General features: G+C 35.4%; 1 long non-coding RNA gene across 1 annotated transcript; it reads left to right on the forward strand.

Annotated features, from left to right (window-relative positions):
* Positions 1–18,310: 18,310 nt before the first annotated feature.
* On the forward strand, positions 18,311–58,208 carry LOC143666016 (uncharacterized). The gene is made up of 4 exons (XR_013167303.1): positions 18,311–18,387; positions 20,632–20,704; positions 45,337–45,463; positions 52,600–58,208. It is a non-coding gene; the product is annotated as an uncharacterized LOC143666016 (long non-coding RNA).
* Positions 58,209–72,089: the final 13,881 nt, after the last annotated feature.

Below are 72,089 nucleotides of genomic sequence, written 5' to 3' on the forward strand. Positions count from 1 at the left end.
ATTTATATCCATTTTTGTGAATTTTAATATCAGTGTCCCCAATAGAATGCAAGATTCAGGTAGGGAGCACAGCAATATTTTCATTACCTTCATAGCCCCAGTATATATTATAGTACCTATACATAGTATAGGTTCTATATAGTACCTATATGTTACCATGTTACCATGGTAACCACTAACTATATATTTGTGGAAAAATGAATGAATCAGTCCATAAATAAGTTAAAATACTAGTTTTTAAAACGAGAATTGTTTGAGGTCTTTACTAATCCCTCTTAGACCTACATCTTAATGAAAGAAATTATAAAAAGTGAAATAAAATCATGATTTAACAAGTCATATAAGCTGTACCTTGAAATTGTATCATTTCTCTTTATGCATTTCTCTGTCATCAGCAATTCCCTTTGGTCAAGCCACCACAATCTTTTACTTATATAACTGCAATGGCTTTTTTTTTTATTAATTAACAGAAAAAAAGAAATTAACCCAACATTTAGAAATCATACCATTCTACATATGCATTCAGTAATTCTTAACATCATCACATAGATGCATGATCATCGTTTCTTAGTACATTTGCATCGGTTTAGAAGAATTAGCAACAAAACAGAAAAAGATATAGAATGTTAACATAGAGAAAAAAATAAAAGTAATAATAATAGTAAAAAAAACAAAAAACAAAAAACAAAACAAAAACCTATAGCTCAGATGCAGCTTCATTCAGTGTTTTAACATGATTACTTTACAATTACGTATTATTGTGCTGTCCATTTTTGAGTTTTTGTATCTAGTCCTGTTGCACAGTCTGTATCCCTTCAGCTCCAATTACCCATTATCTTACCCTGTTTCTAACTCCTGCTGGACTCTGTTACCAATGACATATTCCAAGTTTATTCTCGAATGTCGATTCACATCAGTGGGACCATACAGTATTTGTCTTTTAGTTTTTGGCTAGACTCACTCAGCATAATGTTCTCTAGGTCCATCCATGTTATTACATGCTTCATAAGTTTATCCTGTCTTAAAGCTGCATAATATTCCATCGTATGTATATACCGCAGTTTGATTAGCCACTCATCTGTTGATGGACATTTTGGCTGTTTCCATCTCTTTGCAATTGTAAATAATGCTGCTATAAACATTGGTGTGCAAATGTCCGTTTGTGTCTTTGCCCTTAATTCCTTTGAGTAGATTCCCAGCAATGGTATTGCTGGGTCGTATGGCAATTCTATATTCAGCTTTTTGAGGAACCACCAAACTGCCTTCCACAGTGGTTGCACCATTTGACATTCCCACCAACAGTGGATAAGTGTGCCTCTTTCTCCGCATCCTCTCCAGCACTTGTCATTTTCTGTTTTGTTGATAATGGCCATTCTGGTGGGTGTGAGATGATATCTCATTGTGGTTTTGATTTGCATTTCTCTAATGGCCAGGGACATTGAGCATCTCTTCATGTGCCTTTTGGCCATTTGTATTTCCTCTTCTGAGAGGTGTCTGTTCAAGTCTTTTTCCCATTTTGTAATTGGGTTGGCTGTCTTTTTGTTGTTGAGTTGAACAATCTCTTTATAAATTCTGGATACTAGACGTTTATCTGATATGTCATTTCCAAATATTTTCTCCCATTGTGTAGGCTGTTTTTCTACTTTCTTGATGAAGTTCTTTGATGCACAAAAGTGTTTAATTTTGAGGAGTTCCCATTTATTTATTTCCTTCTTCAGTGCTCTTGCTTTAGGTTTAAGGTCCATAAAACTGCCTCCAATTGTAAGTTTCATAAGATATCTCCCTACATTTTCCTCTAACTGTTTTATGGTCTTAGACCTAATGTTTAGATCTTTGATCCATTTTGAGTTAACTTTTGTATAGGGTGTGAGATATGGGTCTTCTTTCATTCTTTTGCGTATGGATATCCAGTTCTCTAGGCACCATTTATTGAAGAGACTGTTCTGTCCCAGGTGAGTTGGCTTTGACTGCCTTATCAAAGATCAAATGTCCATAGATGAGAGGGTCTATATCTGAGCACTCTATTCGATTCCATTGGTCGATATATCTATCTTTATGCCAATACCATGCTGTTTTGACCACTGTGGCTTCATAATATGCCTTAAAGTCAGGCAGCGCGAGACCTCCAGCTTCGTTTTTTTTCCTCAAGATGTTTTTAGCAATTCGGGGCAACCTGCCCTTCCAGATAAATTTGCTTATTGGTTTTTCTATTTTTGAAAAATAAGTTGTTGCGACTTTGATTGGTATTGCATTGAATCTGTAAATCAATTTAAGTAGGATTGACATCTTAATTATATTTAGTCTTCCAATCCATGAACACGGAATGCCCTTCCATCTATTTAGGTCTTCTGTGATTTCTTTTAACAGTTTTTTGTAGTTTTATTTATATATGTTTTTTGTCTCTTTAGTTAAATTTATTCCTAGGTATTTCATTCTTTTAGCTGCAATTGTAAATGGGATTCGTTTCTTGATTTCCCCCTCAGCTTGTTCAGTACTAGTGTATAGAAATGCTACAGATTTTTGAATGTTGATTTTGTAACCTGCTACTTTGCTATACTCATTTATTAGCTCTAGTAGTTTTGTTGTGGATTTTTCCGGGTTTTCGATGCATATTATCATATCATCTACAAACAGTGATAGTTTTACTTCTTCCTTTCCAATTTTGATGCCTTGTATTTCTTTTTCTTGTCTAATTGCTCTGGTTAGAACCTCCAACACAGTGTTGAATAATAGTGGTGATAGTGGACATCCTTGTCTTGTTCCTGATCTTAGGGGGAAAGTTTTCAATTCTTCCCCATTGAGGATGATATTAGCTGTGGGTTTTTCATATATTCCCTCTATCATTTTAAGGAAGTTCCCTTGTATTCCTTTCTTTTGAAGTGTTTTCAACAGGAAAGGATGTTGAATCTTGTAAAATGCCTTCTCTGCATCAATTGAGATGATCATGTGATTTTTCTGCTTTGATTTGTTGATATGGTGTATTACATTAATTGATTTTCTTATGTTGAACCATCCTTGCATACCTGGGATGAATCCTACTTGGTTATGATGTATACTTCTTTTAATGTGTTGTTGGATACGATTTGCTAGAATTTTATTGAGGATTTTTGCATCTATATTCATTAGAGAGATTGGTCTTTAGTTTTCTTTTTTTGTAATATCTTTGCCTGGTTTTGGTATGAGGATGATGTTGGCTTCATAGAATGAATTAGATAGTTTTCCCTCCACTTCAATTTTTTTGAAGAGTTTGAGGAGAGTTGGTACTAATTCTTTCTGGAACATTTGGTAGAATTCACATGTGAAGCCATCTGGTCCTGGACTTTTCTTTTTTGGAAGCTTTTGAATGACTGATTCAATTTCTTTACTTGTGATTGGTTTGTTGAGGTCATCTATTTCTTCTTGAGTCAAAATTGGTTGTTCATGTCTTTCCAGGAACCCGTCCATTTCATCTAAATTGTTGTATTTATTAGTGTAATGTTGTTCATAGTATCCTGTTATTACTTCCTTTATTTCTGTGAGGTCAGTAGTTATGTCTCCTCTTCCATTTCTGATCTTATTTATTTGCATCCTCTCTCTTCTTCTTTTTGTCAATCTTGCTAAGGGCCCATCAATCTTATTGATTTTCTCATAGAACCAACTTCTGGTCTTATTGATTTTCTCTATTTTCATGTTTTCAATTTCATTTATTTCCGCTCTAATCTTTGTTATTTCTTTCATTTTGCTTGCTTTGGGATTAGTTTGCTGTTCTTTCTCCAGTTCTTCCAAGTTGACAGTTAATTCCTGCATTTTTGCCTTTTCTTCTTTTCTGATATAGGCATTTAGGGCAATAAATTTCCCTCCTAGCACTGCCTTTGCTGCGTCCCATAAGTTTTGATATGTTGTGTTTTCATTTTCATTCACCTTGAGGTATTTGCTAATTTCTCTTGCAATTTCTTCTTTGACCCACTCATTGTTTAAGAGTGTGTTGTTGAGCCTCCATGTATTTGTGTATTTTCTAGGCACTTGACCTATTATTGATTTCCAACTTCATTCCTTTATGATCCGAGAAAGTGTTGTGTATGATTTCAATCTTTTTAAATTTGTTAAGACTTGCTTTGTGACCCAGCATATGGTCTATCTTTGAGAATGATCCATGAGCACTTGAGAAAAAGGTGTATCCTGCTGTTGTGGGATGTAATATCCTATAAATGTCTGTTAAGTCTAGCTCATTTATAGTAATATTCAGATTCTCTATTTCTTTATTGATCCTCTGTCTAGATGTTCTGTCCATTGATGAGAGTGGTGAATTGAAGTCTCCAACTATTATGATATATGTGTCTATTTCCCTTTTCAGTGTTTGCAGTGTATTCCTCTCGTATTTTGGGGCATTCTGGTTCGGTGCGTAAATATTTATGATTGTTATGTCTTCTTGTTTAATTGTTCCTTTTATTAGTATATAGTGTCCTTCTTTGTCTCTTTTAACTGTTTTACATTTGAAGTCTAATTTGTTGGATATTAGTATAGCCACTCCTGCTCTTTTCTGGTTGTTATTTGCATGAAATATCTTTTCCCAACCTTTCACTTTCAACCTATGTTTATCTTTGGGTCTAAGATGTGTTTCCTGTAGACAGCATATAGAAGGATCCTGTTTTTTAATCCATTCTGCCAGTCTATGTCTTTTGATTGGGGAATTGAGTCCATTAACATTTAGTGTTATTACTGTTTGGATAATATTTTCCTCTAACATTTTGCCTTTTGTATTATATATATCATATCTAATTTTCCTTCTTTCTACACTCTTCTCCATACCTCTCTCTTCTGTTTTTTCCTATCTGACTCTAGTGCTCCCTTTAGTATTTCTTGCAGAGCTGGTATCTTGGTCACAAATTCTCTCAGTGACTTTTTGTCTGAGAATGTTTTAATTTCTCCCTCATTTTTGAAGGATAATTTTGCTGGATATAGGAGTCTTGGTTGGCAGTTTTTCTCTTTTAGTAATTTAAATATATCATCCCACTGTCTTCTAGCCTCCATGGTTTCTGCTGAGAAATCTACACATAGTCTTATTGGGTTTCCCTTGTATGTGATGGATTGTTTTTCTCTTGCTGCTTTCAAGATCCTCTCTTTCTCTTTGACCTCTGACATTCTAACTAGTAAGTGTCTTGGAGAATGCCTATTTGGGTCTAATCTCTTTGGGGTGTGCTGCACTTCTTGGATCTGTAATTTTAGGTCTTGCATAAGAGTTGGGAAATTTTCAGTGATAATTTCTTCCAGTAGTTTTTCTCCTCCTTTTCCCTTCTCTTCTCCTTCTGGGACACCCACAACATGTATATTTGTGCGGTTCATATTGTCCTTGAGTTCCCTGATACCCTGTTCAAATTTTTCCACTCTTTTCCCGGTAGTTTCTGTTTCTTTTTGGAATTCAGATGTTCCATCCTCCAAATCACTAATTCTATCTTCTGTCTCTTTAAATCTATCATTGTAGGTATCCATTGTTTTTTCCATCTTTTCTACTTTATCCTTCACTTCCATAAGTTCTGTGATTTGCTTTTTCAGTTTTTCTATTTCTTCTTTTTGTTCAGCCCATGTCTTCTTCATGTCCTGCCTCAATTTATCGATTTCATTTTTGAAGAGGTTTTCCATTTCTGTTCGTATATTCAGCATTAGTTGTCTCAGCTCCTGTATCTCATTTGAACTATTGGTTTGTTCCTTTGACTGGGCCATATTTTCAATCTTCTGAGCATGGTCCGTTATCTTCTACTGGCATCTGGGCATTTAGTCAGATTTCCCTGGGTATTGGACCCAACAGGTTGAAAGATTTTTCTGTGCAATCTCTGGGTTCTGTTTTTCTTATCCTGCCCAGTAGGTGGTGCTCGTGGCACACATTTGTCTCACGTGTTTGGAAGGGATCCCCCCCGGTCACTGTTCTCCGCTGCCTGGGGATTTCCAATCCAATTCTCTCAGTTGGTCCGGGGGTCTGCGTGTGGTGGGGGCACCAGCCGCCGTGGCTTGAGGGGACCCTGTGGCTCCTTTATTAATGCCCCTATTGGTGTTTGGTTGGACCCAGTCCCTTCCACTGTTGGAAATTCCCTCCTCTCCCTGGAGGGGTGCCAGTCGCCGGCCGCCACGGCCTGGGGAACTCGCCACCGGACCAGGAAGCCGCCCGCGGGGGAGGCGCGCCAGTTGCCAGCCACCGCAGCTTGGGTATCCTTCTGATCCGAGTCTCGTAGCCGGTCCAGGAAGCCGCCCGCAAAAGAGGGACACTGGCCACTGTGGCTTGGGAATCTTGCCTCTCCGAGACTCTCAGCCGGCCCGGGAGGGAGGGAGGGAGGAGCTCCAGCCGCCAGCTGCTGCAGCTTGGGGAAGCGCGCGCTGCTTGGGGATCTCACCACAGCGGAGTCTCGCAGTCAGTGTAGTCAGTCCAGACTGGGGTACGCTGTGTGTCCATTCCCTGCCGTGGCCCCGGGAACTGTCCTGCATTGTTTCTGTTCACCTAGTAGTTGCTCTGGAGGAGGAACTAAGATGCGCGTACCTTACTAAGCCGCCATCTTGGCCCTGCCTGCAATGCCTTTTTATTATCAACTTGATAGAAAAATCATTTAAGGACAATACACTGAATCCATTTGATGTTTTTTTTTTCTTTTAATGAGTTTTGACAATTATGTTCACCCATGAAACCACTTCCACAGCTAAGACACTGTATATTCATGCCATTTTGCAGATTAACTATCTAACTTCAACCCAGGCAATCGGTGATCTACTTTTGTTATCATAGATTTTTTATATTTAATATAAAAGAAATCATATACCATATATTATTTTATGTCTGGCTCCTTTCACTCAGCACAACAATTTTGAAATTCATTCATATCATTGCATATATCAGTAGTTACTGCTTTACATCATGGAACAGTGATATATTTTGAAATAAGAAAATGCTTACTTATTTACTTTAGGAAAAATTACATTGGCATGAGTTCTTGGCTATTTAAAAAAAGATTCTGTGAATCTTTTACACCATATAAATTTTTGTGTAAACATACTTTTGTTTTTGTGGATAAAATCTTAGGGTATAAGTTTGAGTCATATGGTAGGTGCATGTTTAGCTTTATACAAGACGTAGTCAAACAGCTTTCCAAAGTGGATATACATTTTTTAAAATCCTTACCAAAAATGTATGAGGATTACAGTTGTTCTACATTCTTGCAGACACTTAGTATTGTCATTAAAAAGGTGATTTTAGGGTGGGCCATTGGTGGCTCAGCAGACAAAGTTCTTGCCTGCCATGTCAGAGACCTGGGTTTAATTTCTGGTGCCTGCCCATGCAAAAAATAAAAAAAATAATTTTTGCCATTCTAATATTTTCCTATTTTTTAAATATTTGTAAGATATTCAGGGAAAATATCCCCTTCTTTCTTCATATTTGTGGTTGTGGTTCTCTGCCAATTTTTCTTGATCAAGTTAGCTAGTGACATCAATTTTTTTTATTTTTAAATCATCTTTTGCTTTTGTTAATGTACTTTGTTTTACATTCAATATTATTATTAATCCGTGAACTTTTTAAAAAATATTTTCTTTCTTCTCCCTTTGGGGTTATTGTCCTCTTCCTTTACTATATTCTTGAGGTGAAATCTTAGAAAATTCAGTTATAGTTTTCTTATTTTCTGATATTGTATATTTGAACTACATCCCACAAATTTTGATATGCTTGATTTTATTCACTGTGGTGTTTTGAAGCTGTATGTACTGCAGAAAAACACATTCTTAAACAATCCACTCCTGTGGGTATGACCATATTGTAAGTAGGGCCATTTGATGAAATTGCTTCAGTTAAGGCAGGGCCCAGGATCCTATTACTGGAATCCTATTACTGGAACCCTTTGTAAGCAGAATAAAACTCAGACAAGTAGAAAGAAAGCCACAGGAAGTAAGACGGAATCTGGAGAAGAAGGCAGAGGCCAAGGAAGGCTGCCATGTGCATTACCACCTGACAGAAAAGCTCAGGACCAAATGGCAGAATGCCCGTGTTTGAGAAGAAAGCATTGCCTTGATGCTGCCTTGACTTGGATTTGGATTTTCTCTTAGCTACAAAACTGCGACCTAATAAATTCCCATTGTTTAAGCCAACATATTGCATAACATTTGCTTGAAGAGCCACGGAAACTAAAACATTCACCAACGGATCAAAATATTTTCTATTTTCCTTCATGATCTATTGTTTAATTTTGATATCTGTTGAGTAATTTCCAAATATTTACTTTTTTATAGATGTCTTATTGGTCTTGATTTGCATTTCATTCCATTATTATCAGAGGGCACTCTGAATACTCTGTATTGTTTCAATTGTTTTAAATGTTTTTAGACTAGTCGTATGTCCTACCTATGCTATCTCTTGGTGAATGACACATGTATACTTGAAAATACTGTGTGTCCTACAGTGGATAGGTGCTGTTCCACAAGTATCAATTTATAAAAGTGATTGATAGTGGTATTCATATTTCCTATGTCTTTACTGATTCTTTTGTCTAATTGTTCTATTAAGTACTAAGAGAGGGGTGTGAAAAATCCCATAGTCCAAACTCTGATTATTGAATTGTCCTTATCTTTCTTTAATTTTCTTGATTTTTACATCACGCATTTAAGGCTTTGTATTAGGCATATATTCATTTTTGTTTCCATATGCTCCTGAGGAATCAACCTTAGTAGTAATATGAAATATCCTTCTTTATCTTTGATAATGCTCTTTGTCTTAATATCTATTTTATTTCATTTAATATAGCCACTCTGGCCTTCTTATACTTTGGATGTTAGATCTTTTCTCATCTATTTTCTTTTAAATTATCCTTGTCCTTATATTTGGAGTGTGTCTTTATACACAGGGTCTACTTTGGTCCCACTTTTCATCCATTCTTATAATTTCTGCCTTTTAGTTGAAGTTTTTAGTCCAGTAACATTTAATGTAACTATTGATATGTTTGGATTTTGTTTTATAATTTTGTTATTTTAAAATTATTGTCTATACTCATTTTTATTCTTCTCTTTTCCTGCCTCCTTTTGGATAGTTAAAGAATTTATTGGTATTTTATTTATATACTGGCTTTTATATTTTACTAATATATATTGTGCTTTTAATTGTTGCACCAAAATTATAGCATGCACCCTTAATTCTTTTAAGGTCACTTAGAAATAAAAATGTTTGCCAATTCAAATAAAAAATGTTGAAACAATTATATTGAACTGTAGTCCTACTGTCGACTTATGCTGTAATTTTATATGTATTACATCCATACAAATTATAAACATCATGCAACAATAATCATTTCTTTAAATGGTCATATAATTTTTTTAGATTAAGAAAATATTATTTTTGGGTGGGCCACAGTGGCTTAGCAGGCAGAATTCTCACCTGCCATGCTGGAAACCTGGGTTAAAATCCCAGTGACTGCCCATGCAAAAAATAATAATAATAATGTATACATATATACTATTTTTACTAACCACATATGTACTATTTCCATTGATCATCTATTTTTCCCAATGAGCCAATACCCTTCTACAATCACTCCTTTTCAGCTTAAATAATTACCTTTAACATTTTATGTTTTGCAAATCTGATGGTGACTTATTCCATTAGTTTTTTTTTTTCTGAAAACATATTTTACCTTTATTACAGATTTTGGGGGGGAATTTATAGAATTCTGGATTGACTCTTTTCCCTCCATTTTTTTAAATGAGAAGTCCTGAGTCATTTGAATTGTTTTTTTTTTTTTTTTACCTGTTTTTCTTTGGTTATTCTATAGATAGTCTCTCCAACATTTCTTTTACCCAGACTGCTTGTATTATGTTTTAGTCAGTGTGTATTTGAATTTATTCTGCTTGGATTCACTGGGATTCTGGAATATGTAAATTTGTATCTTCCTTTAATTTTGGGCAATTCTTTGGCATTCCTTTTATTTTTTTCCTACCCCATTCTCTCTTCTTTTCTCACTTCAATTATATTTTGGAAATTTTTCCACAGCTTCTTGAAGCATTGTATATTTTTTATAAATGATTTCTCTCTCTTTTCCAGATAGATTTATTTTCAAGTCCACTGGTTCTTTTTGCTGTTATTTTCATTCTGTAGTGTTTTAGTTTCCTAGGTTGCTCAAAGCAAATAGCATGAAATGGGTAGGGGAACTCACTCACAGTTTTGAGTCTCGGAAATTGTCCAAATCAAGGCATCATCAGGGTGATGTTCTCTCCCTAAAGACTGCCTGTGAATGTCCTTGACTTCTCTATAACACGGCAAGACACACGGCAATGTCTGCTGGTCTCTCCTCTTCCAGGTTTTATGGCTTCCAGGGTCTTGCTTCTGTGGCTTTCTCTCTCCTCTGAATTTCATTCTCTTTTAAAGGACTCGGGTAATAGGATTAAGACCATCCTGATTGATGTGGGTCATACCTAACTGAGGTAGCCTCATCAAAATGCCCTACTTACAATGGGTTTACACCCACAGGAATGGGTTAGATTTTAAAATGTGCTTTTGTGGTATATACTACTTCAAATCACCACAGGTAATAAGCCCATTCAGTGAATTTCTTAATTTGGATATTGTGTTTTCAGAATCTAGGTTTCTATTTTTTTTTAATATTTTCTGTTTCTGCTGAGAATTCCTATCTCTTCTTTTATTGAGAGCAATTTGTATTCACTGATTGAGCATACTTTCAACAACTGCTTTATATTTCTTGTCTGATAATTCCAATATCTTCATAATTTCATACTGACTTCCATTGATTATCTTCTCCTATAAATCTGGGTTTATTTTACTGTGTTGTTTTATGTTGAGTAATTTAAAGTCTGTCCTGGAAATAGTGACTGCTATATAGTGAAGACTCTAGATTTTCTTACATTATTCTGAAGTTTGCTGATGTTTCTGTTTAGAAAGCAATTTTTGTTTTTGTTTGTTTTGGTTTAGTTTTCTCTTTGCTGCAGCATTTTGTACAACAAAAGAATAATCAATCAATCAAGTTCTGGGTGACAACTCAGGAAGTAGAAAACTAAGAGTTCATGAATTCTTATCTGGTATCACCTCTAGATCACTGTTACTAGATCATTATTACTTCCATTGTGGTTTGAAGACAACCTGCATTTTATCAAGGTCCTCTGGTTATTTGTATGCACGTTACAGTTTGAAACTTGCTATGCTAGGTAACATCCTTTAGCATGGCTCAATTAACAAAAATTCATACTCTTTGTATCTCTTAATTGAAATTCGTTGTAAAATTAATATGAAAGAACCATCTAGAGTCCTGTAACCTCTCAATTTATAACCTGCCCTTTCTCCTGCCACCAATACACAAATTAGCTTTGAATGATGAAGCATAAATGAAATTTTAGGAGTCTTCCCTTAGCTCCAAAAAATCCATTCTCCAAAGATGGGAACAGGGCAGAAAATTTGTATTCACCAAAATTTTTTAACCTAAAGTGTCATTTATGTAATTTTTTGTTGTAAATATGGCTAACTTTGGTAAAAAATAGCTACTGTTGGGAATAGTTGGAGTCCCTAGTCAAAGAGGCAGAGGAAGTAAAGTAAAATTCATGGCAACTTAGAGTGTGCACATAGTTATAAATAGTAGCATCCTTATTTTGATGTTTTTGAAAAATCATATAAATTAAAACTATTTGCCTTAACTTGTAGGTAAAAATATATTTTGGTATTCAGTTGTGCTCTGGCATTCAGCATTGTAACATGAATTTTCAGCCTAAGACTTTATTTCAGAATCATTGGCAATGAAGACCAGGTTCTTAAAAATGAAAAAAAATACTTTGGGCTAGTGGATGAGGTAGAAAATTAGATGAATGATATGAACAATTGTTCATTCAAAAGATCTCAAGGATTTCAGAATGGACCAGACTGGGGTCAATATTTGGCAAGAGATGACTTGAGTGTAGTGCAAAATTTTCTCAATGTCTGTGATAGGGCAAACAATATAAAATGATGGAAAGCAAGAGAATTTTTACAAATTACAAAATCAAATGACGGACAGTTAGGGAATTTTTGCATCTTACAGTTTTTGAAATCTAAGGATGGCGCTTTAATTTATACCACCTCATCCACTTGTCACTGTAATTTTAGGTAGTTTGCTGAAGAAAGGTTCTGGAAAGAGCTTGAGAGTCAATTGTTTTTTACTGAGGTTTTCAAGATAAGCAATTTTCCAAATCTGAGAAAATTACTTGCTATCTATTACCCAGCAAGCCATAGTGATATTATTTGAAATATATTTGAATGATGGAAAAATTATAATTACCCTTGTAATTACATTTCTAGTGTTCTTTATTCCTTTTTTGTAGATACATATTTCTATATCATTTTCCTTCTGCCTGGAGAATTTCTCTTGGTATTTCTTATATGCAGTTCTGCTACTGATATTTTATTTCCAATCTAGTATATCCAGATATGTCTTTCCTCTATTTTTGGAAGATTTTTCCTGAGTATTTAATTCTTAGTTTACAGGTTTTTAAATTTTTCTTGCAGTACTTTAATAATGCTGCTTGGTCAGGATCTGTTCTCATCTTGAACTTTATTCCCGGGCGTGAAATGTCTTTTTATTTCTTTCTAGCTGATTTCAAGATTCTCATTTTGACACTTGTTTTAAGCAATTTGATTATAATATGCCATTATTATTTCTTGTTGTTGGAGAAAATTGACTATCTTGGCACTGAGGGTTTATAGTTTTCATCAACTTTGAAAATTTTCAGTCATTATTTCTTCAAATGATTTGTCTGACTTGTTCTCTCCAGTTCCAGTAAACATATATTTAATCATATGAAATTATCCCACAACTCACGGATGCTGTTTATTTATTTATATTTCTGTGTGTTTTTTCTCTCCCTGTGTTTCATTTTGGAAAATTTCTATTTCTATGTATATGAGTTCACTCATATTTTCTTCTTTAGGGTCTAATCTACTGTTAATTCCATCCAGTGCACTTCTCATTTCAGACATTGTAATTTTCACATTTGGACTTTTTATTATCTTTTATGACTATCCTCAGTGTGTTCAATTTTTCCACTGTTTTTTTTTCTCATATAATAACAAAATATTTTATCTACTAATTTTATCATCAGTGTCATTTCTGGGCCAGTTTTTGGTTGACTTATTTTTCTCATTATGGATTGTATTTTCTTGCTTCTTTGCATGCTTGCTAATTTTTGATTGGATGCTAAAAAAAATGTGAATTTTACCTTGTTGGATTCGGAATAAGTTTTTATTCTTAAAAACTTTTATTATTTGTTCTGGAACATAGTTATGTTACTTGGAGAAGTTTGATAATTTTGTATCTTGCTTTTAATATCTGTTAATCAAACCAGACTATTTAATCTAGATACAATCTTCACTACTGAACTGTGAACCTTCTAGTACTCTAACGGTTGTCCCCTGAATTATGAGGCTGTCCAATATGACCTATGTGAGCTTTGGGCACCACTCCTCTAGTTCTCTTGGGTGGTTCTTTCATTGGCTTCAGGTAGTTTTCTCAAATGCATGTACTGATAAGTGCTCAGCTGAATACTCCAGGGGCACATGCTATGTATCTTTGGAGTTGTTACTCCAGCAACTTTCTCTATTGGTATTCTGTCCTGCAAAACCTCAGACTCCTAGAGTCAATCTCTTTAATACCAAGGGACCACTGAACTCTGCTTAGGTTCCCTGTTCATGTACTGTCTTGGAAAGCTGTGCTAGTCAGAAAGCTAGAGCAATCATAGAGATTACCTGTTTTTTTTTTCCTGACTCTCAAGAATCCCTGTTATGTGTCCTGGTGGAAGGATTCTTTCCGTTTGAACTAGGACCTCTAGACAGCAAAGGGTAAGACTATAGGGACAGGAAACACAAATTTGGCTACTAGATTATTAGGGTAATAGTAATTGGTTCTACTTCCAATTTAACTCCTTGATTGTTGGACCCACAATCCTGACTGTGGAAGCACAATGTACTAGATAGCGATTTAGAGCATAAATTGCATCCTGGAAAACATTGCCCCATCCCTTCAAGGTACTGCCATTTTCTGGCACTGTAACTGAGTCTTCAAATAGCCATTCCCCCATTTTATCAATTCACTGCTTCATGTTTCTGGGAAACATGGTGAGATTATTGAATTTCATGATCATGGGCCCATTGCTGCACTATATTTGCTATGAGGTGAGTCTGTTGATTAGAATCAATGCTACGTGAAATACCATGATGGTGACTAACCCATTCTGTAAGTCCACAACTGTTAGTTTTGGCAGGAACATTGTATGCATAGAAGCAAAATCATATCCATTGTGAGTACGGCAATAAGAACAAAGCACTACCTCGTCCATTATGGAAGCCACCAATGTAATCATCCTGCCACCAGGTAGCTTGGTTATCATCCAGGGAATGATACCACATCAGAGACTCGGTGTTGATCTCTAGGACCCTAAGCAGCCACAGTAGCCAGGTCATGTTTAATGAGTAATAGATCATGTCGGTGAGCTCATGCATAACCTTCATCCCTGCCACCATATCCCTTTGTTTTGAGTCTATTGGGCGATGACAGGAATGAGGCTAACTGACATTCACAAAATGAGCCATCTGATCTCCTTGATTATTAATATTCTCACTGCTGAGGGCACCTTCTAATGAAGCTGAATTCCTTTTTCTGCAGAAAACCTCAGGATTTGCTCTTAAAGCCTTCAAATTATTAGATGAATCCCACTCATGTTATCTAGGGTAATCTTCTTTACTTTGAAATGTCAATTTAACATCAACCAGTTTTCAATGCTAACCACATTTACAAAATACCTTCACAGCAACATCTAGTTTAGTATCTGATTGAATTATAACCTGGCACTATGGCCTAGGCTAGCTCACGCTTAAAACTAACCATCACTATATATATTTGCATAAAACATAAGATATGTTGGTAAATTTAATTGTACCCCATCTAAAAGTCCCCTCTTATCTCCCAGAGGAAAGGAAAAGGTAAATATAGAATAATGTGGTATCAGTTCTCCTCCTCCAACCTTGTCTTGGACAGTTTGGCTACCAGATTTCCAAAAGCCCTAAGACTAGGTCTATGGGCCTCATTAGGTTCCATTGTTTTACTCAACAGGCAAAAATAAGCTGTTGGATTTTTATCTGATTTTTTCCTGTGTAACAGCTTTTCTACTTCCAGCCAAAATGCCCTAACCTTTTCCTACAGGGATAGTCTGAAATTGAATATTACTGTAAACAACTTTGTTTTCATAAAACCCTTTTATAAAATAGAAAAAAAATGCAATTTTGTACATGTATTGTTGGCATTTTGAAAACTGTTTAGAGAAATAACTTTAAAAATTAATTTACTCATGCTAGGCAGAAGCAACGAAAAGTTTACAGCTCTTTAAAGAGAAGCATAACCAAGTATAACCCAGTGTGACAAATTATTAATACTACCTTAAACTGTGCTTCTTTCTGGGGTATGTGTGTGTGTGTGTGTGTGTGTGTGTGTGTGTGTGTATGTGTGTGTTGTCAAAGCACTGCTATAAATTTACAGTAGAATAAATAAATTGTGTTATGGAACAATTTAGAAGGTATACCATTGTAAAGGATCTTTGATACTGTTGTTTATCTAAAAATATGAATTCATTAAAATATGCTGCTCTTCAATAGCAGTTTCAACATTTATTTCATAAACTTTCCTGTGTGTGCATCAATATATCAGCAATTATATGAATTACCGGATGAGTCATCAGTGACCTTCAAATGAAAATGCTATCCACCAAATACTTTCTTTTACCAAATAACATTTTACCTGAAAGTTGAAGCAAGTTTTTTTTGTTGTTAGCCAAATTACTTTACTTGAACACCTTAAGTTATTTGTTGGATATAACAAAATAAAAATAATTTGGAACTGTCTCAAGGGGTGCCAAACTATTGAGGATCACAGCTGCTCATTAATTTATACCAGATTGTTAGATCATACTTCAGTCCAGTTGAGTGTGCCAGTTTGTAAAAATTAGACCTGTTTATTAATAATATGACAGACCTCGGATGCAGTCTGTGAAAAAGCAATCTCTTTTAAAATGGTCACGTGGGAAAGAGGTACATTTTATAGGTACTCAAATATTAATTTAAATTTTTGTCAATTATTTCTAATAAGAACCTCTATCTTCTATATCATAATATACAAGGTGTGCTGGTTTGAAGTTATTGTGTATGTCAGAAAATCCATGCCCTTTAAATTTCATCCAGTTCTGCTGGGTGGAATCTTTTTTATTGTTTCCATGGAGATATGACCCACCCAATTGTGTGTGTTAACTTTTGATTAGATGGTTTCCAAAATGATGTGTCTCCACCCATTCAAGATGGACATTTCCATAGCCTTAGAATTATAAACTTGCAACTTAATGAAATCCCCTCCCTTTTAAATAAATTCCCCTTTTTAAAAGACATTCTTGGGTGGTGCAATGGTGGCTCAGTGGCAGAATTCTTGCATGCCACGCCAGAGCCCCAAAGTTCAATTCCTGGTGCTTGCCCAAGCACAAGTTTTTTAAAAAGCAATTCTTTTTCTGATATATTGCATTCTGGCAGCTTGAAAATTAAAACAGATTTTGTACCAGAGAAGTGGGGTACTGTGGTTTGCAAATATCAAACATTTTGGAACATTTCTCTATCAAACTCCTCACAATTTGGAACATTTCTCTATCAAGCTCCTCATAATTCTTCCAAGAATGTGGGGAAGACTTCAGAAGAATTGTGAGGAGTTTGGTAGAGAAGGCCTAGAGTGCTTTGAAGAGGCTGTTGGTAGAAATGTGGACTCTAAAGATACCTCTGGTAAGGCCTTAGGCAGAAATGATGCATGGAGTACTGCAAACTGGAAAGAAGGTGATCCTTGTTTTAAAGTGGCAAGGAATGTGGCAAACTTGACTGGTTTTAGATGGAGGGCAGGTTTTAAAAGCCATGAATTGGATATTTAGCAGAAGAGATTTCCAAATTAAATGTGGAAAGTACAGCCTGGTTTCTTCTTATGGCTTTAATGAAATGTGACAGGAAAGAGATAAGCTGAGAACTGAACTCTTGGGTATAAAGAAACCAGAGACTGAAGGTCTGGAAAATTCTGGGCTTCCAGAAAGTGACACCCAAGAGAAGAATGTCCCACATGAGGATTTGACCAAACACGGCACCAGTCAGTCATTTCAAAAAAGAGCCAGACTTGGAGATGGAGTTATCCAGGCACAACCGGTGTCTGATGGCTATGATACCTGCCTATCACATAGAAAACTAACAAGAGTGTTGTAGGGTCTGTATAAATGGAACCACTGCCGGTCTGGAATAAGAGAGCCAGAAAAGGGACATATTGGAGGAAAAATAACTTCAAAGGCAGAAGCATGGAAGCTAAGATCTGAAGTTGAGAAACCTCAGGCCAAGACAGCAGACCCATCTAAGTACTTGGAGAGGGTGAGTTTGCCCTGAAGGCAGAGGGTGGGTCTTCCAATTCATTGCAGTGGAAGAGTTGTGCCACCTCAAGCTCTGGAGAGGCTGGAGCACATTTTGGGGGGATTGGGATGAGCCTGGCTGCCAACATTGTTCTGGGGGGGTTGAGTAGTGCTCCAGAGGTGGCAGAGTCCAGTGATTGGAGAGGGTGGAACTGAGAAAAAGATAGTCTCCCCAATGTCCCCCAAGGTTACACTCAAAGACAGGTGGGCCACTGTTTAAGCCCTTGGAAAGGGTGGAACTGCCACTTTCCAAAGCCCTGAGAAAAAATGACTCTCACACTTTGAAATGTAATGGCATTTGCCCTGCAGTTTTCCTGAAATATTTGGGTCTAGTGAGCCCTGTGATCCTTGCAATTTCTCCCTATGGAAATGGGCATATTTATCTTATGACTGTTTCTGCTTTGTATTATGGCAGTAGATAATTTATTCTGGGTTTTACAAGTCCAGAGTCAGAGGAGAATTTTGCCTTAGTTCAGACCATGCCCGTAGCTGACTTTGAGAAGATTTTGTAGTTTCTGACTTTGTACTGTATTTGTATTTTTCCTGAAATGGTTTAAGGCTTTCTGATATTGGTATAGAATGAATGCATTTTGCATTTGGAAAGAGCATGTCTTTTGGAGGTCCAAAGGGAGAACTGTGCTGGTTTGAAACTATTATGTACCCCAGAAAAGCCATGTCATTTAAATTTCATTCATTATTGCTGGGTGGAATCTTTTTTATTGTTTCCATGGAGATATGGCCCACCCAATTGTGGGTGGTAACTCTTGATTAGATGGTGTACGTGGAGGTATGTCTCCACCCATTCAAGGTGGAGCCCTTTAAGAGGGAACCTTTTTTGGAAAAAGCTTGAGAGCCACCAGAACTGACAGAGGCACAAGAATCAACAGAGCCCCTGAAGCCAGAGACCATTGGAGCAGAAGGAAAATGCCCAGGGTAAGCCTTATTGAATGAGGAGGGAAAGCTAGCAGATGTCTCCATGTGCCCTCCAAGCTTAGAGAGAAACCCCTAACTTCATCAGCCCTTTCTTTGGAGTTAAGGTATCTTTCCCTTGATGCCTTACATTGGACATTTTCATGGCCTTAGAATTGCAAACTTGTAACTTAATAAATTCCTTCTTTAAAAGCCATTCAATTTCTGGCATACTGCATTCTAACAGCTTACAAGCTAGAACACTCTTCCACTCTTTTCACTTTGCTCCAGCCTCAGCTGTCTTTTTGCTGTTTCTCAGACATTCCAAGCATATCTGCCTCAGTGTCTTTACAATCAACATTTCCTCATATTTCCCCCAAAGATCCGCATGGTTCATTCCTTACATTTCATTGAGGTCTCTGCTCAAATGCCATATTTTCCACTATTCTTTCCCTGACTATGCTATTTGATTAGCACCTAACACCCTCCAGTATTTTCTAGCCCTTACCCCCCTTTGCTTTCTACCATGTTGGATGGTGAATGTTATAACCATTTCATATTCATTGGTCTATTCATTATTAACTGTTTTTCTTCACCAGAATGTAAACTTAATTAGATCATAAATTTGTTTTGTTCATTCCTGAAACCTCAACTTCTACTGCTGTCTTTGGCTTTGATTGGACAACTTTTCCACATTTGTTAAATGCATGCATGGATGAATAAAAGAAAGAAAGAAACAATGAGTGAATGTTAAAACAAATAGCTGTTACCCAGTATAAGCCAGATCTCAAACAGAGGAGTATGTGTACAATGCTGGTTAATCTCTGTAAATCTGGAAGCTAGGCACATACATAATTAATCACCATGCAATGTGTTTAATTGCAATATTTTAAGTATGAATGGCTAATACCAGACCTGAGGATTATAAAATAATTCACATTATTTGGAATAAACTTCTAGATTTGGTGATATTCCTCCATCCATTGCCTGCTATCTGACTCTGACTTCCCCTAGAGGTATCTTTCTCCACATCTCAACTCATTATTCCAATCACTCTTTTCCACTTAAAAACAAAACAACAACAATATGAAAATAAAATAAAATCACAACAGTATTAGTGCATTTGCATTTTAGCAGCTGACCCTTGAAAACAAAAAACATCTCAATTTGAGTGAATTAATTTTGATTGTGGAACTGTAAGTTTTTCAGGGGGAAAAAGAACAAAATTGGGTGAGAACCAGTCCTGCTTATTTATATTATATTTACCAAATCTAAAGTTATTTTTAAGAGCCTAGTGTATGTTCACTTCAGATTTCAAGGTAGGCATGTCCTCCTTCAGAAAGTGCCCTTCCTCCAACTGTCCCCATTTGAATGCTGAATTAGTCCAGATCCTCCAAAAAGGGGATGTTGAGATGCAATCAAAAATGCAAAGAGTTTATTAGAAGATATGGCATATGAGAAAAATTAGGCAGAGAACTGATCAAGGATAGGAGAGCACTCAGTTGCCATGAAAAAATGAACCCAAGTAGAGAAGAGAGGGAGAGATGTAGGGACAGATGCATTAATTCCAGACTGGCATAGAAAGGCTCACTAAGTCCTTATGATGTCCTTGAACCAAAGTCAGCAGTGTATCTCTGATACACCCACTCCTTGGTAGGGCATAGAATGCAGGGAGGATGGCCTCAGTTTTCCTGTAATTAATGTCAGTTCACTACAGCTGGGGATCTGGATCCATTATGTTCCCTGTGATTGGAGGTCTACAAGGGGACATTTTCTTGGGCACAAAATGCTCTTTCTCTCTGAAATTATTCATTTATGTTTCTACCTCTATGTTTGGACTCTGCAGTTCTTGAGTCCAGTATCAATTCTTGTTCTTTGTATTCACAGCATCTAGTGAATGCTAGAGGAAGTGTTTTCTAATTGAATAGCTTATATCTTTAACCACCAAGAAACAATCTCATCCTCCTGTTTTCACTGTGTTCCAAGGAGTAGTTAAGAATGTGTGAGTGTGCAAATATAATACACACACCTACATGCAAAGGGAAAATGCATGGTTATGGTTGAGAACACAGTCCATGAAGTCAGGATTTAAGTTCGTCTTTACTCTTAGTAAGTGACCTTGAACAAGTGTCTAAAACCAATAAGCTTTCATTTCTTTTCTTCAAAACTGTAGACGACAGTTCTTTAATTGTTGGCTGTGGAAACTTAAAAATAATTCATTGTTACAACACGTTATATCTAATTTCATTTTCTGGTTTAACATTTTAGTGAACTGAATCATCAAAGAAGGAAAGTGAATGCTACAACTATAATAAAGGAAATGCATTGGCCAAGCAGAGAGGTATTAAGAAAATCATAGCAATGTTGAATAGATGTGTGTACCACTGATATTTATCCATGCATATGGTTTTAATTGAAGGCCTTATTTTAAATATTGTGGATCCATTATACCTTGCCTTTCTGGGTCCGTTTTTGAGCCTTTTTTCTTCTTTAGTAACATCAAAGATTGGCTTGAATGCAGTATTGACACATCTTTAAGTTCTGTTGCCTTGTAGCCTTAATAATCCTAAAACACAAATTTTAACTAGCTCATGGCCTTTCTTCTTTAGTGATGTTGCCTTACTATTTAAATTTCATTTTTCATCCACCAAGCACTATTTTAAACTCATGTTTAATTTTAACTATAATTCTGTGGAGTAAATCTTATTAGTCTATGTTTATTAACAGTTAATAAACAGAAACACCCAAAAAAAATTCCTTTATACCCTCATAGCCAGATATTTTTTGGAATATATACTCAAGGTAATTCTTTTTCCCAGGTAAATTCCAACATATTGATAATATTTTTATGCAGTCATTTCTAAAGGAGGGTGCTGTACCCTGCTAATTAAGTGAACAGTTATTCTGTGAGTGTTTTATTAAGATTTTAAAATCTTTACTCTTTAATCCAGTGCATGATTGCATTAAATTTTTTCATTACATAGCTGTGCATTTATCATCAGTATTGACTTTTTTCTTTTTTGTGATAAATGACATATATACAGAAGAGTAATAAATTTCAAGGCACATTGCAACTGTTCTAGTTTGCTAGCTATCAGAATGTGATATACCAGAAATGGAATAGCTTTTAAGAGGGGGAATTTATTAAGTTCCTAGTTCACAGTTCTAAGGCCATGAAAATGTCCCAGTTAAAGCAAACCTATAAAACATCCAAAGTAAGGTACCAATAAGATGGCATCTTCACTCAAGAAAGGCCGATGAAGTTCAGGGTTTCTCTCTCAACTGGAAAGGCACATAGTGAACATGGAGATGTCTGCTAGTTTTCTCTTCAGGCTTCTTGTTTCATGAAGTCTCCCTGGGGACATTTTCCAAAGGTCTCTGGCTGCGTGGGCTCTCATGGCTCTCATGGCTCTAAAAGGAACTTTCTTCAAAATGTTTCCTCTTTTAAAGGATTCCAGTAAACTAATCAAGACCCACCTGGAAAGGGTGGATTAGAGGAAAGGTCTCCCTCTAATTAAAAGTTAATACCCCCAGTTAGTGAGTTGTATCTCTATGGAAACAATCAAAAAGCTCCCAATCAGCAATATTGAATGAGGATTAAAAGACATGGCTTTCCAGGGTCAACCACAGATTCAAACTGGCACAGCAACATTTAGTTGTAGAACAGATTTCACAGTTTGATATGGGTTACAATTTCACAATTTTAAATTTTTACTTCTAGCTGCTCTAAGATACTGGAGACTAAAAGAAATATTAATATAATGATTTAGCAATCTTACTCATTTGTTAAACCCTACCTTCTCTGTATAAATCCACCATCACCTTTGATCTTTCTCACACTCTAGGAGTATTTGGGCTATGCCCATTCTAGCTTTTTTTCCTTAACTAACTTCTCAGTTAGGACATTGTTTGCGTACAGAAATATTATTGATTTGTGCCCATATATTTTATATCCTGCCACCTTGCTGAATTTGTTCATTAGTTCAAGTAACTTTGTTGTAGATTTCTCAGAATTTTCCAAATATAGTATCATGCTTCCTGCAAATAATGAAAGTTTTACTTCTTCCTTTCCAATTTGGATGCCTTTTATTTCTTGTCTTTCCTGCCTGATTGCTTTAGCTAGAACTTCTAGTACAATGTTGAATAATAGTGGTGACAGAGGGCAGCCTTGTCTCATTCTCAATCTTAGGGGAAAAGATTTCTGTCTCGATCTGTTGAGTATGATGCTGACTATGAGTTTTTCATATGCCCTTTATCATATTGAGGAAGTTACCTTTGATTCCTACCTTTTGAAGTGTTTTTATCAGAAAAGGATACTGATAAACATCAATTGAGATGATTATGTGATTTTTCCCTTTTGATTTGTTCATGTGCTATATAACATTAATTGATTTTCTTATGTTGGCCCTTTTTTGCATTTCTAATATAAACTCCACTTGCTTGTGGTGTGTAATTCTTTTAATGTGTTGTTGGATGCAATTTGCTAGTATTTTGTTGAGAATTTTTGTATTTATGTTCATTAGATAGATTGGACTGTAATTTTCCTTTCTTATAGCATCTTTATGTGATTTTGGTATTAAAATAATGTTAGCTTAATAAAATGAGTTAGATAGTATTCCTTTTACCTCAATTTTTTGGAAAAGTTTGAGCAGGATTGTTATTGTTCTTTTTGGAATGCTTTATATAATTTCCCTGTGAACCATCTAGCCCTAGGCTTTTCTTTGTAGGAAGATGTTTGTAACCAATTGAATCTCTTTATTTGTGATTGGTTTGTTGAGTTCTGCTATTTCTTCTTGAGCCAGTGTAGTTTGTTCATGTGTTTCCATGAATATGTCCATTTCATCTAAGTTGTCTAGTTTGTTGGTGTATAGTTACTCATAGTATCCTCTTATGATTGTTTTTATTTCTTCAGGGTCCATGGTATTGACCCCTCTTATTTTTTATTCTGTTTATGTGCATCCTCCCTCCTTTTTCCTTTCAGCCCTGCTGATAGCCCATTTTATTGATTCCTCAATGAACAAACTTTTGGTTTTATTGATTCTTTCTAGTCTTTTGTTCTCCCATTCATTTAACTCTGTTTTCATCTTCATTAGTTTTCTTCTTCTATTTGTTTTTGGGTTAGTTTGCTGTTCTTTCTCAAGTTCCTCCAGATAAGCAGTTAAGTCCTCGATTCTTGTTATTTCTTCTTTTTTAATATAGTGATTTAGGGCAATAAATTTCCCTCTCAGCATTGCCTTTGCCACATCCCATAAGTTCTGATATGTTGTATTTTCATTTTCATTTGTCTCCAGATAGCTACCGATTTCTCTAGCAATTTCTTCTTTGACCCACTTGTTATTTAAGAGTATGCTATTTAATCTCCATATATTCATGAAAGTTCTTATTCTTTGGCTGTTATTGATTTCAAGCTTCATTCCATTGTTATCAGAGAAATTGGAATTGAATAATTCTCATGTTTTTGTTTTTGTTTTTGTTTTATTGATATATAAGACCTGCTTTTGTCCCCAGCATAAATCTATCCTGGAGAATGTTTCATGATCACTAAAGATAGATGTGTATCCTGGTGCTTTGTGGTGTAATGCCCTATATCTGTCTGTTAGGTCTAATTCATTTATCAAGTTATTTAAGTTCTCTATTCCCTTGTTGATCCTCTGACTGGGTGTTCTATTTATAGAGGAGAACCATGTAATGAAGTTTCCTACTATTATTGTCTATTGCTCCCTTCAATTTTGCCAATATTTGTCTTATGTATTTTGGGGCTCCTTAATTGGGAGCATAAACATTTATGATTGTTTTTCTTCTTGGTGAATTATCCCTTTTATTAATATATAGTCCTTATTTGTCTCTTATAATGTCTTTACTTTTAAAGTCTATTTTTTTCTGATATTAGTATAGCTACTCCTGCTTTCTTTTGGTTACAGCCTCCGTGGAGTATCTTTTTTTGCTCTTCACTTTCAATCTTTTTGTATCCTTATGTCTAAAATGAGCCTCTTATAAGCAGCACACAGCTGAATTATATTTCTTAATCCATTCTGCTCATCTGTGTCTTTTAACTGGTAAGTTTAGCCCATTAATATCCAAAGTTATTACTGTAAAGGCACTTCTTCAATCCAACATCCTATCCTTTGGATTTTGTTTGTTAGATCTATATCTTCTTTTCTCTCTTTCTCTTTTTATCCTTTAACTTACCCTTACTGGTACTCTGCAATTCTGTACTCACCTCCAGACCTCCCTCTTCTGTGTTTTTTTTTCAGGCAGCAGAACTCTCTTTAGTATTTCTTGCAGAACTGGTCTCATGTTGACAAATTCTTTCAAGATTTGTTTGTCTGTGAAAATTTTAATCTCTCCCTCAGTTTTGAAGGAAAATTTGGCTGGGTTCAGACTTCCTGGCTAAAAGTTTTTCTGTTTCAAGATCTTAAATATATCATACCACTGCCTTCTTGCCTTCTTAGTGCCTTGAGTAGTCCAAACTCAGTCTGATTTGCTTTTCCTTGTGTGCTGATTCTAAAGGATTATGTAATCTGGAAAAGCCATGCTTTATTCTGGATCCATATTGTGAAGTCAACCCTTTCTTTTAATTTTTATTCAGCACTGCAGGTTGGAAACTTGATTAGATTATCTCCAGGAAGATGTGACACACCCAGTTGTGAGTATTAACCTTTGATTCGAGGTAGAGATGTGACTCCATCCATTCCAGGTGGGTCTTGATTAGTTTACTGGAATTCTCTAAAAGAGGAAATATTTTGGAGAAAGAGAACCACCACAGAGCCAGGAGAACCATGAGAGCCCATGCAGCCACAGACCTTTGGTGATGAAGAAGGAAAACACCCTTAGGGGAGCTTCATGAAACAAGAAGCTTAGAAGGAAAGCTAGCAGATGTCACCATGTTTGCAATGTGCCTTGCAAGTTGAGAGAGAAACCATGAACTCCATTGGCCTTTCTTGAGTGAAGGTCACCTCTTGTTGGTGCCTTAATTTAGACTTGCTTTAATTGGGATATTTTCATGGCCTTAGAACTGTAAACTTGCAACTCAATAAATTCCCTCTTTTAATAGTTCTTTCATTTCTGCTGTTCCAGCAGCTAGCAAATTAGAACACCTTGCATATAGTAGATTATTTTTCTCTTGCCACTTTCAGGATTTTCTGCTTATCTTCAACATGTGACAGACTGATTAGTATGTGTCTTGGGCAAGGCCTATTTGGACTTATTCTATTTGGAGTTCATCAGGTTCTTTGATTTGCATGTATCTTATAAGGATTGAGATGCTTCTCCCATTATAGTCTCAATAATCTTTCTAGCCCATTAATCTTCTCTTCTCTTCCTAGGACCAATGATTCTTACATTTGTGCCATTTCCTTGAGATATAATTCAAATTTTTCCTTTTTTTTTTTTGCCATTTGCTCTTTTGTGTGTTCAAAATCAGTTGCTCTCTCCTCTATTTCACTTACTCTTTCTTCTGCATCTTCGAATCTCCTGCTGTGTGTTTCTAGTATATTTTTATTTGATATACAGCATCTTTTATCTTTGTGATATCTGCTATTTTTCTATTTATTTTTTCAGATTCCTCTTTATGCTAGTCTAGTGTCTCCTTTTTTTTCTTTGGTATTTTTCTTTTTTTTTTCTTTTTGCATGGACAGGTACCAGGAATCAAACCCAGGTCTCAGCATGGCAGGTGAGAATTCTACCACGGAGCCACCATCACACCATCCTTCTAGTGTCCTCCTGATCTCTTTTATTTCATTAGCCATCCCATTGATTTTATTTAGTAGAGTTATATGAACATCTTTGATTAGTTGTTCCAAAGTCTGTGTTTCTTCTGGTGTTTTAATTTGGCCATTAGGTTGGGCTATATCTGTCTGTATCTTCATATGCTTAGTGATCTTCTATCTCCTTTGAGGCAGATCTTCTATCTCCTTGGAAGTTGATTTCCTTCAGTATTCTAAAGCTTTTTATTTGAGGGACGGATGTGGAGCAGGATGCCAGGAGTGAAGCAGAGCACAACAGTGCAGTGACATGTTGCAATGCAGGTATAGACACAGGTCAAGGATGCTACATTGGTGCCTGTGAGCATGGGGTGCATGGTGTGGGTTTGTGGAGGTCTGGTACAGGGGACATGGGGGCAGGGTGCAGCTCAGGCAAGCCTTGCAGCACAGGAGCAGGGACCAGAATTGGGGACACAGAGGTATGGTGTGATGGGAGGCAGACAGGGGTGCTATGCAGATGCATGGGGTATAGTGTGCAGGCAGGATGAGTGGACACATGGAGCATGGGGGTCATGTGTATCAGGCTGTTGGGTAAGGAGGACAGATGTCAGGGCACATGGAGGGCAGGGCAGAAGTATGCGGCGGAGCAGGGGGATGGGATGCAGATGCATGAGTAGGTATGGATGGGTCACACATCACAGTGCTTGCAGGATGTTGGTCAGGGACAGGTGATGTCGGGTAGGCAGAGCCTTGGTGCGGTTCTCTGGTGTGAAGGGTTGGGGCACATGTGCATGCATGTGCAGGGTGGGGGCTATATGGCACAGACGTGCACATGAGCCCCTGCTAGGTTGGGGAACAGGGCACTTGTGCCAGAGACTGGGCAAAGGTGTGCCCTTGTGTGGGGCAGTGGAGTAAGATGCAGGAGTCAAGAAGGGAGGATGTGGTTGTGCATGTGCTTGGGTCTGGCAGGCAGGGCCCTGGTGTGCAGAGGTGCAGAGTCTTGGGTCTGCAGGGCAGGGTTATGTCTGCCTGAGCTGGGGATGGGTATGGCTGAATGCACAGGTCAGTGCTTGCCCAGAGCTGGGGGTGGAGCATGGCAAGGATATGCATATGTGTATGCTTGGATCTGGAGAGGCCAGACACTGATGTACATGTGCGCAGGGATCAAAGGTCGTGGGGCAATGTAGCGTGACTGTATGTGCTGGGGGCAGGTGTGGCCTTACAAGTAGGTGAGTGACTTCAGCCTGGGTGCACAGGCGACTGCCTACAGGGGGCAAGGAGGGATAGGTGAAGGCAGAAGGGGAGGTGAAGATTGAGGGGCTGGGTTCTTTAGGTGTTTCAACTAGCTGGATGGTCTCCAGTTCTTTGAGTCGCAATTCTTTGGCCTTTGCAACCAAGTCCTCCCTATGTGGTGTAGACAACCCTCCCAGGTCACTTCACTGTGGAATTTCTGTCACAGTTGCCTTCCCATCACTTCTCTAGCTGTTCCTTAGAGCAAGGTTGAACTTCATCTATCCTATTCCACCATCTCCCTCCAGCTTCTTGCAAGTGATTTCAGATTATCAGGATAGAAAATGTCACCAGAACAGTAGGGCTATGACATTTGAGGGTGAAATACAGTGTGTGTACAAATTATTGGTAGCCTAATTATTTTTATTACTTGCCATTTTAACTTTGCAAAGGGAAATTGATGAATAGTCTGTAATGTTCAAATTTTTCTTCTTTTGAAATGATTCTTGACTTCGGTGTTCAGTGTTCTTTCTTCTTCATAAACTCTTAATTTCATTTCAGTGTGTTAATTTTTTTCAGCTCAAACTACAGGTTGGGCCAGAGTTTTTTTTTTTTTTTTGTAATAGATTTTTTTTCTTCATTATGTTGCATCATATTATATTACTATAGTGGGACTGAGTGACTCAGATACTAACAAACAGCATAAATTTCCATGTCTAATATCCAAGTCCATGACCCGATTTAGTCTGTTTTTAATTGCAGACAGACATTTAACATTTTTCACAAAAGAAGGAAGAACAAATCAGTGGCAGGAAATTCTAGATTGTAAGGTATTGTAATGCTGTATTGACCTATAAAATAACATGAAGAAAAAATTAAATTTTCAATATAATTTCTTTTCAGCCAACACTTAGGTGGTTCAGAGATACTAAGGTTGAAATAGCCAAGCCAAAAACCAGGAAAGAAAAGTAGAAAATTGAGAGAAGCTTTCAGGTTCAGGGAATACATAAAAATTGAAACTCAAAAAGGAGCAAGGGAACAAGAGAATATGTACAGATGCTGAAGGTCATTGCAGCATAAAAAGCAAAAGTCAGATAATCAAGGAGGAGAGAAGAAAACAGTGCTTTGGAGAAAAAATTGAAACAAAGACAAAATTGAAGAGTCCCTTTTGCCTCTTTTTTGACTGATGGTCTTTTCTCAAAATACTGTGACCAAACAATTTATCTCAATTCAAGCAGAAGTTCCAGGAAACTCACTTCAGATCAAACATAAAGTTGTATTGATGTTGATGGTTCACATCTTAGATAAAATGCAAAAGTCTAATGCTGTTTCATTGTTGATAAACTTGCTAGCAAGGAGAGACTAACATTGAATATTAATTACAGACATAGGAAGAAAAGCATTTTTTTGCTAAAAACAAAGCAAATGAAAATACATATCTGCCACTAATAATAATAACAATAATAATAGCACAGCAAATTGTAGCCTCATTAATAAAAAATGTGCTATTTAGATTATATGAATATTTATTTAAGGAAAACATTTTCTTTCCCTCACATTTTGAATAGGTAATACATTCATAAATAACCAAATTCTTAAAGAACTAAAGAGTAAACAGAAAAGTGTTCCTCACACAACTTTTTTTTCCAATCCCTAGTTCCACTATTCAAATATCAGCTTCTTATGCATTATTCCAGTCATGCAATGTATATGCATGATAAATACTCCCATTTGGACAGATTTATGTCTTTCTCTTCATTGAAAGCTATTTGGATCCAAAGGCTCTTGACAAAATATTGCTCAAAAGGAAGTGCCAGGCTTGAATATAACCTTTATTTTTATGTTTTCATCCTTCACACTCTAACTGTATGTCACCATTATGGTTGATCTTATCAATAAAAATGATGTTGGAAAGTTGGAGCCTTGTATTGAACAAGGAGGTAGCCGGGCCATGTTGCATGTCACAAATATTTAATCCTGCTCCAATTTGTATTTGTTGTCCCTGGACTGGTCTTTTGCAGTCAGACTATCATCCCTTTTCACTATTCTCCTGGGAAATGCCTCTGGTTCTCTCCGGTGTTGGATCTTTTTATTTTTGCATGTCATGAATTCCATGCCTTAATTTAAGCCCTGTGTTTACATATTCCTTAGTAGTTTTATGGAGAAAGGTGTATGGGTGTTTGTTTTTAATCTTGGCATGTCTGTAAATTTCTTTATTCTCTTATCTTGTGTAATGAATGGCTTAGCTGGATATAGAGCTGCATGTTGAAAAGCATTCTTTTTCCATAACTTTGAAGGTTTTCCAGTAAAAGATTTCTGTTAAAGAAATTGGCAACAATTGTGATTACTTGACTTTTTCTTCTTAATCTTTCTTCATAAACTTCTAAGATTTTTCTCTTTGCCCAGAGAGTTCAGAAATACCAATAATAACTTTTGCATATGCATTTATACCCATGTGTTGGACTTTTTAGAGGCTCCATCAATCTAGAAACTCACATGCTTCAGTCCAGGAATTTATATTTTAAATTATTCCGTTAATAATTTCACCTGCTTCATTTTATGTCTCCTCTCTTTCTGTAATATATTTTTAATGTTAACTCTCTTGTAGGTCCTCTAATTTTCTTATCTTTTATCTTTTCATTTTTAAGTGTGCATTATTGCTCTATTTTGTGGAAAATATACTCTATTTTATTTCCTCTTTTATTGATTTATTGTTTCACTACCTGTTCAAAGGTGCATTTATTTTAATTTCCAGAAGCTTTTTCTTTATTCTCAGATTAATTTTTAAAATATCTGTTAATATGTTTGATTGTTTTTCATAGATGAAAGTATCTTCTCTTATTGCCTTGAGATTATTTATGTTACCTGTTAAATTTTATTTCTCTGATGAATTATTGTTACCTCCAATTTGCTTGATTTAAGTTGAGGTGGAATGATCATAACTTAAAATTAACCATTTTAAAGTGTACTCCATTGGACAAATATCCATTTAAGTCGTTTGCCCATTTTTAATTTGGGCTATTTGTCTTTTTTTGTTGAGTTGTAAGAGTATGTTATTTATTCTGGATCTAGACTAGACCCTTATCAGATGTATGATTTGTAAATATTTCCTCTAAGTCTTTGGGTTTCTGCTGAAGTCCAATTTATCAATTTTGTTGCTGTTGTTTGTGCTTTTGGTATGAAAGCTAAGAGGTCATTGCCATATCCAAGGTCATAAGGATTTAGCCTTATGTTTTCTTCTAAGCATTTTATGGGTTTAGAGCTTATATTTAGAGCATAAATCCATTTTACATTTAGTTTTATATATGGTGTGAGACAGGTCCAACTTCATTCTTTTACATGTGAATATACATTTTCATAGCATCATTTGTTGTATTCTTTTCCCATTGAATGACATGGAATTCTTGTCAAAAATCAATTGCCTATAAGTGAGTTTATTTCTGGAATTGTGTTTCTACTCATTGGTCTCTCAGATCGATCGGTAGATAGATAGATAGATAGATAGATAGATAGATAGATAGATAGCTGTATACCACATTGTTTTAATTACTTTAGCTTTGTAATAAATTTTGAAATTAGAAGTGTGAGTCGTCTAAGTTTACTATTCTTTTTCAAGACTTTTTTTTTAGCTATTTAGAGTCCTTTACAATTCTACGTAAACTTTATAATTGGCTTTTCCGTTTCTACTGTGGTAGTTAGTTTCAGCTATCAACTTGGCCAGGTGAAGGCACTTCGTTCTGTTGCTGTGGACATGAGCCAATGGTATGTGAACCTCACTCATGACATCTGCAGTCAGCTAGGAGGCATGCCTGTGCAATGAATGACATTTGACTTAATTGGCTTGTGCTTAAATTACAGAGCGCAATGTAGCACAGCCCAAGCAGCTCAGCATACCTCATCTCAGCACTCGCAGCTCAGCCCAGGCCTTTGGAGATGCAGAAAGAAATCACCCCAGGGAAAGTTGTTGGAACCCAGAGGCCTGGAGAGAAGGCCAGCAGAGATCACCCTGTGTCTTCCCACATAAGAAAGAACCTCAGTTGAAAAGTTAGCTCCCTTTCCTCTGAAGAACTAATGAAATAAATCCCCTTTTATTAAAAGCCAATCTGTCTCTGGTATGCTGCATTCTGGCAGCTAGCAAACTAGAACATCTACCAAAAAAGTTACTAAGATTTTTACAGGGACTTGATTTAATTTGTATATCTCTTTATGAAAACCCACAGCTAACATCATATCCAATGTTTCCTCCTAAGATCAGGAACAAGACAATTATGTCCATTTTTGTCACTACTATTCAACATGGAAGTTCTGGATAGAGTAATTAAGGAAGAAAAATAAATACATGAAAGTCATCAGTCTTGTAAAGGAAGAAGTAAAACATGTCCTACATGTAGATTACATGACGTTACCTACAGAAAATCTAAAGAAACAAATCTGCCAAAAAGGACCTATCACTATTAGACCTGATAAATGAATTTCTTCAAATGTGCAGGTTAAAAGGTTGTTTAAAAATTAGTTGGTTGATCAGAACATAGGTAGTTTTTTATTACCTATCATGCTCATGTATTTTCCAAGTTTCTTACCTAGATAAACATTCTTTGTTTTGTTTTCTTCAGTGCATTCAAAGAAATTTAAAAAAAAGGAAAAAATTTTTATGGCCACTAGAATAGTACTAAATACAGTACAGAATCAATGTAAGGAGAAAAAAACTATGAGTTTTCATGATGGAATAGATAAAACACCATAGGTGGATCATGAAATGTAATTGCACAGTGATAAATTATAATTATTTAAAATACCTTCAGTGTCTCAAGGAAAATTATTTCACACTTGATTTCAATCAAGAAAGTGATAGACATTGAAAGCATCTCATCCAAATCCTTTGCAACCACCTCTAACTTTCTGTCCTTACATAGAAAGTGGAAGGCTTTAAAATTGCATTTTCATACAACCATACAGATAAGATGCATCCCTATGATCTAATATTTACCAATTAATTCCATATAATTGAAATATGCAGGTAAAGAAATGTTAAATGGTGTCCTGATGGTGAGAGAAAACATTGGACAACCATTCTAGAAATAATTTTTTAACAGCTAGTAAAGGTGAAAGTGTCTATGCCCTAGGAAAAACAGCATTATTTTTCACTTCTGGGTGCTGTAGAGAAACTCTAGTGTATATACATAAGGAAAAATAAACAAAGCTGTTCATTACAAAAATGTTCTTTATCTATTGTATTTTTTGAACAAGTTTCATTTTTTATAGTCTATGTGTCTTTTGAAATATTCTTTCTTTTCATTCATTGCACTCATTTTTTCTTTCTTGTGCTTGAGTATAGTTATAAAAGGTATTTTAAAATCCTTGATTGATAATCTCAACATCCGTGATATCCTGGGATTCTTTTCACTGATTGCTTTTTCTCTAGAAAATGGGTCACCCAGACCTGTCCTCTGATTCTTCAAGCCAGTAAGCTTGCAGGTTTTCTGTTAGAATTTGTACTCTGTGTCATACAAATTGGGGCATGCCTTCAGGCTAAAAGCCATGCTATTCCTTTCTTCCAAATGTTATCTTCCTTCTAGTATATGTCCAGTTTTTGTTTACTTGTCAATACCTTAGTCTACTATTACTTTAATGCTTCTCTGATGCTTGCTAATGTCCAAATTTACTTTTTTTAAATGTAGGTAGAAATTTATATGCTTTTTTCTCTCTGCTGTCTTTAACCATTTGTTATCACATATTTAAGGCAAATTTATGCCAAACTCTTTAAGGTATTAATTTTGCAAAATTCATGTACTAGTACACAAAATATTGAAATTTGAAAATGCAGTACTAGACCATGTGAATGCTGTTGGGGAAGATACAGTAAAAAAAGAGAGGTGAAGATTTGGGAAAGAGAGTATATGGTTGATGGACAGGTCCTTTGGAGCAGAGAGAGAATGAAAACATAGAAATTTTCTCTGATAAAGAGGACACCTCCTTTTCTTCTTTGTAGTAATAGATGAGAATTAATAGAGAATAGGTTTGTAATTAATAGAGAATAGGATTATAATGATGGACTTAAAAAATCTAAATTGGATAAGAAATGAATATAGGAAAATGTTGACAAGATAGAAGGAGAAAAGAAGTAAAGCAGTCAACAGATTGAAAGAATATGGAAGGGTGATCCTACAGCACTCTGGGGTTGCTGGAAAGATAAACTTTCAGAAAAGGAGGTTGCTGGTGGGTATTCCAATTTAGGACAGTGATTAGGTTGTAGGTGTGATTTCTGGAGAGGTTTAAAATGTGATAGAGGGAAAGGTTAAGGTGAAACAGAGGGTAAAGATAACTGGAAGTTAGGCCAGTTAATAGAGGGTGTCGAGTATGTTTTTCAAAAATCCGAGCATAAAGCAAATGTTATGGAATTGGATACTGTAACCAGGGGTGCATAGCTTTATAGACGTGGTAGAATTACCAAGAGTCTATATTTTTCGTAACAAGGTAAAGGAAAGAATAGTCTGAATTTCAAAGGAACAGATTTTATTTTTAAATATAAATGGAAGGGATAAAGGTCTGGCCAAAACAGGAGATGCTGATCCCATAACCTGATTCTCAGGTATATAAAGAATGAGAGAAAAAAATAGCTTCAGCTTTAAAGGGTGAGATGAAGTGGTCATTTTAGAGTCTAATTAAGGACAGGAAGCAAAGGATATATCTGCAGAAGAATTTTAAGGTGTTGGAAAGTATGCTGTAAGGGAATCATAAATTTTAGAAACCACATAGAGAGAGGTTGTTGAAAGAGTAGAGGAATGAGAGATCATATTAGAAGAGAAAGCTAACATTTAGGGAAAAATATGCTGTAAATTTGGCAGTCTGTGGACGCAATTGTCCTTTTCTGTCTTGGAGGACGATGGTTGCCTGGTTCTCGGATGATTGTTTGCAGATGAAATGATTTGATTTTCCTTGTAAGTGTCCTCAATACCTCTATCCAATTAGAGGGTGAGGGAACATTACAAATCAGTCACTCTAAAGTTCAATTTACTATTATGGGAAGATGTCCACAAACACTCAAATGGTTTTTAATGACTACACCCTTACCATTAAATTACCTTATTCTTTATTAATAATATATCCTTCGTCATTGGTCTGGGAGGTGTCCAGTGGAAATGCCATTCTCCTTACAGCATCTCAAATAATAGTAACTAAGTCTCAGAATTATGCTAAAATGACTTGATCACTCATTTCATTTAATATTGGCAATTGACCACCTGAGTTAGGTACTATAAAGTTCCTCATTTTAAGGCCACAAAAGCTAAGTAGGTTTTGTGCCCAAGGTCACATACCCAGTAAGTGACAGAACTGGGATTTGAATCCAGGAGTTCTACATGTCACTGATGTAGAACTTGGTTTTGGATTTGTTTATCATATTAAAGCCAAAAAATGAAAGCAATGGATTAATAAACAAAATCATCTTGGAATCAGTTGTCGTGACCTGTAAGTATTACTGAGTTGGGAGCTGGAGCTAGTACTCTGAAAGAGTATAGTCTCCAAAACTAGGGAACTTTGTCACTTAAGAGATATATGAAAAGCAATTAAATTTTTTTACCTTTCTGGCCTCAGTTTTTTCATGTTACAATAATATAAAAAAAATTAGTTTCTGCCTCTTAAGGTTATTGTGAAGATTATGTTAGTTAATTTAGCAAAGCACTTAGAGCAGTACCTGGTATGTAATAAATGGTCATTTGTCAGCTATAATTTTTTGGCTACAGTGTAGGATATTGATTTTAGAAATACAAGACAGGCACAAAATTATTCCTGCCTCAAAGAAACAAAGACTTGTTTCTTCACAGTCCAAAAGACTCTCTCTCTCTTAAGATGAGAAACTAAAGTTTTTTGTTTAAAATGTGGCATAGTCTGAAACCTATATAGAAGGAATCATTAAAATGCAGTTCCTTTATTAGAAAGGAAGGAAAAGCACTGGCTGCCTTTTTGTACATGGAAATGAAAGCACCTCTTCTATATTGTAAAACAGTGTCATCTAGTGAAAGGTTTGGTGAGAAAACGTCCTGAACCAAATTAATCTAATGTTATGACTAAACAGTTGTATTTTCATGATTCAAATTTCTAGATTTTTTTTGGCATTATCACTCAAATTACATATACGTGAGAGTGGATGCTGAAGATAAGTTCATTATAATGAAAAAGAAGGAAAGATGCAGAAAGTTAAAACACATCTCATTTACCATAAGTGGGGAAAGAAGCCTTCCTCATCACAATTTTGGAAATTCCATATTTAAGGTTTATTCCTTTGTGTTTTGGAGATGTGGAGGGGTGTGTGTGTGTGTGTGTGTGGCTTGTTTGCTTTTACTTGATTTCCCTCTGAGGAGGTTAATTTCCCACAACAAAGTTAATTAATTAATCTGCTTTTAGTTTTAGCTCATTAGGTCAAGTGTTGATTGGCAGCTATTTGAAAGCAGGGCTCTGTTGAAATACCACAAAATAGATCTGATTGCGGGTAAAGGTGGGCTCTATTTTGGAAACAGTGGCAGATTTTACAGAGGGATGATGAAAGGTTAAAAGACAGCTATCAGAGCTCTTGAAATATATCCTTGGCAACTAAGGTTGCCTCTATTCTCCTTAAGGAAAATAAGGAGAATTAATGTCTTTTAGAAATCAATTTTGATTTTGACAGCATTACCTGAGATTTTTTTCTCTGTTAATTTCAATACCACAGAATACTTTGTAACAAAATAATGAAAGACAAAATTCCCCAGAATTAAAAAAAAAAATTCTTTAGCTTAAAATTTTCACACTTGTTTAGAAATCCTTAGAAAGTGAATTGGCAATAACTGAATAGGCAAAAGGCCCATCACTGGCACTCAATAAATAGTGGTTACATAAAGGAACAAACAGCTTTCTTTTGTCAGAAATTTTATTTCTACCATATGGTCACAATTAGATGACATCCCTTTTGTGTTAAATTTGAGAGATGATTCCACACGGAACACATTCTTTTGACATGTTAGCATTTTCCTTTGTTATTGTTACTGCATTGTCTTGCATTTGTATGAGATGATTCACGTTGCAATATGAGCTCTCTTCTAGTCTAGTCTGGAATCTCAAGCATTTTTTAAATATCAGGGCATTATCGTAACTGAATAAAATGAGCCAAAACATTTAAAGTCTCTGGTTCTAAAAATAAATTAAAATTATCACCAAAGCTGGAAATACCAGAGGTTATTGAATAATTCCATTGAGCTTATTAATGAAGTCACTTAAAAGCATGCTATTTAGACTTAATACAGTCTGGTTTTAAATGAATTCAAGTGCTGCATATTAAAATTTATTAAGGTTAACTGGCCTTCTAATCTGGATCTTTAGCTAAAATTGAATGTAATAAATTTCTATTCATAATTGAAAACCTTTAAGTGATTGTCATTTTTAAAATAATACTTGAATACATTATTTTTAACTTCAGAATTAATTAACAAGGTTATTCACGAACATTTGCATATAATTTCTAATTTCAATGCAGTTAAATTCTCTCCCAACACTGACATATCTCTCATTCTCTATAAAGACAATTTATTTTTTCATGATTATAGCATCAATTTAAAAAAATTAAACCCTACGCAGGCAGCATCAACACCACAAACTACTAAAGAGTTTCTCACTATGCTTTTCCCCCTTTTGTATTCAGGTCACCACAGGCACAAAACCCCTGGCCCTTTCATCAACAAGACTCTATCTTTTTGCCTTCTTGAACACATCCCCTCTATCACTCACATCATCTCTGAAAGTTCTCCTTGCTTTATTCAGTATTTTTATTGTTAAACTTCACACACAAACATTCTTAGCATACAAATATTCCATACATGGTGTACAATCAATGGCTCACAATACCATTGCGTAATCATCACCGTGATCATTTTTTTTTGATACATTTGCATCATTCCAGAAAAAGGAATAAAAAGGAGAAAGAAAGACTCATATAGGAAGGCTACTCTTTCTCATTGACCACTAATATTTCTATCTACTCAATTTATTTTAACCTTTGCTTCACCTATTATTTATTTTTATCTTTATTTTTTTACTCATCTGTTCATACTCTAGAAAAAAAAAGTATCAGATACAAAGTTTTCACGATCACACAGCCACATTGTAAAAGTTGTATTATTATATAATCATCTTCAAGAAGCAAAGCTTCTGGGACACAGCCCAACAGTTTCAGGTGCTTCCCTCCAGCCGCTCCAATACACCATAAACTGAAAAGGGATATCTATACAACGTGTAAGAATAACTTCCAGGACAAACTCTTGACTCTGTTTTAAATTTCTTAGCCACTGAGGCTTTATTTTGTCGCATTTCTCTCTTCTTCTTTTTGGTCAAGAAGATTTTCTCAATCCCTTGATGCCAGGTCCTGGCTCACCCTGGGATTTCTGTCCCATGTTGCCAGGTTGATTTATAACACTGAGAGTCACATCCCATGTAGTAGGGGAGGGCAGTGAGTTCATGTGCTGTGTCGGCTTGGGGGGGGGGGGGCACATCTGAGCAACAAAAGAGGTTCTCTGGGGGTGACTCCTTGCTTTTCTGTTCCAACTCCCTCTCCAGAGGGCACGGCATGCTGTGTAACTCACACATGTGGTGACTATTTTGTCTCTCCCGTCCCACATACTAGGACCTGGAGGTGTAGAAGGTCTTCTGTGGCTTCACCTTGATAACTCAAGGGTTTTCAACTCTTGCCTTTAAAATCATCCTAGGCTTTGAGGCTTTGGTCTCAGATCATTGCTATCATAATCCCTGAGGCTTGTAATATCCACATGATGATCTAATATGTTGGCTTTTCCATTCTTTCCTCTCAGCGACTTTTTCTCCACACTCCCTTGGTCACCTATACCTAGTCATATTTAGACACCACCGTTACTGATAACTGCATTTCTTCCATAACTGCAGTTTTCAAGCCATCTATTTGTCTTCTGTAAATCTTCTGTTTCTGCAACTTATAACTCCAACGATTGTTAACCCAATTAGGACCACCAATCCATGGATCCTACCACCTATCTATTGTATTGCCATTTCTTTATATCTCCTTTTTCCTTTTTTTTACTGAGATTAGATGCTGTGAGCCATCAATATTATCACTCTCTTTCATGAGCCCTTCATGACTGCCTAATACTTTTGACACTTTCACTCTTTGTAATTTTAACCTGAAAGAACTCTAGCTATTTTCAACCAACTCTCTCTATAGTGCATGCCAATTGAGCAATCTTACCAAATTTTGTGATTCTAGTATTTTCCCACATGGTTCTTTTACTTCATCTCTGCTTTCAAAGATTCAAAATTTGATTCAGCTTGTGATCTTCCAGTCTGTGTAAATACAAAAATAAAGTTCCCAAAGGATTTTAGCACCAAATCTAAACACATATTTTCTTCCTGCCATTAAGCCAAACTTCTCCATATTCTAATAAAATTCCACCATCACTTTTATCCAGTGTCATCACACCAAGACTGTTTTACTAAATCTTTCCTTTTAGCATGAAATTGTTATGTAGTAGATCTTCCAATTTAAAATTAAAAAAAAGGAAATTTACATTTTGTTCAGGGCCCCATTTCTTTGTTCCCTCTTTCATAAAAAACTTCACAAAGAAGTTGTCTATACTCATTATGCGATTTTGATCCCCCAGTTTTCTTTTATTCTAGTTTATTCAAGTTTTTATTCCCATCAATCCACTTAAACATTTGTTGTCTAATTGCCATTAACTTTTTCATCAAACCTGACATATCAGGACTATACGGTAGAGTTGACACTCCTTCCCTGTCTTCTCTTAACTTTTCTCTTAACTTTTTCTACTCTTTACTTTCTTCTCTTAACCAGTTTTCATCTTGCTTATAGGAATTACTTTTCTTTGCTTTCAAGTTTCCTGATCTCTAAACATTGTGGTACTCAGTTCATGAATCATTGTATTCTTTATTTACTCAGTATATGATCTTGTTCATCTTTAGAAACTCGATATTGGTAATCTCTGAAAATAAATTTCAATCTAGCCCTCTTCCCTAAATCCACTAGCCTAATCAACTATTCCATTGGAATATCAATAAATATTTCAACTTTAAGGTGGATAGATTTTGTTTCATTCAAGAGAAATTATATGTTAGAAAATAGCAGTTTATTTTCCAGTTGCTCTGGCCCTAAACATGGAGTTGTCCTTAACAGTCATACTCCACATCAATCAATGAAGAAATACTTGTTTCTCAGTTCAAGTGTAATGATTAAGTCAGCCAATTTGTACTATTTGCAGTGCTGACTTTGGAATCCAACTCACCATGCATTTTGTATTAGATTTCTATTATTCCTGTGACAAATGCCATAAATGTAAATGCTTAGTACAACACAAATTTACTAGTTTACCTTTCTGGTAGTCAAAAGTCCTAAAGCCAAGGTATCGACAGGTCTGCATTCCTTCTGGAATTATTTTCCTTGCCTTTTCCAATCACTAGCAGCCACCTGCATTATTTGGTGCATAGATGTCCCTCTGTCTTCAATGTCAGCATCACAGATTCTTCATAGTTGTTTTTATTACCTCTGTTTCTATTGTCACATTTTCTCTCATTCTGATGCCCCTGTCTCCCTCTTATAAATATCCCTGTGATTACATTGCAAACACTAGATAGTATAGGATAAGCTGCACATCTCAAGATCCTTAATTTAATCACATTTGTAAATTCTCTTTTGCCATGTAAGGTAGCTTATTCACAGGTTTCAAGGATGGGAAAGTGAACATCTTTGTAGGGACAACTATTCTACTTACCACACACTTACATCTGTAATACAAGACTTCCCAACTGGTGTCCCTGATTCTACCCTTTTACTAATCCACACACCAGAAGCCACATTCATTCTTTAAAAACTTGTCAAATTTTTCAATTTTTGTTGAATGGAAGACAAAATCAAAAGATGTGAGTTATCTTCAAACTAGTCTATATGTTCAGAGCAATTCTATTTCAGTCCCATACTTTTCTCATAAAGTTTGAACTATTAATTATATGACTAATATAAAAATGTAAAGGTCAATGCACAGATAAGGATGTTGCAGAAAAAGAATAAGCATGCATCATACTGTCATTGCTGTACTTCAAGTCATACTGTAAAATTATATTAGTTAACATGCCAGGGTACTAACTATGGAATAGACAAATCAATTAATTGAACAGAATAGAAAGTCCATAAAGGGTTGTATTGGTTTGTTAAATCAGCCAGAATGCAATATTACCAGAAGTGGAATGACTTTTAAAAAGGGAATTAAGTTGCAAGTTTATAGTTCTAAGCCTATAAAAATGTCCAAACTAAGCCATCCAGAGAAAAATACCTTGGCTGAAGAAGGGCTGATGGGTCTAGAACACCTCTGTCAGGTGGAAGGCACGTGGTAATGTCTGCTAGCTTTCTCTCTAGGCCTCTCATTTCAAAAAGATTCCCCAGGAGTGTTTCCTTTCTTCAACTATAGTGGTCTCTGGCTGTATGGGCTCTGAAGCTTTTTCCAAAATGGTTCCTTATTAAAGGGCTCCAATAAGCAACCCTACCTTGAATGAGTGGAGATATATCTCTATGGAAACTGAAAGGATCTCCATGGAAACTGAAAGGCTACATCCACAAGCACCACATCTGCATGGAAATAAACTAATCAAAATGTCACCTCCACAACTGAGAGCCTCACATCTCCATGGAGGTAATCTAATCAAAAGAGTTTCCACTGTACTATACTGAATTGGGATTAAAGGACATGGACTTTTTGGTGTATACAACACTTTCAAACCAGCACAGAGACCCACACATATATGGAAACCTGATGGGGTATTGTTGACCAGAACAAAATGATGACCTTATCAGTAGGCAATGTTTGGATTTTGGTTATGCATATTGTTTGGTTTCCTAGTCTGCTGCAGCAAATACCATGAAATGTGTTAGTTTAAACAATGGGAATTTACTTAGAGTTTTGAGGTCAAGAAAATGTCCAAATCAAGGCATCATCAAGGCAATGCTTTCTTCCTGTAGACTAGCTGCTAGCAACCCTTGGCTCCTCTGTCACCTGGCAAGGCACATGGTGGTATCTGCTAGTGTCTCCTTTTTAGTTTGTAAAAGCTGCTGGAATATAATATACCAGAAATGAAATGACTTTTAAAAAGGGGAGTTTATTAAGTTGCACATTTACAGTTCTAAAGCTGTGAAAATGTCTAAATTAAGGCAAAGCTATAAAAATGTCCAATCTAAGGCATCCAGGGAAAGATAACTTGGTTCAAGAAGGCAGATGATGTTCACAGAAAGTAAACCTTTATTTTTTCTGATAGGTAGCTTAAGCATCATAGATGGCACATTTACTATGATATTAAAATGACCTTGTTTTCCTCAGTTCATGAAAAGTCTGCCACACTTGATAATTTAATTTGAAAATTTGATTTTAAATTTCAAAAAAATTCCATGATATAGAATTATACTTGTAGAATAGATGTTGCTGTATTATTGTACTTCAAAGTCAAGGGTAGCTTTTCAAATATAAATAGGTTATTGCATGAACTGCTTCAAAATTATGATTCTTGTACAAATAGTGTTTAAGTTCAGGATATAGGGAGAAAACCACTGTTGCATGCTATGAGGTATGTTTAATGGTATAACATCGGCAGTACCAGAGATACCAGAGCAACACCAGAGGTAAATATTGGGGGAAAGGACAAGAATTAAGAGGAGGTTAAGATCTCCTGTTTGGTGAGGGTATGTTTATTATTTATCTTTTTCTTGGGAACAATGAAACATCTAAGATTGAGCGTGTTGATGGACTGTGGACTTTGGACATTATGCACAATGCCTGATGAAAGCAGGTGGCTGAAGGACGTACTGACTGAGAAGTAGAATGGTGAAGGATGGTGTATACATATGATCAGATATCATGCTGCTACTAAAAGAAACAAATTGTGAATGAACCCACCGGGCATTTGGTGAGGTAAAATAAGCCAGAAATCAAAGGGCAATCATTGTATGGTCTCCTTTAGAAAATGCTTATAATAAAATGGGGGCTAGATTGTAAGCTCTTGTAGCAGTTAACTTTTGTCCAGAGTGGTAATTATTATTTCTGGATTCTTAGAGGCTGTTTTATACTCATATGGCCTAGTATTCAGAGATAGGAACAAAGGTGATATTTGAATCAGGCCAGGATTAAGGTAATTCAGAACACAGAGATAAGGAAGACATTGTCTGTATTTTAGAATTGCACCTACTCTTTGGCACCAAAGAAAGAAAGGTTTATTTTGTCCAGAACCTAAATTTTCTGTAGTACATAATCTAACTCAACCTGTCTGGATAGCTCATTTAAACAATCGAAGCACAGGGAACCCAGAATAAGAATGAAGGTCTTTATTCCTGTATAGCTTGATGTAATGCCTGGATAGGTCCCCAAATATATTAAGCAGATAATCAAAAAGTATTGGCAAAGTTCCTTGAGGGATGGGAGAAAAAATATGAAACTATTAAACTTTACTATTGGGGAAACACTTGATACTGTGCCAAACGTTAGGGACACCCACATCAATAGGCCAAGCCCTTGATCTTGAGGCTTGCTCTTGTGAAGCCTATGCATATAATGGAGAAGCTTAGACTACCTATACATATGCCTAAAAGTTACTTCTGGAGGACCTATTTTGTTGCTCAGATGTGGCCTCACTCTCTCTAAGCCCAACTGTGCAAATGAAATCATTGCCCTCCCCCGCTACATGGGGCATGACATCCTGGGGTGAAAGTCTCCTGGGTGACATGGGAGATGACTCCCAGGGATGAATCCAGCACTGGCACCATGGGATCAACAATTCCATCCTGACCAAAAGGGGGAAAAGAAGTGTAACAAAAAAGTATCAGTGGTAGAGAGAGTTCAAATAGAGTCGAGAGGCTACTCTGGAGGCTGCTGTTTTGCAAGGTTCAGTTAGACATTGTAACATATCATAATCTGCCAAGCCCCAACCAAAACCATTCCAGCCAATCCTAAAGAACACCTAGGGCAATATATAAGAATCTACAAAGTTTCCATAAGCTAGGGTAACTTCCCAGAAACCTACAATGTCCAGTTGGGTCCCTGGACAAGAAAAATCCTGAAACTTAGAGGGGCTAGCCTTTCCAAAGCATCAGCTAGTTCCATCTCCCTACCCCTTATTATTGACAGCCCTTCCACCATATAAAAGATAGAACGGGCATAGCTCAAGTACCGCTAAAGAGTGGGAGAAAGATCAAAGGTGATTGTGGAGTTATACAGAGAAGGTAGGGTTTAACAAACAAGTATGATTGCTGAATTATTATATTGATATTTCTTTTAGTCTCCAGTGTCTTAGAGCAGCTAAAAGTAAAAACCTATAATTGTAGAATCGTAACCCATACCAAACTCTAAAATCTATTCTACAGCTAATTGTTTTGTTGTGCTTCAAAATTTATTGCTTTTTTGTATATATATTATTTTTCACAAAAAAAGAGAAAAAAAGTGGTGATAAAAATATATATTTCTTCTAGTCTCCAATGTTCTGGAGTAGCTAGATGGAAAAATCTGAGATGAAGGTATGGTAGCCCATTACAGACTCTTGGATCTGTCCTTTAACTACTTGTTGAAGAGTGCTTTGAAAACAATTGCTTTCTTCTCTCTTTGCTTTGTATATATGTTATATTATACAATAAAAAAAATTTTAAAGTCAAGAGTAGCTTTTGAGAGTTAAAGTATCACTGGTTTATTTTCAATAGGCCATGTATCTCCCAGAAATCATCTGCACGACACGGAATATTGTAAACTTTATTGAATACTTTATACTTTCTAAGTATTTCCTCCCTAAAATGAATTTCATGGGTATGACGTCAAGTGGCCAGAACAGTGCTGCCCACACAGTAGATTTGTGTTACACCTAGGAACCCCAAATCAGGAAACCTCCGACCTTATAAGGGAGTGCCAGCAACCTTTACCCCAAAAGGAAACATTATCTTTATTATGCTGGTTAGGATACTGCTCTGCTCTCTGCATGAGAAGCACAAAGCTGTTTGTAGAAACCTATTTGCCAAGAAACACGAATATCTTTGAGAAGATAGTTCAGAAAAAAAGCTGTCAATGGCTCTTCCGCACAACGGGCAGAAACACAGACAGGTAGGAAGCATTACTGCTCAGCATGTTTGTGAGTGTGTGTATGTATATGTGTGCATATTTATACATACATTATTTTGAATTCTGATATTGTTGTTTGATTCTAATTTTTCATTAATTTACTTCTAGTTGACATGTGTAAACACAAGGTAAGAGGTTTGGGTTTTAGTCGATTTTGGCTATTAAAATAATTATTCCAGTATAGACCTTTAAACATTAACATTTATTTTTGAAAAATATGAGAGATCAAAGTGCTTTCATGCACCTGAACCTTTTATCAGAGATTGCCATTTTCTGTACCCAAGTAAGTGTTAACCTAAAAGAGCACATGGATATCTCCACCCCTTTATTTCTAAATAAATATGCACTGCTCTCAAATTATAGTCTCTCTGGAGAAGCCAAAATTACCACTCAAAACCATTTAAAGCCAAAGAACATTTAATCAGGACTGTAGGCTGGAAGGTTTAGGAAATAAAAGTTCCAATGAGATAGTGATGGCATAGGTTAAATGAATAAAAACAGGTGGAAGAAACTTTATAAATTATCTCTCCATAATGTTTAAAAACAAAAAGATATAATTATTTGGTGTTTCATACAAATATTGGAAGCCAAAACCTTAGTTGCATTCTACGTTTAATTTATCACCTTTGTGCTAAAGGGTGATTTTTAATTATAAAATAGTATATACAAGTTGTTGGTTAACCAGTGTTCTGGGATCTTTGTGTGTTGGAAATATAAGAGCAAATCTATTTTTGGTTTTATATGAACTAATTAAAAGTCTAAATACCTTTATGAAGAGGCTGCTGCCAACCAGTTGTAAATGCTATTTCCAAAGTCTGTTGGAAGTTGACAGTTTCTATGCATTCTCCTGACATGTTTTTTTTTTTTTTTGCTTACATATTTTAAAGGACAATAATAAAGCCAAATAAATTGAGAAGATATTCTTGACATCAGGTTGAAGAAAAATTGCATCCAGAAAACTAAACAATGCATCAGGATACTTAAACATGGAATATTAAGAGTAATTTCAAAAAGGTAACGGATGTCACTCATTAATCTGTATGTGTTCTCAAGCATTAATTTCTTTTAATCAACTAAGTAAATGAAAATGTTGGCTTAAGCAACAAATGCCTAAACATTTGCAAATTCACTTATAGCAAGTAAATTCTAGCTAAATTTGGAAGCATTCTTCTATAAAACACATTATAATTTATACACATTAATTAAAAATGTAATTATCTTCCTTTCATTACCTGTGATAGGCTAGCCATTAATCACATTTATTTGTTACTTGTTTAGGTGTAGCTTCTTGGGTTTTCAGGTTAAAATGAATTGTAAAGGTGACCTATTAAATTATCTTTATGTATGTGATAAAGTCAAATTAATGTAGTGATATACTCGGTCGTAATTTGGACTCAAGGAACAAATATAAGAACAATTTCTCTTAGTAATTTAATTTCAAAACACAAGCATTTATTTTTTCATAAACTAAAGGCATTTTGGGGTAATACAAATTAAACAGAAAACTATTAAAAACAGCATTACAAATATTGAAAGAAAATGACATTTTAAAATAGCCTTTTTGAATTTGAACTAAAAAGTAAATTAATTTTTTTAATCAAATGTGAATTTGATAAGTTCAATTTACTCACTATCTCACAATATAGCATAATAGGAATGAAGGCTATCTTTTGACATTAGAACATAATAAAAATTTTAAAAAACTAAAGGAAAAGAAATACATAAGTTGTGCTTATTTAATCATTCCTTTAGTAGTCATTTATTAAGCACTCATTTACTCTATTCCAGGCAGAGTCCTATTTCCTTTATCAAACTAAGATAAATTGTCCCCAAAGATCTCTTAGTGGAAGGAGAGAGAATGATGAAGCAGCAAACAATCTTTGATGTAAGTGCTATGGGGACACAGAGAAGGGGCACTACAAATTCATTAATCAAAAATAATTTCTTAAAATTCTTCATCATTACTTAAATTTAACATAAAGTTTAAATTCTTAAACATAGCTAGGAAGACCCTACATGTTCTCAGCATGATCTAAATTTCCAGCCACATGCACCCTTTCCTCACTACCCCCTCTATTGCCCTCTTATCCATTGGCATTTTTTCATAGTCTCAGATGCAATATGCTTCCAAGTCTTATGGTCTTGATACGTATTGTTCCACTGCCTGCAAAGACTGCCCCATCTTCCTTACCTGGTCAGCCCCTGCTCATACTTATAAAAGTTTTTGCTTTTGTTTTCAGAGAAAACATCCTTCAAAGCCAGGCTATGCAAAGTTCCCAGATCATATCTCTTCATTGTCTATATATTTCTCTTTTCTTGTATTTAACGCAGTTTTTTGGTTTTGTTTTTAGTTTTATTTTTAAATAAGTTTTTCTTTTCTTTTTACTGTCTCCCTTGGTACATTGTGAACATTATGGTATAAGGGGCTAATTGCTTTTGCCATCACTATATAAACAATGCCTGGTATGTAATAAGAGCTCTAATTTGTTTCCAATTGTTTAATTAATTTACCGTGCAAAAATAAATTTTTGACTGGTGGAAGACTGTTCATAAATGCATCCAAGCTTTATCACTAATATTTTCAAACTTTATCTTTTCAAAATACAATAAAAGGAATTTGAAAGATTCCTTGAGTTTTCATAGCAGAAGAATGCAACCGAGAAACAGTTACATATTTTGCCAAGACTGAAGCTTAGTCTTACATTAGGTATTTCCCATTTTCCTCTTCCTTCTGGCTTTAGACTTATAGCAGGTTATCTTGTCCAAGTAGTTCTTGGGTTGCCTGAACCACCCCTCTCATAAGGAAACCTAATTAGAAAGATAGAATTTTGACCTGAAGGAAAGTTCCACTATTACTGCTAAATCAGAGGCTGTTACCTCCCTCGGCTAACTTACACTCAATGGTCATGAGTCTCTTCTATGCAGGACAGGGAAATCAAGTCTGTCATATCCACTCACTGTGAACATACACATGCTATTTCATCTCTCTGAACTTTTTTTAAGCTTAATTTGTAAAATAGGGATAATAAAAGAATAATAATGGTAATAATAATAACACTAATATCTCCCTTTTATGACAGGCTTCTTATGTAGCATTTAACAAGTCCTTGACATGTGATTATTCATGTCTTTGTAAGATTCAATAATTCAATAAAAGTTGCTAACTCCAGAAATTCCACTCGGATAACCCATTGTTTTCCTACTGACTTTTTGTACTCTACCTGTCTAACAAAGGTATTTTAAATCACAAAGTTTGGAAGTTAGATGAATAGATACACACGTTTTCTCATCAGGTCATTCTACACAAAAGCAGATTAGTTAATATTTAAGGTATTGTCATTAGCTCTTTAAGTGTCAAAATAAACCTGTCAATTTCTACACTGAAAATAGCACAATTATATATATATCCTGATTTCTAGAGATGATAACGAATTGATCAGATTGGTTTTAAAGTAATTCAGAACATGCGGGTAAGAAAGGCAGTGTCTGTATTTTAGAACCACACATACTCTTTGAAACCAAAGGGAGAAAGGTTTATTTGGTCTGGAACTGAAATTTCCTAACGGGCACAACCTAACTCAACCTATCTGTATAACTCACTTGAACAATTGAAACACAGGGAGCACAGAATAAGAAAGAGGTCCTTCAATCTTATATAGATCAATGTAATGTCTGGATACATCCTAGAATATATTGATCAGATAATCAAAAGTATTGGCAAAGTCCCTTGAGGGATGGGAGAAAAAATATGGAACTATCAAACTTTACCATCAGGGAATTCCCTGATACTGTGTCAAACTTTAAGGATACCCAAATTAATAGGCCGTACCCTTGATCCTGAGGTTTACTCTTGTGAAGCTTATGTAGGTAGCAGAGAAGCTAAGACTATGTATAAGCATGCCTAAGAGTTATTTCTGGAGGATCGCTTTTGTTGCTCAGATGTGGCCTTGCTCTCTCTAAGTCCAACTCTTAAGTAAAATCATTGGCCTCCCCTCCCCTATATGGGACATGACATCCAGGAATGAAAGTCTCCCTAGCAGCATGGGAGATGACTCCCAGGAATGAATCTGGCCCTGTCACTGTGAGATCACTGATTCCATCCTGACCAAAAAGGAAGAAAGAAGTGTAACTAATAAAGTATCAGTGGCTAGGACCATTCCAGCCAATCCTAAAGAACACCTTGGGCAACATATAAGATTCCACAAGGGTTCCAAGCACTAGGGTAACTTTCCAGAACCCTACAACCTCCAGAAGCATCCCTGGACCAGATAAATCCTGAAACTTAGAGGGCCCAGCCTCTCCAGAACATCACATAGTTTCATCTCCCTACTCCATATTAGTGAGAGACCCTTCCAATATAAAAAACTTAGAATGGCCATAGTCCAAACACATATTTTGGAAAGATCAAAAGTGATTGTGGAGTTATACAGAGAAGATAGGATTTAATAAATGAATATGGATGCTGAATCAATAAATCAATATCCCTTTTAGTCTCCAGTATCTTAAAGCAGCTAGAAGCAAAAACCTAAAATTATGGAATTCTAACCCATAACCATCTCTGAAATATGTTCTACAACTAATTATGGTGCTGTGCTGTGAAATTTATTGCTTTTGTGTATATATGTTATTTTTCACAAAAAAAGAGAGAAAGAAAAAAAAGTCGACTGTGATGATAAAAAAATATTTAAGCCCTCTAGCCTCCTATATTCTGGAGCAGCTAGAAAGGAAAAACCTAAGAGGATCTAATGGTAGTCCATGACAAACTCTGGGATCTGTCCTGTAGCTACTTATTTATTTATTTATTTTTTATACATGGGCAGGCACCAGGAATAGAACCCGGGTCCTTGGACATGGCAGGCAAGTACTCTTACCTGCTGAGCCACCGTGGCCTACCCTGTAGCTACTTATTGAAGGGTGCTTTGAGAACTACTGCTTTCTTATTTCTTGGCCTTCTATATATGTTATACTATACAATAAAAAAAGTAGAAGCACAATTTCTCTAACAAAGAAAAATACAGCAGATAAAATGAAATCAAAACTTCATTTTTTCTTCTTTTCTTTCTTTCACTTTCTCTTTTTTCTCTCTTCCTTTCTTTCACTTATGTAATACCAACTTATAAACTTATTATTATTAAGATTATACTCACAGAATACTTTTTATTATTATCTTGACTATTTCACACCCTATGGAGTAATTAGGCCTAAATCAAAGTTATTATCTGTGATATTGAAAAGATCTAAGCACACTGGCCTTCCTGTTTCATATAACATATTACCCATGATTTTTGTCAAAATCATAGTGGAATTTTTTTTTTAGGGAGAAATTGTATGCTACAATGGAAATCCCTGGGGAACTGATTAATGATTTTAATCAGAGAGAGTGACATGATATAATTTGTGTTTTAGAAAATATCCCACTGACAGCAATGTGGAAAGTAAATTTATTGGAGACAGAAAGAAAAGCAGATGGACCATGAAAAGAAGCTATTGGAGTAAACATGATGAAAAGTTATTGGACTCTTAAAGCAATGCCAATGCCCATAGCCAGGATGGGACAATTAGAATTAGACGGAAGAGAAGGAGGTCTTAAGGACTACCAAATCTCTGATTTTTTCCTTATAAAGCAATCTATTGTATAAAAATAAATATAAGAAGGCATTCACATTTGGTGATGACGAGATAGAGCCTCTTTGGCTTAGGTTATATTAGTTGTGTCATCTTAAAAAAACGTCAACCAAAAAGTAATAAGGTTCCTTATAATTGCTATTTTTATTTCTAAAATCCTTTGAGCGAGGGTAATAGGTAATCAGTGCTGCTTTACCATGTCCCCTCCAAAGGCACAAACTTCCCCCACAATGCAGACTCTTTTCTTTATATGTTCTTTTCTCATTCATTTCCTTATACACAACATGATGTTCTCAGAATTTCTCTACACAATTTTCTTTAAAATTCCTTTCACCACTCAGAAGAAAGTGACTGTCAGTATTTCTGCTCCAGTCTTCTGTTTCACAGCTTGGGAACAGCTAAACTCTGTAGCAGCCCTTTATCTCCTGGGCCAGATCCCTCTGAATATTATGTGCTTTATTCCACTGACCAAGCTGGGTTTTTTCGTTTGTTTGTTTGTTTATTTAAGCATAGGCAGTCTCTGAGAGTCGAACCCAGGCCTCTGACATGGCAGGCAGGAACTCTGCCACTGAGCCACCATTGCACCCCCTGATCGAGCTGCTTTTTACTCAACAAAGTTGCCCCTGACCCATATCCACCCCCTGCTCCCATCCTAACTACCTTGAAACTGATCTCACAGGTGTCTGACTAAAGAGAACAAAATGACATGGACTGCGGGGACAAAACAAATTCCACTTCAGACATTAGCAAGTGACCAAGTTGCCCCCGACTTCCCCCACCCCTTCCACCAGATAACCTGCTGTGCATTTCCACTGCCTTTGCCTGATTGTATAACTCAAGCCACCCCCTGCTTTCATAAGAGTTCATTTCTAGTCTCTCTGTGCCTTGAATAAAGTCATACTCGCCAGTTCAACATTATCCAGTGCAACTTTCTTTGACACCCCTCACCAACTATGGCTTTGTTCAAGGGTCAAACTGAGAGTTTCTTGTCTTCTATAGAATAGTGCAGGAGCCCTAAAGAAGATATGCAAACGTCAGGTTGATTCCTTTGGTAAAGGCATCGAGAGACTGGACCCAGAGAGGTGACAGCTGGGGCTAAGCTGTCAGTCAACTCTGGTCCTCATGTCAGATCCTCTTGATGACACTCTGAGTGACTTATTGCTGTGTCCACAGCACATATCTAAACCTTAAAGTATCTGGCAGTTTTGAAAGTGAATCCATGATGCAAGATGCCCAACTGCCATACTGGAGGGAAAGGCCAAACCAAGTTCCAGCTCTTCGCTCCCAGGTGAAGTACCAGCCCTGGGGGTAGGACATTTTGCTTATTCCATGCCCCGCTGAGCTCCCAGCTGAAAAGAGATGCACAAATGACTCAGACAACACAGCGTGGAAAAGGCCTGCCTATCTGGGTTCACCCACTGAACGGATTCACAAGACAAAATAAAATCACTGTTTTAAGTCACCAAGTCTTGGGCTGCATTGTGATAATGCAATGGGAATTAAGATACAAATTCAAGATTATTTTTATGCCACATATTCACAAAAATTTGTGTTCTGTGTGCATGTTGAATGAACACAATCATAGGTAGAATTTAGTTTATTTAGTATAGTTTATTAGGATTGCATATAACAATTATTAGGAAAATAGACTTTTGATTAACATTTGATCTGGTTAGGCATATCAAAATAAGAGTGGCTAGTTTTCAACATTTGGCTATGTTAGGAATTTGAACACTGTATTGATTTTCTTACCTTACTTTCCCCACAATAAAATCTATCATAGAATTTTGCCTTAAAACAGATATGCCCAAAAGAAAAAAAATGTCATTCATATTGGTAATTTAAAATTTACTCATAGCCACAATTTAAAATTAAAAAATAACATATGTAGTTAATACTTTTTTAATATAGCATATCCAAAAATAATTAAACATGAAATCAGTGTAAAAATATTAATGAGATAGTTTACTTTTAAAATTTTTCCTATGAGTTTGTATCTCAATTCAGACAACCACATTTCAAGTACTTAGTAATCACTGTATCTAGAGACTTCAGTTTTGGAGAGCACAATGCTAGAATTTTAGGATCTGTCTCATTTTTTATATGTATTCAACTGCTGTATATTCACTGCAATATTTACTTTCCTAGAAGTGCAATTAAATACAGATAAGTACAAGCGATATATTCATTAGTAAGTTGAAATTTTCTAATTATGGTCAAATATTTAAAGTTTAATAATTTAATTATAAATAGTATAATTTTAAAACATAGCATAATTCAAAGGTACTGCAAATCATATGGAAAATCACAAGTGAAATCTTCTCTTTTTAAAGAACCTGACTAAATGTAGATTTTCAAAGTAATATGTCCTTTATATGTGGTAGGACATCAGTGAATCACTCCAGATATAAATTATTTCTAATAATTTTGTTTTAAATCTGATAACACTTAAAAAACCTGGTTACTTTCAAATGATTACTCATTTTGTTGTACTCAATTTTTTCCTTGGTGTTTTAATTTCCTAGGGAGCTCAAGCAAACATGATGAAACGGAACAAGTTTAACAGGAGGAATTTATGTGCTTGCTGTCTTGAGGCTAAAAGAAAGTCCAATTCAAGCCATCATCAAGGTTATGCTCTCTCTCTCTCTGAAGATTGCCTTGTTTTGGGGCTGGCTGCTGGTGATTCTTGCTCTTTAGCTTGTCATATGGCAATGTAAATGGTGGCCTCTCAATTATCATCCACTTCTGTTGATTTCAGCTACTTGCTTCCTATGGCTTTCTCTTTCCGTCAGTCTGAATTTCACTCCACTTATAATGTATTCCAGTAAAAGGATTAATACCCATCCTTAGTGAGGTGGGCCACACCTTCTTAATTGAAGTAACCTCACAAAAATTCTTGCTTGCAATAGGTCCACATATTTAAGAAGATGTTTTTTCTGGGGTACATGCAGCTCCAATCATACTGCACTCTCTAGACCCCCAAAAGTCATGTTCTTTCTACATGCAAAACACATTCGCTATATAGCAATATCACAAAAGCCTTAAGTCTTTTCTGAAAAAAGATTTAGTACAGGGTCTCATCAAAATTGGTTATGGATATGGTCTGTCCTGGGGCACAATTCCTCTCTCTGTGTGTGGACATGTGAAGCCTAGAGAACAAGTTATCTACCCTCCAACTTACAACAGATGGACAGACATACAGTAAGCATTCCCATTCCCATAAGAAGAAACAGGAAGGAAACAGGGGTCCCGGGTCCCAAGTAATTATGAAACACAGCAGGACATACTACACTGGACTTCAAGGTCTGTGAGGTGACTATGGAACGATTGAGCAGCAAGCAAACACTTGCCTGGTTGAGGTGAGACTTCTTATCAAAAGGTCCTACTTTCAATGTGTTCTTACCCACAGGAATGGATTAAATTTAAGAATATGTTTTTCTGGGGTCCAAACAGCTTCATACTACCATATTCAGATAAATACATTTCTTATTAGCCCATCAAAGTTTTGTACAAAATATTGTTCTGCAAAAACACCTATAGCTTTTAAATATAAGGTGTTTCTGGGGAAAATAGATGAAAAAAACATAAATTAGTTATTGAGCAAGTAGATTGAATTAAAGATTTCAGTTTGAAAATATTTTATGTTTTTAAAATACTTTTTTGATACCAGCAAGGTTGCTTTCCAGCTTCTCATATTTATTTCATTTGTTTCTTAACCTTGTATTTTTAATGAACACTGAAAATTGGATAAAATTTCTATTTTGCATTATTTTTTTCCTTGTGTGTTTCTTGTCAGTGAATATTTCCTTCCTTCTTATATAAGGGGTCTTTCTTATATAAGAATCTCTTTTCACTCTTCTTCTCCTTTGGATTTCTACAGCAGTAGACCTTGTGCAAAACTTTGTAATTTTAAAATACCAGCAAATTTGATTTAACAATGTCAAGCCTAGATATATTTAGCAAATAAAATTCAGTAAATGTAACATTGTGATAAGGCTAGGAGCCAAAAATAAGTATAATCTCTGTGATTTAAAAATTCTTGTTACAGTTCCTTGTAAAGTTGGACACCTGCCTAACATATGATGCCAAAACTCCATTCCTTAGTTTTTCCACCAAGATAAATGAAAATTTACATCTATAAAAAGATTTGCAGAAACTTTCAGATATTTGTTATTTTATTTCTTAAAAAGAAGCAACCCAAATGTCCACCAACACGTGAATTGATAGAAGAAAACTGTGATAAATTCATAGAATAAAATAGTGCATAGCAACAAGAAAGGAAAAAACACAAATATCCCAAAACAATATTGATGAATCTCCAAAGCATGATGTTTAGTGAAAGAAGCCAGACACAGTAAAGAATACACATTAGACATATATGAAGGTCAAGAACAAGAAAACTAATCTCTGCTGATGGAATTGAGAATGGTGTTTTCCTCTGACGAGGGGTGGTAAATTGAAGACACCATAAAAGAGCTCTCTGGGGTCATGAAATATTCTATTTCATAACCACTTTAAGGCTGTAATACTTTGTTCAAACTCACTGAACCATACATTTAAAATATGTACATTTTATTGAAAAAAATGGATAATAAAAATGTCCATTCTTGAACAAAGAGATTGTGGTACACACACACACTTTTGAAATAAATCAGCATATTCAGGATTAAACTGTCAATCCATGCAACACAAATTAATTTAAAATCTATAAAGCTAAAAAGGAACATGCCAATGGCAAAAGGCTGTATATATATATTATGATATATTTAAATGACATTCTGAAAAAAGCAAATTACAGATACAGAAAACAGTTTAGTGGCCGCCAGGGATTTGGGAAGAGGGGAAAGTTTCATTGGTGATACACAGAATGATTTTTATGGTTGTGAAACTCTTCCATGTAATAATAATGTCTGGCCAAAAACCTATAGAATAAGTTCTGCCAAAGTTGGATGGATCATAAGACTGAAAAACAAAGCAGGCCACTCCATAAACAAAATAGTAAGTTTCTTAGGAACTTCCGGACCGGGAACTAACCCTGGACACTGAGAGCAGTGCTCCGTGCCACCAGGGGCTTACAGGGACTTGGACACTCAGAGCAGTGCTCCGTGCCACCAGGGGCTTACAGGGACTTGGACACTCAGAGCAGTGCTCCGTGCCACCAGGGGTTTACAGGGACTTGGACACTCAGAGCAGTGCTCCGTGCCACCAGGGGCTTACAGGGACTTGGACACTCAGAGCAGTGCTCCGTGCCACCAGGGGCTTACAGGGACTCATATGGGATAAAGCCAAGTCAGGATTTGCAAGACCTTAAACATGTTTCACTGCAGTTACTGATGTGGAGCAGGAGTGGTTTAGGACAGATAGCCATCATACCTAGGAATGTGCATGTGCCCTTTAAGTGTATTTATAGGCAGGTTTTCTGTTTGTTTGTTTAGTAATTTATGGTGCTCTAATTTATGGCCTCAGAATTGTAGGGGTGAGCAATGACACAAAGCTTTGTCAAAACTCATAAAATTTAAGAGTGCAAAGATTAAAGTGGAATGAATGCAAATGGATATAATCAATAAGAAATCAGGGTACCCTATTTGGAAGGCAGAATGGCAAAAACCCAACTATTAACATGCATGACAACCTGAATTAGGGGAATGGAGGGACAAACAGGTGCTGAAGTAAGAATCCTTCTCTGTACACTGTACTGTAGTTGGTAAAGATGCTTCTCGCAGGACTACCATCTGACAATTCTGAAAGCACTACATAAGTAAATAAGAATTGAACACATAAATAAAAATGGATGGTGAATGGTGAGAACCAGCTGCTGAAGTCAGAGATTACACCTTAAAAATGATGAAGTCTAGAATGAACTATATTGTTATGGTTTGAAACTATCATATCCCACAGAAAAGCCATCTTTTAATCTTGATCCAATCTTATGGGGCCAGATCTATTATTTAGAAGGCCAATGTTTTGATTGGATTGTTTCCATGGAGATGTGGCACACCCAAGTGTGGGTATGACCTTTCAATTAGATGGGGATTTGATTCCATCCATGTAAGATAGGTCTTGATTAGTTTACTGCAGTCTTCAACAGAGGAAACACTTTGGAGAAACTTCAGAAGTGACAGAGCTGACGCAGCTAACACAAGACCCAGACATTTGGAGATGCAGAAAGAAAATGTCCCCAGGAATGATGTTAGAAACCAGGAGCCAAAAATCCCAGTAGATGTCAGCCATGAGCCTGTCCAGCTGACAGAGGGGTTCTGGACACACTGGCCTTTCTTGTATCTTTTTAGGTATCTTTTCCTGGATGTCTTAGTTTGGATGTTTTTATAGGTTTAGAACTTTGAACTTGAAACTTAATAAATTCCATTTTTTAAAACTGTTCCATTTCTGGTGCATTGAATTCTGCCAGCTTTAGCAAACCAATGCATGTATGTTATAGAATTAGAGTTGGGGACATCATACTGAACTGATGTTAATCTTAATATAGATATAATTGAATAAGTATAGAAACTATTGTAGATATGTGTGTATACAGAGGAAATTATTCCCAGGCTCTTTTTACTGAGAGGTCCTAAAAGTAACAGTTGCAAATAATGCACGAAGTGCCTATATCTTAATTTCTAACTCCATTCTCCAATGAAAGGAACGACGAGTCCTTGGAAAAAATGGCTGATTCTAGGGTAGGGACAGGGAATATATAAGATGAACCTGAAACAACTGCAGTTGCTAGAAAATAAGTAGGTGCTCATGGTGAACAAGGTGGATATCTTAAAAGGATGCATGAACCAAATGCAAAAACTCCCAATTACCAAAGCAAGAATAATTTGATTAACAAATGCATTGGAATATAACCCAAAGTTTAAAATAATATCAATTAATCCATACTGATGTAAATAAATGATTAAATAAATAAGTGAGGGAGAACAGAAAAATCTCCCATGCAGAAGAATTCCAAATAGTTTATTTGGGTCAGTCTTGGTTCAATAGTGACAAATGTATCATATTAAGTTAAACTGAGAGGGAGTATATGAGAACTCCATAATTTTGCAATGTTTCTGTAAATCTGAAACTATTCTAAAGTAAACATTTGCTTAAAATAATACCCATTACTAGGAAGTTTACAGTTACTTTATGGAGAGAGGGGTTGGGAGAAAGGCTACTCAGACTGTGGAAGGAGGCAATCTTTATCTTATTTTTATTGTCACAGTTCTAACCAAAACAAAGCATAATGCATTTAAGAGTTATGTGAATAAAGTGCAGTTCAAGAAAAACAAAGATATTAACAGAGAAAAGAGGAAGTGGGATAAAACTGTAGAATATTCCAAGAGATTGAGAAGCTTTGAAAAATTTTGAAAGGCAAAAATAAAATGATTTGGAAATCTCTTTTCAATTTTTAAAATTCTACTCACCGTATTTGCCCCTTGACTATTGTGAATAATGCTGCTACAAGCATCCATGTTCAAATGCATGTATGAATTCTCAAGCTTTGGGTGTTTTTGCAACATCCAAAACTTGGAGTGATGAGGTACAAACACAGAGAATCAGCTAACTAGGAATGCAGGAAAGGACTGCTTTGCTAGATCAAAATCCCTGGAGGAGAGAGATGAGAGGAGAGCCTGAAAGTGGCAGCGGAGCATGGAGTTTACCGAACCAGAATTAAAAACACCTAGTTTTTAATTCTTTTGGTTATAAACCTAGGAATGGAATTATTGGATCATATCATAATTCTATGTTTAACTTTTTGATGAACTGTTAAACTGATTTTCATGGTAGCTGTACTGTTTTCCATTCCCACGACCAAGTACAAGTATTCCTAATTCTTCACACATCCTTCTCAATGCTTATTTTCCTTTTTTTTGTTTATAGTTACCCCAGTAGGTGTGAAGTGATAGCATATGAACATTATGCTAAGTGAAATAAGCCAGGCCACAAAGTAGATATATGATCTCATTTACATGAAATAGCTAAAATAAGCAAGTCTACAGAGACAGAAAGTATATTAGAATTTACTAAGGTTTGAGGGGAAGGTGAAATGGAGAGTTATTGCTTAATGAGTATAGCGATTCTGTTTGGGGTAATGAAAAATTTTGGAAATATATTGCAGTGGTGACTACACAATATTTGTAAATGTAAGTAATGCTATTAATTGTACATGTACTTGTTAAAAAGAAAAAAACAATTTTTCTGGATTTTGTGATTTGGGATTATTGTCAACTCTTTAAAATATGTAATTTGTTGTGCTTCACTTTCTTATTCTAAATAAATAGTTACTCTTGTGCCTAATAAAAAATTCTGCTTATTCTGTTTTTTGTTTTTTAAATATGGAAAATACAACTTTCAACACTGAATATACTTTGAAATGAAACTTGAAAAATGTGCTCTCTGATGAGAGTAGAAGGATTTACACAAAATATGTAATATTTGCTAGAGGGAAGATCAAGAATTTTGAGCATTAACTAATCATAATTTAAACTTTGCTTCCCTCTACAGAAATCTATAATCCTTTTACCTTGGAATTATTAATGCTTTCAGCTCTATCTTTATGTGTAGGTATTATGTTCATATATAAGAGTTTCATATCATTATCAAGTGCTTATTAAGTACCACATGGTAACCTAGCAGTAATAGATTAAGGAGCCCGATTGACTTTTTTTATTTTGAATATTCTCTTCCTCTCCACTAATGTGGATTAGTGGAGACAATAACGCGGACATTATTTTCAAATGTTCAAGTTATGCAAATCTGTCCTGGTGCATCCTAGCTGGGAGTGTTTTATCATCATCACATGACCAGTACATTTTACCTGAATTTCCTGCTGTCAAATGACAGCCTAAGAAAAGGTGGAGAGTAAAGCTACAAATGGAAAAAGGTCATTTGTTGGGCAAAATGTTGACACCCAGAACATATAGGGACACTTTATAGACCACTAAGATAAAGATAATCACTCTAATACACAAATGGGTAAAAGTCATGAAGAGGCCTTTCACAGGAGAGGATATGCATACTGGCCTAACCATATAAAAAGATGCTAAATGTCATTAGTATTTATGGAATAGCAAATTATTTGTATGTGAAGCTTATTTGTGTCTGGATCTTCAGAAGTCCAGTTCTCTTATACCACTTTGATCTGGGCCTGTTGGACAAGACAACATGGAATTATTGGCAACTTGACCACATGGCCACTGGATGTATCATGGGAAAACTTTCAGCCTCTTCCCAGGCCTAATACTATACCAGTGCCTGCATTTCAAGTGGTGTATAATTTTTTTGTGCCTGGGTTGCAAGGGTAGTTCAGTGGTAGAATTCTTGCCTGCCACGTGTAGGAGACCTGAATTTGATTCCTGGCCCATGCACTTCCCCCCCAAAATAAATAAACAAGCAAACAACCAACCAAAAATCCAAACAAACAAAAAAATTCAACAATGGTGCTGCAGTGATACTCATGTGGAAAAAGAAAGAAATGTGACCCCGCCAAATAGCATACAAAATAAAATTTTTTTGCTCCCAGTGGGATGACCTTGCTCTGATACCTTCACCTGACCCAAGCAGCAGAACAATCTGTATTGAGGCTTTAATCTGCTGAAAAGCTTTCTCTTGCTCTGAGCACCACTCAAAACTAGCCACATTCCATGTCACCCAATAAAATGAATGGCAGTAGTATATCTAACTGGAATATGTGGCTTCCAAGACACAGGGAGATCTACCAAATGGTGTATGTCCTTTTTAGTAGCAGGAGATGTAAGAAGGAATAAATTATTCTTTATTCTTGAGGAAATGTTCCAGCATTCCACAGAATGTCATTGATGTGGCAGATCCCTAAATGTGCCACACTACAGCACGTATAGAACATTTGCCATGTCTTTCTCATCGTGTCCAATCAACATGGTATCACCAACAGAGAGGATCTATGTGAAGTTTTGCAGAATGTCTTATTCATCCAAGTCTTTTCAGACTATATTGTGACAGAAAGCAAAGAATTAAAGTAAATCTAAGAGTGTGAATTCCTATTATTGGTTCTCTCATGTGATGTGATTTACGTCTAGTCCTTCTTTCTAATGAGTTTTGAAAATAACACCTTCATAATATCAAGAGCTAGATACCACAAGTCAGAGGCTCTTTTAAGAAAAGAAGCTGTAATCCAACATGTCCCCTTGCATTTTTTTGATAGTTTTTTATTTCTTACCATTAAGATTCCATGTTATTTCATTATTGTCTTTATATATATTAATTTTATTTATTTTTTTATTTTCATCATTTCCAACATCTGAAGACCTTTTAAAATCTTAAGACCTTTTAATTTTTAATTTCAATTGTTTCTAAATTATGGTGTTCTTACAATATTTTTGGTAAATTCTTTTCAAAATTGAGCTCATATTTGGTTGAGCATAATATCTGGGAATCTTAAACACATGCCACTGTGGATTTTCTTGCTGCTTGGAGCTGTAGCCATTGTTATTAATCAAGGACAAAACTTAGGCTTTATTTTGGACTCTCATATTTCAGTTCCCATGCTTGGTTTTGAGTTGTTCTCTACCCTTTCCCAATATCATTGCTGGCATAAATCTTTCCTGAAATCAACCAATGCTTGTTGTTAGCCTTCAACTGTTTTCTTTCATATAACTTTTCTTTTGCTTTTAGAATTTCCCTTAATTTAATGAAATTACAATGCAATGGCAATGTTTTGATTCATTATGAATAACGTGGAGTAAGGGCCCATCAGATTATCTAGTAAAGCATAATGCTGAAAATAGAAGTATTCAAATAATTTTTTTTTGGCACGAGCAGGCTCTACGAATTGAACCTGGGTCTCTGACATGGCAAGCAAGAACTCTGCTACTGAGCCATTGTTGCACTGCCCAATCTCAAATTTTTAAATTAAACGTTCTCATATAATCATGTGTATATACATGTGTATGTGCAGTTTGCCTTCTGAATCTAATAATTAAAAATAGTTAAAAGAGCTGTTAGGCCCTTTATCTGATAATTCTCTTATAGAGCAATGGCCCTAATGTTAATGAAGTCAACCATTAACTACTTCCTTCCTTTTGGTTTATACCTTTAGTACTGAGGTGATAGCTCTGCCTCCCCTCCTTTCTACTTATGTTCTCCCACTGCAGTGATAATAACACTTGTCTCCTTTTCTGCTTTGAACTTAACCATCCAAAATGACCTCATCTTACCTTGCTAAAATCCTTAAAAACCTTAAACCCCCAAAATGCAGGGAGACAGATTTTGGGCCACTAGGCTATCTGTTCTCCCAATACATATGTAGTAATAAAGTCTTTGTCTCTTTGAAAGCCCAGTGTCTCAGGAATTGGTTACTGTGTGCATAGGGCAGAAGAATCCATGGCCTCTGTCTAGTAACAATTTGGCAACCGTGAAGGCATGAATACCTGAATCCCTAGACTCCAGCTGAGCAGGTGAGCCAGGTAACTGAACCTTTTGCAGCCACTGGACTGAATTTAGTCTGGAGACTTAGCCACTGAGATTTCTCTGTTCTCCCAGCTCTCCAGAGGCTTTTGGCACTTTGAAAATCTTCAAAGAGAGAAGCCATTTCCAGTTAAAAGAAGCACATAGGAATTCTAAATTCCATGGCCCTCACCTAAAACTTTCAAACTCAAAAAACCTATTTTCTTTCTCTCTGTGTAACCTATCTCTGCCATAAGGCCCAGCCACATAAAGCAGGTATGGGGAAGGGCTTGGCTCAGAAAGATATAGCAAGGTGTGCTTTAGAATTCTTTTTTTTACAGGGCCTGGAGATTAGAACTGGTAAGTATAAAAATGCTATAAAATAGGCTACATTTATTAATATTACCTTTGCAGTGGTAATAATAAGATCATTATAAATATTTAATAATCTTGGGACAGGAGTAACTGAGTAAAATCTAATTATAAAATTTCAGTAAGTAAAATGAGAGATCTTTGAGAGATATGGAAAAGTTTTTCCTGAAATTAGACTTGGGACAAAGTAAACAATTGCAGTTTATTTTCCAGAACTTGATAGTCAATATACTTTTAAAATTGTTTATATTTTAAGAGATTATTCAAAGAAATTTTTTTCAACCTCAGATAGAAAGAATTTTATGATAAATTTTGAATTGAACAAATGTATTTTTTTTCTGCTTAGGTGTTTTCTCCCTAAATCTATAAAGGCTTACTAAAAATAAGCTAGTATTATAAATATATTCTCAAAATCCCTCTTCAAAGAGCCTAACTAGAAGGGTTAAGTTACATAAACTGAACAACATACTGGATAGTAATAATACTTGTATAAAGTAAGAATATGCTGATGCTTCAAATGTGCCTTATGTATGTGAAAAATATAAATAAATTTTTAAATAATCTTGATTAACTGGATTTCAAGCAATCTCGCTTTTTGTTACTTGGCCATTTGTTACCTCAGTATGTATAAGAATTTGAATTTGTTGTGGCTTTGTTAATTTCACTCTAATATGAACAAAAGACATAAGTCTTAGCTTCTAAGGTTTATATTCTAGTTAGAATATACATGTATTAAGACATAGTATAAAACAGTGGTAATAAAGGGATAAAAATGCTGGAAGAACTTAAAAAGCAAATAAAGGATGACCTAAGATGTCCTCATAGAAGAGAGACCATGCATAAGATCTTTAAATAAAAAAGTAGCTTTTAAATAAATAGAACTCTGAACTAGCTATTTTTCTTTTTCTTTTTAAAGTTTTTTTCAACATGGGCAGGCACCAGGTCTCTGGCATGGCAGACAAGAACTCTGCCACTGAGCCACCATTGCCCACCCAGAACTCTGAACTAGTTTTTAAAAACCATAACTTAATTTTAACTAACACTTTCATGGCATTATTTATCAGTTGGGAATAATGTTGAGAAAATTTGTTTGTTTTTTTTTTGGATTTATATCCCTTAAACATCCGAAGCTGATTATATTTCAAACTTGGGGCTTTTCTGATCTCTGAAAGTAATGCTGAATTGGACTGAGCTGTATTATAAGGTAATCACTTGTGTGCTCTGAGTATAAAGTATATAGATGCCTGGCTGTGTTCCAAACCCAATTATAAATTTCTTCCTTCTTCCACTATTTTGTAGTATCTCTGACTCTTTCCCTTCATGAATACTGCTAATGGAAGGAAGTAAGCAGTTACAAAAGTTTTGTGTATCATATATTAAAAAAAAGGAAGCTTTTGTGTTTAGCTGAGTAGTCATATAGAACGGAAGTTTAGTTTTCTCCCTGTTAAAGTAAAGTGGACATCAGAATAATATCCTCATCAGTGTTAATGCAGGCATTATCCTTTATTTCAAAAGATAAGTCCTCTCACTGTTAAGGGAAAAACTGTATAGCATCTTGTATAAATAAGATGCTAAAATAGCTTACCCTATTGCATAGGAGGTGTTTGGGAAGTATTGCAGTGGTTGAAAGGGATTTTCTATCCTGTTTGTGGTTAAATTTGCATAGGTAAAATATTATTCATATGCTTAGAGATTATATAAATTCCTAAAACTTTGATACTGATGTGCATGATGTTAAGCGATGATATGGTTGTGTTAGTCATGGTTTTAGTTATTCCTAAAAGACTACAAGTCATAGAAACAGCTGAATTGTCAGTGGCACTGCTTTGCTCTAATACTTATCTAAAAGTATAAGTGCCCAAAACTAAGAAGGATATTTATGAAAATAATACAAAATTGTTACAAGGATGCATTCGATATGGTCCTAAAAAGTTGGGTGTTAATAAGCTCCTGGTGTATGGCTGCTGGGACTAGGAAAGTCCTCTGCTCAATCGGCCACACACACATCTGTCCTGTCAAGAAGATGTGCTGAGGTTCAGATTGGTTGGGTCTAGACTAGTTAGACTGTGCTCAGCTTTAAAAAAAGTTTAACATATATATGTGTGTGTGTGTGTGTGTGTGTGTGTGTGTGTGTGTATGTGTTTTGCATTTTATCTGTTAAGTAACATAGCTCTGATAAATGTATAAAAGTGAAACAGAATAAAACTTCTGCTATGATTTCTTAACATAAAATGATTGCCTGTAACAGAATAGAAATAACATATTAGTTTGAGTGATGTTCACCTAATTTCAAATTACTGAACCACAGTTTATTAATCCCTTTCAGTGCCTTAGTTCTGTAATCTTTAAATTGGGAAAGATATTTCTTTTACAATGTTGTTATGTCATATATAGTGAGTGTCTAGCACTTACAAATTTTCTTTCTTTTTAATAGTAAAATAAATTGATCTTTAGTTCTAGAGCTATCGCATCCACTGATGAAAATGTCTGAGGTATCTTTGATTGACTTAGGAGTGTGAGCCAACCTTGTCACTCTAAACCTTCTGTCAGGCTTGGGTACAAAGCTCAGCTTTTGAAGAATTGGATGTAAGCAAGAAAATAACATAACTAGCTAACAGAGATTCAGTTTCTTAACACCAGTGTAGCACAGTAATGATCTGAGTGATAAAATGCCTTAAACCTCCCCTGTAGCAATAGCAGTCTTTTTAGTCATAATAATCTTGCTTGCTAGGCATATCTCCCAGAGTTACTAAAACACCAAATAAGGTTATTATTATAAAATATTGGAAAATATAAAAAAATACAAATGGCAGTGTATTTATTGTTTAGAGAGTGCAGTAAAACTGTCCTTTCTCCTAAATTTTGGACCACATTGAAGAGGTGATCCTCCGAAAGTAAAATTAACAAAAGTAGTACACAAATTGGGTAGATTTAGCCATTTTGTAAATTAGAGTTACAAATTATCAAGCATATGGAGAATGAATTCTCCATAAACAATTTTATTGTAACTTATTTAAACAGATCTGGGTAAATAGTGGGTGGCAGCTATTAGAGAAGAAACCTCACAAATTAATATTAAATTAAGAGATGGGCTATAGAATTAGGACTTCTATAAGTCCTAACAAGAGGGTTGTTGAGAAGGTTAGATAAGTTTCTATGCATAAAACACTTGGAACAAAACGTAGACACATGTGCGCGCGCACACACACACACAGAGCACTATTTAAGCAGAACAGTATTAAAACCAGAATAATTATTTTCATTATATGGTATATTGGATAATGTGTGATAATAATCAGTCTCCCCATCTTCCTTATGAGAAATATAACAAGTTTAGATAAAAGAGCAATAGTAGGGACTCTGTACTGGCAGATTAAAACATATACAGAAAATATATTTATTGTATCCGTTTAGTGTCACAAGCACCAATACATATTTATATATTTATATGAGACCAATATAAAAGATTTCATTTTCATCTGCAAAAGTTGTCATGGCTGCCACCTGTCTACAGTTGGTATAATTTATAAAATAGACAGATGCCCAGAGCCAGCAAATATGTTATTAAAGTCGTATTAAAGCATCCATTAATCTCTGTTGTTTTGTATTTCCCAACTGCATTCATCATTGCTAATTTCATTCTTACTTAAATTAGTGGGTATGTATTTGAAAAATAGTTTTAAAAATAATGTATAAAGCATGTGTTTTAAATTTTATAAATTATATGTTCCTATAAAATATTAATATTTTTCTATTTTTACACAATTTAAATTCCTATCCATATTACAGAATATACCTCTTTTTAATTATTATATTTCAAAAAAGGACTCCATATACTCACTACATTTTACTGATATAGTCACCTGGAAATGTACACATGGGATGCTTTAAATCATTTCTACTGCTAACAATATGATAAAGAAAAAATTTTAAGAATCTTTCTATGGATGGCTGCAAGGTTGATATATGCCTGAGGCTGGTATTGCAAATTTATTTTCACTATATAGTGGCAACAATTTGTATACCACCAGTAGTGTTTGGCAGTTACTGTATTATGCACCAACATTTGGATTTTTATCAATCTGATATATTGACAAAATATTCTGTTACTAATGCTCATCGCTTGGAATTCCCCTTCTGTTAGTTGCCTCCTCATAATTTCCCCCAATATTTTATATTGACTTTGTGTATTTTTATGTTTAAAAAGAGATCCTTGCATTTCTTAAATATCAATTCTTTATAATTTTTGGTATTGCAAATATTGAGATCCAATTTGTTTCTTCCTCTTACCTTTACCGATGATGTCTCTCATTTATCATAAATTTCTCTGAACAAAGTTCCTTAGTTTTGATGTCGTATTTGTCTTTAAGTCATTTAAATCCACTGTGATTACTGCTTTATTTAGGTGCATTTCCCATCTAACATCATGTATTCTATTAACTATATATTTTAAATAGGTTCCTTTCCTGTATATATCAAATATTCATTTTGCTTTAAAAATAAACATGCTGGTTTTATTCTTCATTCTAGTGCTTATCCAAATGCACATTCATTTTCCTTATCTTTTTTTTTTTTTAATACTACCAGTAACCCTCATTAAGAAAATTCAGTATTCATCATTTCCTGGTCTCTATCAACCGACTTCCTGCCCACCAGCATGTTGATATTTTCTAAAGATTTCATACTGGATTATTTATAAAGCGATATTGTCTTTTCTTTCTTTCTTTCTTTCTTTCTTTTATTGTTTGTGTTTACTAGTACCATTGAAAATGTTCTAATCTATTTAGTGTGCATAATTTCCATTATCACATAATAGCCTCTTTGATTGTTTTTTCTTTTTGCTTTATATTTGCAAAAGTATAAAGATGGGTCTTTATGTGTTAAACTTTTGGGAGCCTTGTATTTCTCCCTTATTTAATTAGAAGCAAATATTTGAATTTTTGTGGTTCCATCTTTTCAACAGGTATTGAAAAGATGAGTATGACAACCTTCTCTTTTTTTCATGGTTTTACTTTTGAAAAATATGCTGTCAATCTGGAACTTTTTTCCTTGGAAGCTAATTTACTTTTCTCCCTTGGCACTTTCACAATTTTCTACTTTTCTTGATGATTTAAAAATTCATGCAGACAAACTTAGCTAGAATTTTTGTTACCTATTCTGTTTGGCATTTTATGATACCAAAGATTTCATACCATTCTTTGACTATGGGAAATTTCTCAATTATCATTTCTAAAAAAAAATTTCCTTTATTGCTTTGTATATCTAGCAATCTATGATATGTATTTTGGTAGTTATACTTCCATCTTCCATATCCCTTTCACCTTTCTTTTAAAATTTCTATTTTGGGGTGGGCCACAGTGGCTCAGCAGGCAAGAATGCTTGCCTGCCATGCCAGAGGATCCAGGTTCGATTCCTGGTTCCTGCCCATGTTAAAAAAAAAATTCTATTTTGTTTTCTTTTTACTATATATACCTTCTGAGTTATTTCACCTACCTTTGCAGATGAATGATTCATCCCTCTCTTTACTTTAGAACTCAGCCCATCTGTTTAGTTATCCATCTCAGATACTAATTTGCGTAAGTAATATACCATGTTTATTTTTAAATAATTATTGTGTCTTCTTCTTGCTCCAATATCCTCACTCATCTCTTTGTAGAAATGACATATACTTACTTAAACTATTTTTATTGTGTATGTTAATTCTGCCTCATTTACTCTAGCTTCTCTTGTTCGTTCAGCTCCATCATAGCAAATATTTATTTTATTTTTCTGTGAGTCCTCATTCTTTTGAAGCTACAAATCATGGGGACTGATGCTGTGTTCAATGAGTAGTAGATAAAGTCAAATGCAAGCTTGTGCCTCACATGATGAGTTCAGGGGAGGGGCGAATGGCATTCTAGAAGAGCTACTACAATTACGATATGTACCTCTGTTACTGCCCTGAGTTAAAATCACCAAGGTCCCAGGATACGTTGGCAAGTAGGTGAGGAAGATAATCTGAGGGACTGGGAAATTTCATCTGAGCTGGTCTTGGATATTGACTCTCTGTTAATCTATGGTTCCTAGAAGAAATGGATTGGACACAATTTTTCTGCCTTTTTGTGGCTTTGGGGTGTCCAAGGTAGTATGGAGAAGAGACAATTCTGCACATTTTTTTTCTGTTTCATATTTGTGCTCAGACCTCTTTCATTCTAGGCTACCATTTCCCTTTCAGTCTGGTACCCCAAAACCATCTTACAGATTTTTCTCTACCTTTTATATTAATGTGACAGTTCCTGCAATTTTATTCTGGTTTCTGGGGTGTCTCCAAGTCTGGGTTGGGAAGACAACACCCCAAGTTAGTCATCTTCAGAGCAATATGAAATATTCCAGGAAGATAATCTCACAGATATCTAAGATGGAAAATGCTAGTTATTTAGCAATATCTTTTCATAACTTTTTTTTCTTTCATAAGTCTAGAAGTCTGTACTCTGTCGTTTGGATATTTTAAATACCCCATTTGTATTTCCTTTCTCCTATTCATAATTACTTTCTTATGGTTAGGGCCATGGTCAGGGACTGGATTATTTCAGCTGAATTAAAACTGCCTTAAAAAAATCTCCTCCTTTAATTTCACAACTTTCCTTTTAATATTAATTATGACTATCTGGGAATAGAGTGGCACAAAAGTAAGTATGTGACTCATTAGAGGATCTTCAAATCTTTCCTTTTAGTGATTTTGCAGAATGGAAGAAGAGCACAAAAATAATAGTTTAGGGGTGTATGGGTGGTTCAGTGGTAGAATGCTTGCCTTCCATATGGGAGACCGAGGTTTGATTTCCAGACCATGCACTCTACCAAAATAATATTAATAATAATAATAATAAGTTAGACTATAATCAGATAGAGTTATAAGTAGGTACAGACCAACTTCAAGATAATGGATTAAATGTTTATTTGGTCTCCATTTTAATTTGATTTTCTTGTCTACCATTTTGTGTTGTAGTTGATTGTTTTTTTTTTTTTTTCCAAATGCTATGTGGCTCTTTTTATCTGGTTCACTGTCATCTTTATGCCTTCTTTCTGCATTTTACAACAATCAAGATGCTTTACTATTGTCCTTATCCCCTTTTATACATGACATATGGTTGTCATTATGTTCTCTTACACTTAGCATTCCATTCCTTCACTTCCTCTCCCCACTTTCTATCCCTTAGGTATAGGTCTTTCCCCACCTTTGGACTCTAGATTGTCAGTCCTTTATCTTCTTCTCTACTTTCTGCAGGAGATTGCATTGTTTCTAAGAACACAAAAAAATTTTCTGTGTTGTCACTAACAGCTTTTGTTTTTTGTTCTAGAGCCTATAAAAGGAATCGCATTTGGCAGTAGGGAATATATTGGTGCACTCTTTAAAAAGCAAAAATCAGAGCACTATTATAAATGAGAAGTAGCAGCTGGGGCAGAAAGAAAGTTTGGGGCAGACTAAATGCAAGGCCACTGTAAAATGGAATAATAATAGAACTACAGATTTATATATGGGTGATAGACTCAGATAAATGACTCAAATATTCATTGTACAAAAAAATCAAAACCCCACAATCCATTATATAGGAAGAGAGCACAATTGGTAACCTAGTAAGAAAACATGATAGAATTATGTTTTTGAATTGAGAAACATGCAATCTGCCTTAGGGAAAAGGAAATAATTAGTATTCTTTCTAAAACATAATATTAATATATTTCTCATCCTGCATAATTCACATTTAAAATGCTTATTAACTTGGCTTAAAGCTCATAGTATGTGGAAAACATTGTCCCATGAATCTTTTAAGAGGTGAGAACATACATTTTTTTTTTCAGATTGAGGTAGTAAATCACAAAATAGTGAGTGAAATATTTGTACATAAGAGCAAGGTGAAATTCAATTAAAGTAATCTAAGCATAGAGATTTCATCTGACTAAGATCTAATGTACAGTTTTTCAGTGTTTCAAGGAATCCAGGAACATTGATGATAAGATATATGATGATTTAGTTGTGCAGAGAAACTCTGAAGAAAATTTGAAAATGTGAATGTGGCCCCCAAAATATAAGGTAAAAATGCTACTTAAAAGAATATGGATTAACATACAATTTTTACTTTTATAGTGATTCTGAATATGTTACTTCAATGATTCACACTAATCGGATATTTCTTTCTTCATGCATACTGAAATTGGCTTATTATCATTGTGCTGAAGGTAATTTTTCAGTTCCTTCAGTACAAAATGTGCCATTTTAATAAAATGATAACATGAAATAGCTATTTAATATCAGAGGTTCATGCATCTGATTTGATAGTAATTCTAAATTTAATAGATAGCAACATTTTTCTTCCTTGCTTCCAATATAACAAGATGCCAAAAAGCATTTGCATCTGAAATATATTAACGGTCATGAAATACTTATCCTTACAGCCAGTTTCAGTAGACAACACCCATTCAATCATGTAGTCAGAATTTGAAAGGAAATTTATTGACAATTTTGTTTAAGAACATTGTCATCCTGTTTCTGGAAAAGCAACTGGACACTATTTCTGCCAAGGAGATTTAGGAAGCTCAAAGCTGCCAGTTATGCAAATTCATTCAAAAGAACAACATGGGTGCCGTTCAAGGACACTATGCTTATAATGACTTCCTTCTACTGTGACCTTCTTTGTAATTGTGCATTTAAAGAGAAATTTTATATTCTAGTCCACTTAACATCTAGGAGAACGTAATGGAACCCAGGGGTGATTGTTTTGATAACAACATTGAAATTGTCACAGACTTTGTTAAAGAAATGCCATTTTCCTGTGATGCACTTTATCTTTCTGCTGCTTCTTTTTCTATTGTCTTAGTTAGCAGTGGGAATGTATGATAGGAGCGATGTATTATTATCATATGACAAATGAAGATGTCGTAGCTTTGGGGGGTTGTAAGCAACCAATAAAGAATGTTCAACTGTTTCTCTAAACTAATTTGGAACTATATGAGAGATAAAATCAATATTTAGATTGATTAAGATGCTAATATCACCTTTATTATTATCAAAGCTGACTGCATTGGTTTGCTAAAGCTACCGAAATGCAATATATCAGAAATGGGTTGGCTTTTACAAGGGTGACTTATTAATTTATAATTTACAGTTCTTAGGTCATGAAAATGTCCAACTCAAGGTATCAAAGGATGATACCTGGACTCTGAAGATAGGCTGCTGGCATCTGGGACATTTCTTTCAAACAGGAAGGCACATGGTCAGCATCTACTGGTTCTTCTCTCCCAGGTTCCATTGCTTTCAGCTTCTGGTTTCAGTGGCTTCCTCTGAGCTTCTGTGGATCTACTTCCCTGTAGCTTCTCTCTATGAATAGGGAATATATTCGTGCACTCTTCAAAAAGCAAAACTCAGAACATTATTAATAAAGGGAAGTAGCAGCTGGGACAAAAGGAAAGTTTGGGGCAGACTAAAAGCAAGGCTGCTATAAAATGGGATAATAATAGAACTACAGCTTTATGTATGGGTGACAGAGTCAGAAAAATGACTATTTACTTATTGTACAAAAAAATTAAAACCCCACAATTCATTACATAAGAAGAGAGCACAACTGGTGACCTAAGAAGAAAACATGAAATAATTACATTTTGAATTGAGAAACATGCCTTTTAAATTCATCTCTTCTCTTCTGCATGTGTTTTGATCTCTTACAAAGGACTCCAGAAAGAGGGTTAAGGCCTACCTTGAGTGAGGCAGATCACATCTCAATTGAAATAACCTTATTAAGAAGCCTCACCTACAATAGGTCTGTACCCACAGGAATGGGTTAAAGGTATATGGCCTTTGCTAGAGTACATTGCAGCTTCAGACTACCACACTGATTGAAAAACATGATTTTATATGTGTTATGAGGACTTACTACCTCTTACACCTGATTTAAAGGTACTTACTAACCCTGTTTAGGGGCACAGCCAAAAAAATTACAAGACTTCCATAAATTCTTATTGACTTCTTCCAGACTCATTATATTAGCTTTCTATTGCTACATGAAAAACTTCCACAGACTTATCAACATAAAACAACTCCCATGTGTTGGTGCGGATGTAGGACAGAAGCCCAGGCAGGTCTTGGCTGGGTCTTCTTTCTGCTCAGTGACTCCTAAGGCTGGAAGGTGGTTGTTAACCAAGGCTGAGCTCTCCTCTGAGGCTAGAGGTTCTCTTTAAGTCTCCCGCGGTGTTTGGAAGA

Source organism: Tamandua tetradactyla, chromosome 22, assembly GCF_023851605.1.
Source record: "Tamandua tetradactyla isolate mTamTet1 chromosome 22, mTamTet1.pri, whole genome shotgun sequence".
NCBI classification, from domain to species: Eukaryota; Metazoa; Chordata; class Mammalia; order Pilosa; family Myrmecophagidae; genus Tamandua; species Tamandua tetradactyla.